At 28.6% G+C, this 72,089-nt stretch overlaps 1 long non-coding RNA gene across 1 annotated transcript; it reads right to left on the reverse strand.

Annotated features, from left to right (window-relative positions):
- Nucleotides 1–49,940: 49,940 nt before the first annotated feature.
- On the reverse strand, nt 49,941–50,577 carry LOC149032446 (uncharacterized). The gene is made up of 3 exons (XR_016176742.1): nt 50,461–50,577; nt 50,164–50,311; nt 49,941–50,030 (listed from the first exon to the last, which is right to left on the reverse strand). It is a non-coding gene; the product is annotated as an uncharacterized LOC149032446 (long non-coding RNA).
- Nucleotides 50,578–72,089: the final 21,512 nt, after the last annotated feature.

The following is a 72,089-nucleotide window of genomic DNA, read 5'->3' on the forward strand; positions in this document are numbered from 1 at the left end:
TAAATATTTGTGTTAGTTAGCCAATTTAAATTTTATTATTTAATTTATTTATATTTAATATTAATTTGTTTAAATTATTATACAGTATTTGAAAATAATTTTGCAAATAAATATTTGTGTTAGTTAGCCAATTTAAATTTTATTAATTAACTTATTTATATTTAATTATTATAATATTTCAAAGATGTTTCTTTTTTTTTTTGCAAACAAATGTGTTACCCAGTTTAAATTGTATTAATTAATTTATATATATATTTAATTATTTTTATATTTAATACTACACTAAATATTAATTGAAATTATAATAATATTTCAAAGTACAATTTTGCAAATAAATGTATTAACCAAAGGATTAAAACCAACGTGAAAATAATTCACAAAAAACTAAACGATAGGTGAGGGGAAACTAAAATACTATGAGGGAAACGATTGCAAATTTATTCTCCTGACGTAATTTTTTTCTATTTATCTATACATTGCATTTAATATTTATGAACAAGCAAGCAAGCAAACAAACGAAAAAAAAACGAAAGAAACGAAAGAAAGAAAGAAAGAAAGAAAGAACGATAAGCATATTAACAAAACTACTTTTATAACGTTCTACCATCGATCGAAAAAAAAACAACCAATGTAAATTTCAACCATTTATATGTCTCTTCCAAAAAAACTAAATAATTAAAAACAAAAATATGTTTAAACAGAATTAATGAAATTCGTGAAATTAAAATTTCAATCAATGAACATGTGTGTGTGTGTGTGTGTGTGTGTGTATCGAACGAATTATCATTTCTTTTTTTTTTTTTATATATATAAAATTAAAATAGATGTTTGAATTATTTTTTTGTACTTTTTTTTTGGTTCTTCAACAATTATGGGGCTTTCATGGTAACCTTATGGCAAGTAGGTAGAGTTCAAACCCTCACAGAAATCGTGAGACGATTTCTTACTCGAATTAAACAACGTGACCGAGCAGATTTTTCATTCTGGAATTGGAATTCGAGCAACCAATTGTGAAAGAATGATAGAAGTATAATTCTACTATCTACCTGTGATCAGGTACGAATTAAATCTTTGACGATAGTTCGACAATTTGCTTCTATTTTATTTCAGTTTCTACGAGAAGGAGGAAGAAGAGAAAGATGATTAAAAGAAACGATGAATGTGTTTTCTCAGTTACCTTCAAAATTCACTTATGGTAATTGTAACTTCATATGGAATATTATTTTTCAATATTAATAATCCTAAAATAATCCTATAAAAATTGATAGTACAAAAAATAAAAAATAAAGGAACCAAATAATTTAAAAAAAAAAAAAATAAGAAAAAATAATCTTTTGTTAAACAATAATCGTCGAAAATAATTGTCTCACAAATTCACTTATGTTAATAATAATTTCATATAAAATATTATTTTTCATTATTATTTAATCGTAAAATTGATCCTAGAAAAATTGATAGTACAAAAAATAAAAAATAAAGGAACCAAATAATTTAAAAAAAAAAAAAAAATAAGAAAAAATAATCTTTCGTAAAACAATATTAAATGTAAAACAAAAAACAAATTAAATTTAATAATAGGGAACCGAATAATTTGAAAAAAAGTAAATTAAATAAAAAAATTAGAAAAGAATCTTTTGTAAAACAATATTAAATGTCAAATCAAAAACAGATTAAATTTAATTGAAACATAAAATAACAAATGTAATAATTTTGGTCATTTAATCAAACCTTTTTGTTTTATTTTTCCAACAATATAATTAGTTTTTTATTGTAAATTTGAAACTACAAAATCAAACATAAACTTAATTCAAATAAAAAAATAAAAAAAATGACAAATATAATAATTTATATCATTTAATCAAACTTATTGTTAATATTGCATCAAAAAATAATTAATTTTTTTTTTTTTATCATAAATCGTGTAAATTTCATTATTCATTTACGAATACCAAAATTTCCTATGAATATAAATGATTAACAATATTTGAAACGTACTCAATTGTAATTTCGATGATAAAATATACATCAAATAATTTTAACATATGCGTGTGTGTGTGTGTGTGTGTCTGTCTGTCTGTCTGTTTGTGTGTGTGTGTATTTACGTCTATAAACTCTTTTTCCTTTTTTTTATTTCTCTCTTCTTTTTTTTCTCTTTTTTTTTTTTTTACTTTTTTCCATTTCCATTTTATTACGTAGGTATTAGGAATCAGATCGATGAATAATGCATTCGAATTTCTATGGGACGATAAACAACATCCTATCAGGATTGTAATATTAGTCGATGATTCCACGAATCCCCATGACCACATATTTGACATAATTTACATTCAACCTTAACATCCCTTAATTCTACACATTACGATGCAAACTATCTCTTAAAGGGTTGTTGTTACCTATAACTATACCTATAACTTTTTAACTTTATCTGTTTTTCTTGATTTAAATTGAAAAAAAAAAAAACAAAAAAAAAAACATAAATGAATTGTATTACAAATTTGTTCGAAAAAAAGACAAAAAAAAAAAAAAGATGATCATCTTCGTAGAAATCTAAATCCATGTATTATCTTCTTTACCCATTGGTCTCGTTAGTACAGTTAATTACATTTTTTTCTTTTTTTTTTTTTTTTGTAAATTTATTACCCAGATAAAGTATGAATCATTGTTTACGAGAAGAAAATACAAAAAAAAAAAAAAAAAATTATCATTCTTTCAACACTATTTTCGTTTGTAGATCTTTTTCTTCGAAAATTTATGAACAAACACACATTGAGTAAATTTTCAATTAATCCAGAAATATTAATAATAATAATAATAAATATAATTAAGAAGAAATCTTATCAAAAACCATTTATGTAAACAAATTATACATTTTTTCAACACTATTTCATTTGTAGATATTTTTCATCGAAAATTTATGAACAACCACACCTTACGTAGATTTGCAATTAATTCACACACAGAAATAGTTAATTATAATAATAATAATGATAATAAATATAATTAAGAACAAATCTTATCAAAAAAAAAAAAAAAAAAAAAAGAAGAAGAAAAAAAAGAGAGAACATTTTATCTAAACAAATTATATTTAACACAATTTATTACATTAAATAGCAATTAGAAAGTTAACGTCTAATCGTAAAGCCAATGTAGTAGTTAGCAGGTAACAACATGTTTTCAAGAAACATACATAGATAATCTTGTCGTAATCCTTTAAAACTCTCTCAACGATTGGTTATATCAATTCGTATTAGAATCATCGAGAGATCGTTTTGGAAAAGTAGCTTTACGGATCTATCAATCTATCTATTTATCTATCGATCGATTTATCGATACAAATATTTCTCTCCACACATTTATATACATATATATGTGTACCATTTAAAAATATTATAATTATGTGTCTGTCTTACTTATATACAGGTTGATTCACCAGCAATTGACATCTAAATAACTCCAAAAGTATGACAGTAACAAAAAAGTGGATAAAACAAAAGTTGCATGAAAAATTCAGGACTACAATGTGACATTAGTATTTTTTTGCTAGGTTGAGTCATATTCGAGATTTGTCGATCAACTTTGTTTTTTTAAATACAATGCTATATTTTAATACTTATTTTTGGATAGCGGTTTTTAAGACAAATCCAATGATAGGTGACACTAATAGTTTTGTATGCCAACGAAGGTAAAAATTGACGAACAAGTTGGAGACAATACAGTTCTTCCGCGTCATGGTCGCGTCAGGGTTGTGTCAGAGTTATGTCATCTTTTAGTTGTTCCGAAAGATATTTTGCAACATTAATATTTTTGAAAACCAACGAAGATGAAAACTGACGAATTAGTTGGCCACAATACAACTCTTCCATATCACGGTCGCGTCAGGGTCCCGTTAGGGTTATGTCAGGGTTTTGTTAGGGTTATGTGAGTTTTATGTCAAGGTTTTGTTAGGGTTTTGTCAAGGTTGCGTCAGGGCTGCGTCTGGTCTGTGTCAGCGTTGTGTCAGGGTTTTGTTAAGGTTTTGTTAAGGTTGTGTCAGGGCTGCGTCTGGGCTGCGTCAGCGTTGTGTCAGGGTTTTGTTAAGGTTTAGTTAAGGTTGTGTCAGGGTTATTTCATCCTTTAGTTACACAAACTACAGACGGGACAGATATTTTCTGAATAGTTTTTATTTTATTAGTCATTGTCAAGTTTTGTATTTAATGCTGCACATCATTGAATTCATCTTATCAGCTGTCATCCTAAAATAAGTATTTAAATATAACATTCTATTATAAAAACAAAATTTTGATCATTTACTCTTTGAGTGCTATGGACTTCATATAAGTTTATGTTAATATAAATTGAAATAATCTAATGTTTATTTTAAATAATTAAATTATATTTAGAGTGAGAAACTTTAATGAATAAATATAATTTATTTTTAGAATCTAATTAATAATAATTTATTCCATTCCTACAAAACATTTGAGTTCAAAGTATTCAGCATTTAAAGTATTAAATCTCGAATATGACTCAACCTATGAAAAAAATACTAATTTCATATTATCCTAAATTGTTCATGCAACTTTTTACCTATCCACTTTACTTACTGTCATACATTCAGAATTATTTAGGTAACAAGTACTAGTGAATCACCCTGTATACTAGTTTTTGATGTTTCTTTAATTCTCGTTAATCAAACACATCATACGATTTCTCTTTTTGATTATCATTTATATTTTTTTGTTGTCTTAGCAATTGGATATACTATATGACTACTTTACATCTGATTCGATTTTAACATTCGAGTTGACAGACTCCAGTAACGAGATACGATGTGTGTTACACCTTTTCGAAAAGTATAATCTTGCGGATCAGTTTTACCTTTATTTTACTACTACTACTACTACTACTACTACTTGGTAGTCATCAAAGTCGCGTTATCAAAATGACAGCGAGACCAAATGTGGATTGGACACCATACACACAGTATGTTAATAAAGTGAAAGAAAAGAAACATAGATAGATAGAGAGAGAGAGAGAGAGAAAATCTACCAAGCCGGAAATTCTTTCTCGTCGTCGTCTTCATGAGTCAGACTCAGTGAGACAAGAGGGTTTACGTATCCCTGAGTAATTTACCTGTCGGATTATCACCACAGAATCGCGTCTCAATTACTGCACTGTCATGACTTCTGACAGTCTTCTTTCTCTCTCTCTCTCTCTCTCTCTCTCTCTCTCTTTCTCTCTTTCTTTCTTTCTTTCTCTGCATACTTCTCTAAAGTCTTTTGCTTTTTCTCTTTCTCTCTTTTTTTATCATCATAATTCTACTATGACTACATAACACTTTGATCTTGTTCTCATCAACTAAAAGAAATCGATCCCCTCACTCCTCATCTGATAAAAATCGTAACACGAGTTTCGTAATTCAATTACTTTTGGATACGTGTCCAGTTGTTATTTTTTATTTTTTTTATTTTTACTTTTGTAATATTTAACCGTAAGAAAATTGACACGTCAAAAATAAAAAATTTTGAGAATTAATCTAACGGGAACCAGAACTTGTAGCCCGTTCGGTGATATTTTTTTTCTTCTCATAATTCTTATTTAACGTAATTAATAAAATTTGTAAGATGATACATTGAGGTAAGGTAAGATGCTTCATCTTGTGTACCTTAATTGATTTCTTATATTTTATTTTTTTTTTCATTCTAAACGATCATTTAATTAACTTATATGTAATTAATAGGAGAAGAAACAAATTGAGTATATATATACTCTTCTAACTCAATTATATATATATATGGTATATTGGGTATAGTAAGCCAATGAGGTTTAAACTTTCTCCGAACGAATGATTTACAGTTCATACGGCACGATCCGTCATGGTTTATACTTATACTCAAGCATCGTAGACAAAATATCAGCAATAAATGATGATACTTGGAACCCATTGTTTCCAGTCGGAGAAAACGAAACCGATAAGAACCACGGAAGGGGGTGAGGCTGGGGGTAGAGGTGTTGGTTCATGCTAAAGCTAAAGTATATCGAACTGTGCGATAAGACAAAAACGATCTATCGAATACATATATATATTACTTATGTGAGTTAGGTATTCTTAGAATTGAACGTTACACTTTGTTGGTTTCTTAAAGAAAAAGAAAATAAAATAAGAAGAAAAAAAGAGATTAAAAAATAAATATATAAATAATTAAAATTATTTCTTTAAATTTAGGTTTATATAAAATAATAAAATAATATAAAATTAATAATATGTTAATTAATAATATTAGAAATAAAATGTATTAAATTAATTTCTTCTTTTTCTCACAAATACATACGTGTGACATCACCCACTACTACCTCGAAAAATACAAAATATTTTATTTTATTTTTTGTCCTTCCTTTTATTTATTTATTTATTTATTTTTAGAAAAGATATAACGAATTTCAAATGCGCGCGATTGGTTAATTAATTTTAATTATCCCCCCTTTTTTCTCGAATAATATAACAGACCAACCCCGCCCCCTCCTCCCCCCAACCGGCAGGCAGTGCTAGAAACATATCCGAAATATTTATCACCAACTTGGAATATCGTAGAAACTCTTTTCTATTTTCTTTTTTTTTTCTTTTTTTTTTTCTATTTCATTCAACGTTCATTCATTATGGGCCCGAATGGACAGACTTGATGGGAATTCTTTTCCCTATTCATTTATCGGGAATGTGTCCTCCCTACGATGGACCATCGAATAAAAAAAGAGGACCATCGTGTACCTTTTTTTCTGCTAGAGATAAAAATGCTTTTTTAGTTAAAGGGGCGAATAAAAAAAGAAAAAAAAAGAAAAGAAAAAGGGGGAAACCAAAAAAATAGTTGAACTCGGTTGCACACACTGCACAACGTGGCTTCAAATTCAGATTAAAAATAAAAATGTAAAGAAGAAAGATAGATAGATAGATAGATAGATAGATAGATAGATAAATAGATAAATAGATAGAATCTATCTAACAAGCCGCTTTGAAATTATGCAAGGTGCAAGGAACTCGTTGTTTGTCTAACGATCAGAAAGGTATAAATACGAGGTTCCGTAAGAAGCACCAATTATGAAACGAAGGAAAGGGAGTGAAGGGAGGGGAAGGAAGGGAAAGGGGGCCTTGTGTCTGTCTTTTTGTGAAATTACGAACGAACCTGGTCTGCCATTTTATTCGTTAGATCAATGGTTAATGATAGACAGACAACTCGATTGCCACTGTCTGGAACTAACAAAACAAAACAAAAAACAACAAAAACTAAACAGCACTTACCGATAGATTGGTATGTATGAGTTATGGTGTGGTATATGGTGTATTACAAGTTCCCATCATATAAAATATATCCCATATATTTATAATGTTGTATAATAAATATTATAAATATTATAACTCGTAGTTTAAGACTAGAAAATTTAAAATATAAAATAATAAACTAAATAAATATTATAAAATAATTAATAATTCATTAACTAAACTACCAACGTAAGAAGGAAAAAATATAATTAAAATTGAATTACTAATTTTTGTAATTTCTAATATATATAAATATATCATTTATATTACTAATTAATATATTATTATTATTATTATTTGTAATATATAATTAATTAGTATTTAATAAACTAAATTAGTAATTACTAAATAGTATTCTAATTACCTAATAAACTAAACCACCGTCGTAAGAAAAAAAAATTATTAAAATAAAATTACAATTAAATTACAAATGTTTGTAATCTCACATATACAAATATATATAATTTTTATATAAAAAAAGTATTATTTAATTTATAGAACTAATTAAATATATTATTATTTTTAATATATAACTAACATATAACTAATTATCACCTAACTAAACTAAATATTAGATATATTATAAACTAAAAATAAACTAATTATTACCTAATAAATTAAACCACCCTTCGTAAAAAAAAGAAAAATTATTAAAATTAAATTACAATTGAATTACAAATTTTTGTATCTCACATACACATATCCATACACATACATATATGTATAAAAGTAAATGACACTAGAATAAAATAAAACAAATTTTCTTTTAACCATAACGAAGAAGAAGAAGAAAAAACCCAAGAAGAAATAGAAGACCAATCAAAAGAGACGACGTTTTAAAAAAAAAAAACTTCTAACAACAGAACAAGATTCACACGCGAGATCACTTAGTCGAAGAACAATGGGTGGTAAGGATGGTCGGGGGTTGAGGGTGGGTTTGGGTTATTCAAGATCCGTAGCCACTAATCGCGTCAAAACACGCGTTAAGGATCATCCTGGCCGACAGCCGACAAATAGAAACGACGGCTGACCGGACGGACGGACGGACGGACGAATGGATGGACGGAAGGACGGATGGATGGATGGACGGATGGAACGGACGAAGGAACGAAGGCGGACAGACGAGAAAGAGAGAAGAACGAACAGTCGAGAGAAGAAACCAAGTTGATGCCTGCCGGCTTTAGATCAGGTTGAGTGAGTTGTTTCTCTCCAATCTCATCCTCCCTCTTCTATAATACTCGGACCACCTCCTTCGTTTTCTTCTCTCCAACCTCCTCCTCCCTCTTCTCCTCTTCACCCCTCCCCAAACCTTCTGTTTTATTCTCTTTTTCATCTTCTCTTTATAGTACTCTCTCTCTCTCTCTCTCTCTCTCTCGTTTGCCTCTCTGAGATAATGCTTGGGCTACTCTCTTTCTCTCTCTTTATCTCTGTTTTTCTCTTTCCAAGACTTTTACTTACAAGAGAGAGAAAAGAGAGAGAGAGAGAGAGAGAGAGAGAGAGAGCTATTCATTTCAAAATTCAGATTTTATGGCAAAACCACACGTTTGATGATCGTTTTATACGATACCTAACCTCACTCTCTTATCCCCACCATTAAACCCATAAGAATATCATTATTCTTTGACGATTATGGGAAATATCTCGTGATTAAGTTTATAAACTAATAATTTTGTTGTATTTTTTTTTGTACTATTTTTCCTAGAAATAAGTAAAAAAAAAGTAACTGCTAACTAAACATAACCTCTTCAGGCTGTTAAATTAGGGATAACTGGATGAAGTTCTTAATAATATAAGAAGATTATATTATTTTATTTTTTACTGTCTCTTTTTTACTACTAATATTTTACTTATTATAGTTATTTTATCTAGTTACTATATTTACTAAGAAAATAACTAAAAAAAGTAAACTGCTAACTTCATAGCATGTTAAGGTTGTGAAAATAGGAATAACAGGGCGAAGTTCTTAATAATATAAAAAGATTATTATAATTGTTATTAAGATTATTAATTTTTCTATTTTTAATATTTCTTACTATATCATTTTTACTATTTTTATTCTACTTATTATAATTATTTATTCACTGTATCTACTAGCAAAATAACTAATAAAGTAAACTGCTAACTTCATAGTATGTTAAAGTTATGAAATTAGGAATAACAGGACGAAGTTCTTAATAATATAAAAAGATTATTATAATAATTATTATTATTATTTATTTTTCTTCCTTCCCCCACTCAACCCTACCCTACTTATTCCCCTATCAAGATAAAACGTGTTAATTTAGTTAAATTTTGTGTAGACCAGGTGTGTGCTTGTGTACACATCGTATGTGTTATTAATGTGTTAGATTATTAAAATATAAATTAATCGCGATTAGGACATGGAGTATGAGTAAGTCATTTATGTTACTGACGGTAGTGAATAAAGGTGGGGCGTTTTGAAAAGGAGGACGGTAAAATTTTCATGCGGTTAAATTACGAGCTGAAGATAAATCGTTAAAGGTGGAGTCTGAAAATCGGTAGGCGGTGTTAGAATTCTAACTGCAACTTTACTGCCCACGCAACTTAACCTTCTTGTATATATATATGTCTATAAAGAGTATGCATATAGTAATAAAGATTCTTGGAACGATAATTGTTAGCGACATTAAAAGATGTTAAGAAAAGTGACGGGAAACTGTTTGTTGGCATTGTCTTATTAAAGTGAATGCACTTAACAAGCAACTCTGGCAAGTTACGATTAAATAATTCTATTATTAAAAAAAAAAAAAAAAAACAATATACACACACACTTGGAATCTTATTTAGTAAGATTAGCTAATTGTAAGTGTCTCTCTTGTGAATTTAATTCATGAGATGTAATGCGCTTTAAAGTGTCTCTGTTTTGTCATTTTCCTTTCTTTTAAATCTCTCTTCCTAGTTTTAATATATAGTTAATAATATATATTATTTAATTTAAATTAATATATATTTAATTTTTTTATTTAAATAACATATTTTTTAATATGCAATATTAATATACATATGTATCTTAAATTATTAATATTATTAAATTATATATAATAATATTTGAATTATATATATATATATATTTAATATGTAAAATTTTAATATATTTTTTAAACATATATAATTTATTTGTTTATTTTATAAACATATAGTATATATGTGTGTGTGTGTAACCAAAAGATAATTGTTAATAGTATTCAGTGACGAATATGCACGACAAACGGAAACGAACGAAACGGAACGGAAAGGAACGGAAAGAAAGGGAACAAAACAATTGGATAAAATTTAACTTGAGCTTCCCGTTTTCCTTCCTGTTCCTTTAAGGGAACGAACACACGTCGTCCTTTGGTTCTCGTTGACCGAAAGATTTATGAGCAACTTGGAGAGTCCAGAAGAGGAAGGAGGAACAACTGCCACCGTGCGTTTGTGATACGCCTCGTGGATCGCCAACCGAGCGGAAATAAACGTCTCGTAAACCTGCTCGGCGCTTAAGAACCGACGCTAGACCTTTTTTTTCATATTTTTTCTCTTGTTTTATTTTTTTGTTTTTGTCTCTCTCTTTCTAGTAGTCTTGACTGAACGCGGGCCGGACGCATGCAAACGACGACTACGAACGATGCTGCTGCTGCTGCTGTTGCTGCGAATCGTTCGAACTGATGGTGCTGATGGTGATGGTGATGGTGATGGTGATGGTGATGGTGATGGTGGTATGGTAGTATTGGAAAGGGGAGATATTGAAAAAAAGAAAAGAAATAAAATAAAATAATAAGAAAAGAAAGAACCAGCTTTCCGCGAGTATGTTTCTTCCTTTCGAACTTGAAACGAATATCGTATGTGTCTCGATAAAAGTAGATCGAACGACGACCGACTCGATCAACGACCCTCCTCCTCCTCCCCCTACTCCACCTCCTCCACCTCCTACTCCTTCTCCTTCTACTGTTGCTTTTTCATATCTCACACAAATAATTAGATTACACGTTTTTTTTTTGAAATAGCTTTTGTCAATGTTGTTTTCTGAAAACACGTTTAACTATTTAATTCGTTCCTATTAATCCTGTGTGCCTCGATAAAAGTAGTTCGAACGACGACCGACTCGATCAACGACCCTCCTCCTCTTCCTCCTCCTCCTCCTCCTCCTCCTCCTTCTACTGTTGCTTTTTCATATCTCACACAAATAATTAGATTACACGTTTTTTTGAAATAGCTTTGGTCAATGTTGTTTTCTAAAAAACACGTTTAACTATTTAATTCGTTCCTATTAATTCTGCAACTTGCATTTGGGTAGAGTGGAAGAAGGGTGTTTTTTAACAAGGGTTAAATATTATCACTTATTTAAGTTTGTAATTCTATTCTAGTTCATTGACCTTTTTTTAAAATATATAGATTTTATATACAAAATTAAATACATATATATATATATATATATATATATATAATATATTAAATATTATCACCTACACTTATATTAGTAATTCTATCGTACTTCACATTAACTTTTTTTTATTATATAATTTAATATAATTTTTGTTATATAATTTAATATAATATTTTTATATATAATATATAAAATAATGAATATATATATTTTATATGAAATATTATCACATACAATTAATAATTGTATCGTAGTTCATTGATTGTTTTTTGTTTAAATATAATTGTATATAGTTATATATAATATTTAATATAATTTTTATTATATAATTTATAATAAAAAATTAAAAATATGTATTATATATTAAATATTATAAAATAGTAATAGTAGTAATTCTATCGTAATTCATTGACTTTTATTTATATAAAAAAAAAATATTATACAGTAGATACGTTATATCGGTAATACATGAAAAGTGACTGAAACTTTTACTAAAAATTTTAAAAGGATTTGTAAATTTCAAATAATTCTCATTCATATATAACTAAAACGATAATAGATATATAGTAGTATCATTAATAAGATTATACGTAATTGAAGAAGAAGAAGAAGAAGAAGAAGAATAAAAAAAAAAAACAAAGCTGCAATTTTTTTTCTCTAAATACTCTCTTTTATCCTCCTATCTTTATTATACATATTCGCGTTAATTCGCACGAAATCGTAACATTTCGTTTTTAGTTATACTAATGCTTGAAAGTCATGGTAGAATATGCGACAAGTGAGCATAATGAAGAAACTTGGATTACCAGTCGGAATCTCCTTCTCTCTTTCTTTCTCAAGTTGGTATAATGATTTTCTTTCAACTGATATTATCTTGGTCATGTAAACGCGCTATTGAAAAGCTGTTTTAAAGCGTTGTATATACTAAAAAAAAAATAAAATAATATAAAATAAAATAAAACAATCCCCGACTCCCATGTCACGGGTATTACACGTACGATACTTCGTACGTGCCGTTCAACCAAAGAGGATTTTAACGAGTCATCGATATATCCATGATGCTGAAGGGCTCTTCTATCGCAGATCGATCGAAAACGACCCTTTCTTCAATATATATATATATATATATATAAAAGGTGGTTTACCAGATGGTTATCTGAGTTATAGCACGAGGCATGATTCTCTTCTGTCGCCTTATCGTCTCTTTCTATACTTTGCTGAGTAATTTGTTGCACTGTGTACAATCTAAACATCTTACCTGTGTGTCTCTTGCAATACAGGTAATACATCTTTTTCATGATACCCCCCAACAGGATTGATTATATATCCATATTTTTATATTATTTATTTTAATCATGATTTCTACGATGGAAATCTGTATTACTTGTTTATTCGTTATTGTAATAATTATTAACTTTAAATAATTGTTGTTGTTATTTAAATATGATTTACAAGTAGGTCGTTTGAATTTTTTGATAAATAATTAAAATATCTTATATAAATATATATATATTTATAATATTTAATATTTAATATTTAAATTTATATTTAATGTATTTAATATATAAAATTTATATACTTAATATATTTAATATATAAAATTTATAAAATTTATATATGTGTAATATATTTAATATATAAAAATGTATTATAATAATATATTCAATATATAAAATTTATATATTTAATATATTTAAAATATTTAATATATAAAAACATATTATATAATAATATATTTTCAAATATACATATATGTATGTATCTATGTATGTTTTTCGTTGTATCATAAAATCATCTTAGGTAATTATAAAATAATTAAATTTAACATTAAAAAAAAATTTAATATTTCTCACTTGTTTATTCTTTTTTTTTTTTTTTTTTAAATAATTATTAACTAGAAACACAATTCTTATTCTTATTATTTAAACACGACTCCCAAGTAGGTGGTAAACATTTTTTGATAAAACCCTTAAAATAGCATTAATAAAACAAATTTAAATATATATATATATATATATATATATATATATATATATATATATATGCATGTGTATATGTTTTTAGGGTGTATTATAATCATCGTACGTGATTATAAGATTATTATCAAGATACGCAATGAAAATATCTATGTTAGGTACGATCACAGTGGGAGCATGTAACGTTACAGGGCGTCCTTAATTAATGACACGCCTTCTTATCCATGGTATTCGTGCCAATAATAATCTTACTTACACGAGAACACGTTTTCTAAACCAGGAGGGATCGATCGATCTATCGTTCATACGTTCATACGTTCGTTCATTTGCCTCTCACCGAGACAATACGAACATCTATAAATCATAATTCTTTTTTTTATTACTCGTAGACAACCGTAACGAATAAGATTTTATTATATATATACGTTGATATTGAAAAACCATAACCACCGAACGTTATATGTATATGTATGTATATATGTGTATATGTGTATACAGAAATAGAATGGGATAGGTAGATGTAATTATTTGTAAAAGGTTGTGTGTGTGTGTGTGTATGTGTGTGTGTACAGAAATAGAATGAGATAGGTAGATGTAATTATTTGCAATCGATATATATATATATATATATATATATATATATATATATATGTGTATAGTATTGGTTATATATAGTCATATATATGTTATATATAGTACTCATTAAAATTTGCTTCGGTCAATTCGCTCGTTTGTTTTAAATATCGTAAATCAACTGTCAATATGATTGATTTGACACGTAACGATCAAAGAAAATTGTAATCAACGTTACATACTATTATTTATAAATACGTGTCTAATATTTTTCCATATCGATACTTCCAGATCGATTACGTGTCCTTTCATCAACGTAGACACTTTGGTTTTGTCATTGTACCTCCCCCCTCTTTCACCCTTTCATTGTTCTTTCTCTCTTTTTGATTGATTTGAATAGATCGATTATTACGATGACGATCATAATGATTGATATGTCAATAATAATCGATCAAATCATAGTTTGATTTGACGATGATGTATAAAATAATTTGGAAATTGATAAATCTTCATATTAGCAATTATTTGATTTGAAATAAAATAATGAGAATTTGTAAACAATATTAAATAAATTATATTAAATAAATATAGTATATATAAATTATATTATTATTATATTATTATTATTATTATATATTATAATTATATTATAATATAAATTATATATTATAGTATATTATATTATTTTATTTAATATATATTTTAAATATATATAATTTTATTCTATTTTTATTTGATATTATTATATATTATATAATTATTATATTATTATATTTTAATATATTCTATTATTTTATTTTATATATTATTTTATTATATTATTATATACACTATATTACTATTACATTATATAAATTATATTATAATATTATTATAAATTTATAATATTACAAAGTGTACGATCTCAATATTTTTAACAAATATATTTCATTCAGAAATTGCACTTATTAAAAAAAAAGAAAAAAAAGAAAAAAACCATTTGAAAATGCGTCCGAAAAAAAGGCCCATTGACACGTAATGCGTTAATAATTCCCATGATAAAAGAAAAGAGGGGTGGTTGGGGTGATTGGTGGGAAACGATATGAGAAAATCGATGAATCAAATAACCAATGCGAAAGAAGATTTCAAAGTATAATATAAGAGTCATTCATTAGAGATAGAAATTTACGTGTTAGCGATTAGAAAGCATAGTAAAAGTTACATTAAGATCATAATTGATTGGTCAAACTTTTTCGTATATAACACACAAACACACACACACACCCACATAAACACATACATACGTATCGTATTATAGTTCTCATAGTTCTTGATCTTTTCGTGCATCGATAGACAACCTTCCGATTTTCCCACACTTTTTTATTCTCTTTTTATACAAGTTTGTTTAAATAACCAACCCATTCGATAATTATACTAATTTCGGTTATTGTTTGACCAGTTCATTCTTCGGGACAGGAAAAAAAAAGGTAGATTTTTAAACTGCTCTTCTAAAGTTCGAAGAATAGTTTTCTGTAGAAAGGGAGAAACATTTCTTTTTTTATTTTTTTATTTATTTTTTTTTTTTTTCCCAATGAAACCAGTCAATATGTTTGAAACGTGAAAGGAAGATAAGTATAAAGCGTTAAAATGGTCTCTTAATTAATTTCTTTAGATTAGACGGTGAGAAAGATCGAAGGTGTAGGCAAACACCAAAGAATAAAAAGTTTTACGATTACACACGGTTTCTTTTTTTTTTCTTTCTCGAACGGGGGCTCGAAAACATTTCTTGTGTCCAATGAAAAAAAAAAAAAAAGAAAAAGAAAAAACGTTTTTGTCCTATCATCTTCATGTGTGTGCATGTATGTGTGTGAAGAAAAAAAAAATTATCGACTCGCGGTAAAATCTGTTAATTAATGTATCTCGTTAAATTGATTCACAATTTTTTCAAAAACTTCTTACATGTGATTCATACTTCGATAATAAATTGGCACCAGCCGCACGTACACCTCCTCACCTGTTTCCACCATGTGTGTTTTCATTGTACGAGAAGAAAAAATGAACCATGTTGTTGCGATGGGTTGGTTGTTGGGTTGTACACATGTATAGATTTACGATTTATTTCTAATTACGAATATGTACCTCTTCTAGGACTCGTATTGTAAACTTCATTGGAACTTATAATCTATCAAAACTGATAATAGAAGGGCAAAAGGGTTTATTGCTTTGTAACTAACTACGTCAAGTTATAATAATATCTTATTAGTGATAATTCAAATGTATGGTTCATTAATGTTATGTGAATTATGACTATTAAAATAAACTTATTAATTACTAATCGTTTTATTAAAATGTGATAGATATTTTTTAAGGGTTTTTTTTTTTTAATTTTAGACGTATTATATAAAAAAATAAAATATTAACATAATATATAAATAATAATAATAATAAAATAATTATTTGAATATATATCTTTTCTAATAATTATTACATTATTTCTATATATATATATATATATATAAACGTAATAATCATAGTAATGATCAATTAATAAATAGTATTAGATTAATAAATATTATTGATAATAAATAGTATTGATAAGTAATAATCAAACGATAAATTTAAATTTTAATACGTTTATTGTGAATTTTTCTTTATTTCAAAATATTTTACCATACATTTAAATAAATTTTATTTATTCGATATTGCGTATTGGTCAACAACTTATAGATGACAATTTTCTACGCTTATCTCTTTTTAAATATGATCAAGATTAAATAGAAAAATAAAAAGAAAAAGAGGAAATAAACGATGATTATTTTTCCACGTGTGCGTTAAAGAGTACGGAAGGATGAGATGATACAAGTAAATTAACTTCGACCCGGCCCCGTTTGGAATTATCGCATGCCATGAGAAAACCGGATTGTGCTGAATAAATGACGATTATTCTCTCTATAGTGGTGTATAAAGTATGAAATCCTGAATCAATATAAAACGCGACATAAAAAAAAAAAAGCTTCTTTTTTGCACAATGTGGTGAATACAACCTCAGATATATTGCTAGACGTTTTAATATCGTATTTTCTGAACTGGTTGCATTTCTCTTTAATTCTTACATTTTTTTTTTTTTTTGTAATTTTTATTTCTATTATTTTCCTTTTATTAACAAAAAAAAAAAAAAAAGAAAATAATAATAATCACATAAATCGTATGGTAACCGAGGGAAGTTAAGTTAATAGAATAATTTCATATTCATATGATTTGTTTTTTTTTTCTTATTTTGTATTTCTATTATTTTTTTTTTTTTTTTTTTTATTTAAAAAGAAAAATACATAATCACATAAATCCTATGGTAACCATGAGAAGGTATAGTTAATAGAATAATTTCATATCTGATTACGTAAATATGTAAGTGAGATTTTCTTTTAAAATTCCGACACACACACACACACACACACACACACACAAACACCTATGAGTATGAATATGTGTATATATGTATATGTACAATTAATAATCTTTCTATTTTCAATGTTTAACCATCTCACTCATATATAAACAAGATAATCTAACTCAAGTTAGTGTAGGCGTGAACATTTATTTGAAAATCCTTACGGAACTTTAATCTTAATCCGTTGTGTGTGAGCATGCAAACATAGGGAATAGACCGTACTTTATCTATCCGTGGAATTGAAAGGAACCATAGAAGTCGATAGTTAGAAACGCCCCGGTCTCTTATCTAATGAAAGTTTATAAATCAAGGCTTTACATAGTTTTAAACGAGTTGGTCAAAAGCTTTTTCAATTGGATGATCAATAACACGATATCAAATACAAACAATTCATTCGTTCAATTATTTTAATCCGTTTTAATAATAATTGTTAAATATTTAAACATATTATGAAATTTTTTCATCAATTTAAATATGATATATAAAAAAAAAAAATGTGAATGATGAAAAAATAATTAAATTACTTATACGTTGAATTACTTTAATCGATTAATGATAACATTTAAATATTAACAAATATTATGAAATTTTGTAATTAATTTCATTCAAAAAATAAACAAGAGTAAAGAAGACAAAAAATACATCTTAACTGATAAATAATTTTTAAAAAATGTGAATGATTAAAAACTAATTAAATTACTTACACGTGATAAAGTATTTCTATTAAAAAAATATTACATTGAAATATAATAATTCAATGAATTACACTTAACGAAATATTTTTATGAAATAATTATTATACTCTATTTTTTAAATTATTTTATATCAATTAAAAATTCAATGTAAATTAATTAAAAATTTTTTTATCTAAATAATTATCAAGGGGGAAAAAAATCGTAATAATAAAAATATAATTGAAATAAAATAATTCAATTACTTACACGTAACAACCTACTTAATTACGAAATAATATTACATTGACCAATAAGAAAAAAAAATTTTGTCTAATTCTAAATAAATATCAAAAGAAACTAATCGTAAACAAAAAATATAATCAATTTTGATCAACCTAAATATGTTAATTAGCTCACTTTAATAAATAAGATAATTAAAAAGAAAAAAAAGAGAAGAAGAAAAGAAAAAAAAAGAAAAAGGGTCGTGACTTTTCCATACTATTGTGAAAAACAATATTTTAACGAAAGGGCCAGAGTTCTCACGTACTTCAGTAACCCGATAAACGTGCTAAGGTATATAAATATTGATGCGTGTTCCATTTGGGACTCACTTCTAAACGAGAGAAAGAGAAAGAGAGAGAGAGTTTTGTGAAAGAGTAAATGCCATAGGTAGCAGTAAATACATACATACATACACACATATATATATACTCCAGTATAGGTAAAATACATACATATAAAAGAATACATATAAGTAACATATATCGGTGAATTTGAGACTCGTAACAAACAGGCAAACACTATTACACGTTCACTTAGGTTCATGCTTAGGTTTCGTAGAAGAAAATCATTTTGCAAAACGAATACCAACCCTCCCAACTTACCCCCCCTCCTCCCACCTCCCTCCCTCCTCCTTCCCTATTTCGATAACGTCATTCGCAAATGTTGTTTCAGGTGTTGGGTCTTTTGTATGTATCACGTTGAATAATTTCTATTCAAAAATAGAAAATATATATATATATATATATATATACATATATAAAATAGTTTAGAGGAATTCGACGATTCATTGATGATATTAAAAGTATAGTAATAGTAATAGTAGTAGGTGGAAAAGGAAATGAACTACGTCATAAGTTGAATCACAAGCATAACATGTTATCGTCATACTATGTGTTTATTATATATATATACCTATATATATATATATTTTTTTTTCTTTTAGTGTATCTGTATATATATATATATATATATATATATATATATATATATATATATATATAGATGAATTTCATTCCAGTCACGTGTGTGAGACACATGTGTGAGAAAAAGAGAATGAGAGAAATAGAAGAATGTATTTTCCTGGAATAGTCTAAGAATTTCCAAGAAGAGTGGAAGGAGGCTGAGAGTGAGGCTAATTTCGTGCCGGCAGCACGTGTGAAAGTAATTTTATGAGGGGTCTTCTGTGCCTTTCAAAAGAAGCCACCAACGTAGACCTCGGCATCTAAAAGGTTCGCAAAATACCTGGAAGGGTCAAACTCTCTCTTTCTCTCTCTTTCTCACTTTCTCTCTCTTGAGTACCATCGGTCGGGATAATTTGAAATAGTGTGAAAAAAGATTAAGGGTCTTGTAACTTTGAACCTTGACAAAACGTTCGTTCAAGTACTTAACTGTATAAATCTTGTTTTTTCTCTTTTTTTTTTTTTTTTCGTAGAAATGTTCTTATTGGATAATTTATGAATAATCGTTTAATTGTAATATTTAATTGTCAATCAAATGTTTTTCGTTTTATAGATGAATTTTAATATTTAATATCGTAAAAAGTTTTTAATATTTTTGCAATAATATTGATATATAATTTATATATAATTTATTATAATTAATATACAGAATTTAATATTATATAATAATTTTTTTAAATATTAAATTGTGTTATTTCTTTTCTTTAAATTTAATTTATTTCATATTCGATATCGTATAAGGTTTAATATTTTTATAATATAATTTAATATTGTATAATAATATAAATATAATAATTTTTTAAATATTTTCTCTTTTGTATTTTTTTATTTTTTTATTATCAATTTAATTGAATATTTCCTTATCCAAAAAATACGATAAATAGATAAACAATAAAATATATATACATATAAATCTTTTAGATCAATTTAAAGTGAATTTAGGCAAAGAACTGTCATGTAAATTTAGGCAGGTGTTTCATCCCTCATAAAAATCTAAACGATCGATGCACATCAGTGTGATTTTTTTTAGATCATTCTGCCTTCAGGTTAAAGTCTACGAATTTTGCCATTATTCTTTCGCGAGAACCAAAATTACCTGGACAGTGTGAATCAAACGAGCCGATAATACGAGAACGTACATAGCTTCGAGCTATGGTCAGCTACAACAACTTGACTTATTGCTCGATGCTAATCGTTGCTTGAACTGTGTAGGTGGTCTTTCATTTTTCCCCTTTGGGTTAAGAATAAATGTGAAAAATTTCTTTCATCTATTTTGATTTAATATTATATCTCAAATAATACTAACTAGTATCTTGTATTTTTGTTGATCTACTAATAACACGTAATGGGATACATTATGAATTCAATGAAATATTTTAACATTAAACTTATCATCACACAATATTACGTGTGTCACCTATTTATGCATTAAAATTATTTTTAAAAAAATATAATATATATTTTTTTATTATATAATATTAAATTAAATATATACTAATTATAATAAATTATATAAAAATTATATTTATTAATATTATTATATAATATTAAATTATTATAAAAGTATTAAACCTTATACAATATCGTATACTAAATAAATTAAATTGAAAAAAAATATATCTCTTACCAATTTATTTTATAATATTAAATTTTACATATTAATTATATATAAATTAGAATTAATTAAATATTAATTAATTTATATTGTATTTACACATTTTACATTGTAAAATGTAACGTTAAACATTATGTTAATTCAGGTGAAAAAAAAAATTGTATCTGAACCCTTTGACATAACCCTTATACTCAAACCTATGTCATAGATTATTTCTGATAATTACATTTCTAAATGTTTTTTACAAAATATTTTACATAAAATATTTTCAAATTGATTGAATCCTATATATCTTTAACTAAATTCAATTACATCGTATAAATCATAAATCAAGGTTACCACACGTGGTATCATCCTTCTCGCGTGTTCATGCAAATATCATGGATTCTATTAAAACCGTATTTTCATTTATCATTTCACGATGCACTGGTATGATTGTAACCAAATGAATCGTTTTGGCAAACCATCTGACAACTTTGGGGTAAGAGGAGAAAGAGGAGAAGATTCGACTGGTATATAAATTGAATTTGTTCTCTCTTATATCATTTGTAACTGATTTCACCGTAGCGGTGTATAAATGTGTTGTAAATGTGTTGTAAATATAAATGTGTTACAACAGGTCGGTGTTCATCTTATTTTTGTTGTATTTTCACGGTGTTCGTTTCTTTACTGTCTGTAAAGTTGAAACCATTGAAACGTTTCATGGATTAACTTTATTAAATGTTATCCTATCACAAGACAAGGTACTAATTATTATAATAATTGTAGCACTTATTGTAAGATAAGATAATAATTATTGTAATAATTGTATAACGATTTTAAACAAAATATTATTATAATATTGTTATAATAAAATATATATTTATATTTCTAATTATTATATAATTATATTATATTATATTAATTATTATAATAAATATTAAAATATTATATAATTTTATTAATTATAATATAAAAATTATATTATATAATATAATATAAAATTATAAAATCTACTATAAATATAAATATAATTTAAAATATAATAATATTTTAAACTATTAAAAATATTATAATATATTTACCTAAACCTAAACCAATTATTACAATCATATAAATAATTAAATTAAAAATATCACATAGAGGTTCTTCTAAATCAGTTGATTTATTCTAAAGGGAAGATAAAAATCTAAAGATGGTAGATACACACACATACAAAAATAAAATCTTTAATTACTAGGAAATAAATCAAACTCGTGATCATCCTTTACTCTAATCTTTGTTAATTGATACTTCGTAAAGTATATCATATTCTCACAAGAAAACAACTGAACTATATATAAACTATATATATATATTTAAATTCGTGATTATCCGTAATAGGAAATATCCCACGATAAGGTTTTGATCGGTCACGCAAACATTATCATTATCTATCTTTCTTTCTCTTTCATTTTCTCAAACAAAAAAAAAACATAAACTAAGATCTCACCGAATGAGTGAGGTTTCTTCATTAGTCGAGAGAGAAGAAGAAGAAGACCTTATGACTGATTTTTTGTTTTCATCCATAGAATTTTCTTTTATTTCCGCATTTTAACTTCAACACGAGAGAAAGAGAAAGAGAAAGAGAAAGAAAAAGAGAAAGAAAAAGCTGCATCAATTAAAACGTAAGTCAAGGTTAAGCTTGATAGACACGCGCAATTAGCAGAAATCTTCTCGAGATTTCTTAACTAATCTTCATTTTGTTGAATTTCAAGTTAACTTTATGTGAATTTACTCGAAGAGTTTTTTAAAATCAGCAACAAGTAGACAAATAAAAAAATAGAAAGATAAAAAGAGAGAGAGAGAGAGAGAATAGATTCGCAAATAGGAAAGAAAATGATGGTGGGCATTGAACCCATCGCAATATCCAACCATTGGTGCAAAACTTCTTCCTATCTACGATTAATCGAAATATACCCTTGATATCTATATACATATATACATATATGTATGTATATTCTTGACAAGTAACAAGTAGTATGATAAATAACATGTAAATAGTATTATATATAGTTTGCTGCTTTACGTATACTCCTTATCATCTTATTCTTCTTTTACATCTTATTCATCATCATCATCATCATCATCATCATCATCATGATCATCTGGTAACCACAACAAATGGCTACCTGTGTCTGACTATGATTCTACCTCGTATCTTTGTCGTCATCCCCATAACAAATGAAAAGAAAAAATATAGGTACGATATTTAACCTGTACACATGTATATATATATATATAGAAGTGTGTATAGGTGTATGTGTATACATCAAGTATACGTACGTATGTATATATATATATACACATGTGTATACATGAAGTATACGTACGTATGTACATATATACACATTTATATACATCAAGTATACGTACGTATGTGTATATATATACACATGTATGTACATGAAGTATATGTATATATGTATATATACATATACGTACGTATGAACACGTTTACAATTTCATTTCTCGCGAGTATCTTTTGTAAAGGCTTGGGTACATTACGTTTGTACAATATACATATGAAGTACTCACCCCCTCCCCCCTACCTCTTCGTACCCCCCTCGTCGTTAACTCGTTACACAGTCAGAGTACAAGACGTTGTTGAACGAACGTAACAAGTAATACTATATATCCGTCTGTTGCTGCTTGGTAATAACCAGGTTCCCTTCTAAGGAGTAGAAACTCGTAAACTTACCGCGAACGTCTTTATAATAATCACTTTAACAGTTTTACAATGGTAGAAAAAGAGAAAAAAAAAATAAGAAGAAGAAGAAGAAATGACTGTACCGAAATGAATCGCGGTTTTATCCTCGTTCTAAACGCCATTTAATTTACACCTTTTACCGTTCTTAATAATCCTACCTGCCATTTTCTTTCTACTGAAACATCGAATGATCTATACCGCAAAGTTTAGATTTTTTTGGGGGGGTTTTTAATTTTTTTTTCCTTTTTTTTTTTGCAAGAAAAGTGATCGTAAATGGAGGAGAAAGTTTTTATTTTTTGTAGACACAGCCAATATCGTTTTGTGTAGATTTTTTTCAGAATTTATTATTTTCATACTAATACGAGTTATATTAAATTTAAAACCACCGTATAATAATAATAATAATAATAATAATAATAATAATAATAATAATAATAATAATAATAATACGGGTGTGGTTTTTGTGGTTTTCAATATCCTAGAGAAATTTTTGTCAATAAATTTCCATTACCATTTGTTGAGAAATTTTAACAATTCAAATGGAAAATTCAAATTTTCTAGTTTCATCATTTTTTAATATTATTTTCAATGAATTATACAACAAGCTGGATTAATAATACGCATATCTAATATGTTTATTCAAAATGACAACACGATAACAAATCATGGATCTTATGGATAAATGTTGTTTTATTTTTCTTTCTCGTTTAACAGGTAATATACCCCCTTCCTCCCCCTCTTATACGTTCCAATACGATTATTAGGCAGGCTTATTATGTCGTTATGATAACAGATGTATCTTTGAAAAAAAAAAGTCGTCGTGAAATTCTTTCTTAGGATTTTACTAAACGCCCACGCAAGTTAAACCATAGAAAAATCTCACAAAATTTATCGTCCCTTTTTTAGTTTTTTTTTTTTATCTCTTTTTTTTCATTTCATTCTACCTTATTGAATAAATTATTAATCTTAACGACAATTCGAAAAAGTTTTCATTAGTTAACTCGGTTTACTCAAATTTATCTTTAATATATACCATATATACACGCTAAACATAATATAATATAATTATTATATATATATATATATATAAAAATTCCAAGTGTTGATGAGAACACTCTAACCTACCAAATATAATAATATAAAATAATATAATATTTAAATAAAAATATTATAATATTATTATTATATAAAATATAAATTAAATAATATTTACTATAAAAATATAATATATAATATAATAATTACATATAAAATAATTCTATATAAAAATACCAGGTTTTGTCGAAAAAACTAACCCACCAAAATATAATAATATAAAATAATATAATTTAATATAAAAATTATATATAAAAATTCCACGAGTTGTCGAAAAAAACTAACCCACCAAAATATAATAATACAAACTAATTTATATTACAATTTATCGTATTGTAATAATAATTAATTAATAAATCGTGACATAGACAAAAAAAATTGCCACATGAATTTAGGAATTTCGTTGCGATCTTTTCAAAAAAAAAAAAAAAAAAAAAGAAAAAGAAGAGAAGAAGGAAAAAAAAACTATTATTACACTTTACTTTTGAAATTCTTTACGAGTTGACACATTCGTAAAAAAGTAGTAAGAAAGGTAGAAAAAGAATAAGAATAAGAATAAGAAGAAGAACGTGCGGCATGTATCGTGAAGAGAAAGTGTCTACAAACGAAATTATAATATCCTACAACTGTGCGTGTCAACTCGTGTGCCTTTAGCATCAAGTACTCCCGTGGGTACTTAAATTTGAATATTGTGGCATGTCATCGAGTGCTTCAAAGCGTCGTGTGTGTTGATTCTCAACGTGTATGTCTCTTTTTCTCCTATCTATCTATCTATCTATCTATCTCTATCTCTTTCTCCTTCTCTTTATATTATCTCTATCTCTTTTCGTTTCTCTCTCTCTCTCTCATTCACATTTATATTTCCCTCGCTATCTTTTCTATACCCGTGTTTACTTCATAATTCCGTTGATCGGTTGTTATTTCTTTTTCTTCTTCTTTAATTTTGACGATATCAAGCAGGTTTCGTAAAAAAGAAAAAGGGAATATATATATATACTATATACTCTACACGTGTCTCGTATATTTTTTTTTTTTTTTTTTTTTATTATTGAGGCCGATGCACGAAGCAGATTACTCATCGTCAAGTACGATGTATCCAATGAAATATTTAACATACATACATACATACATACATATATATACATATGAGTAAAATGAGAAAGAATTCGTGAAAAAAATATCTAAATTAATTATAAACGAAATAAAAAAAAAAAAAAAAAAAAAAAAGATAAGAAACATACTTCGAATGGTGTTGTTCAAATTTTTCTTTTTTCTTTCATTTATCATTTCTGATCAAATTTGTTTTTTCAAATCCGACCCCCGATCCAAATTACAAATCAAATTATTATAATATCACAATGAACAATTAAAATTAATTCGTATTGCATTAAAATATTGTATGTATTTTCCTTTTTAGATAAAAAAAAAAAAGAAAAACAAAAAAGAAAAATAAAAACAATGAGAGTTTACAGTAAAACATGGTCTAGGAATTAAATCGTAAAATTTGACTTTTTATTTCGTTCGAACATATTTCATGAACGGTGAATGTTTTATATCTTTTGCTCTCCCCTAAAAAAAGGCGAAATGAAATGAAACGAAATGAAATTAACGTTTTCTCTTTTTCTCTTTAAAATAAGGAGGGTAGGAGGGTAGGAGGGTAGGAAGGGGGAGAGGGGTTGAGGAGAAAACGACACTCGCCAGACGATTTCCAATTAACTCAAACCGAAATCTGTCTCTCGCCTAATTGCCATCTCCAAAATTGATCGTCTTACGAGTAAAAATATCGCTAAATAAATATTTATTCGTCTCGCGCGAATACGATTTTACCGTACACGTTTGAGATTCTCATTTCTTTCTTTCTCTCTCTCCCTCTTTATTTCTCTTTCTGTTTCGAGGATGCACGAATTTTAACGAAAGTTTAATATACCGTGTGTAGTAATATTATCTTCGATAAATTATCTATGAAAATTATTTTGACATATATTACGATATAATGAACGCGCAGATATATATTTCAAATTTCCAAATTAAACACAGAACATTGATAATATTTTGTTACTCTGGTTCCTTTTTTTTATTTAACCCTTTGAATGTTGAATACTTTTAAATATAAAGTATTTTTTAGAAATAGTTTTATAGAATAAAATTAATGTTATTATTAGTACGACTTGTTTTGTAGGTTGATTGATATAATTAAATTAGATTCTATTAAATAAATTAGATTTAATAAATAAATATAATTTTTCAATTTTTTTTCATTTTAACACATTCGCGATCGCTGACATGAATTCACGTCATTTTACATTTAAAAAAAATATAATTATAAATAAATTTGTATAATATTTAAATAATTATATTTTATTATATTATTATATATTTTATTATTTAAATATATAAATGTAAATAATTCATAATTTTTGCCGGTACTCAGTATTAAAAAAGAAAAAAATATGCCGGTCGCGAATGTGTTAATTGCAACATATTTGAAAAAGAAAAACTTAAAGAAGAAAAACTGAAAGAAGAAAAATTTGAAGAAGAAGAAGAAGATGGAAAAATTGATAGGTTGGTTTGTCCACCATTTGAAATGAAAGGTTTTTCAAAGATCCCGATATCGAGTTTACGGTACCAATAAGTCTACCGTTAAGCGTAAGACGGTGTGGTGGACCAATCATGTTAAACGTTCTTATACGAACTATCCCACGATTGGTTACTATCGATACGGTTAAGGAGATAAATTTGCCCGCGAGGTGAATCAACCGGCTGACTCTCTCTCTCTTTCTCTTTCTTTCTTTCTTTCTTTCTATTTTCTATTTTCTTCTTTAGAAGGAGAAATCGTTTCACGAGCTTTTCCGAGTTGATTCGAGTCACGATAATCGTCTTAAGACGACGACAACTACGACGAGCCATAGGACGAGAATGAAGTTGAGGATGAGGACGAGGATGAGGAAGATAATTGCAAACTTCGATAAGTCGATCGAATAGTCAAGTAATCGGAACGAAACGGGCTTCACGACGTTTCTACCATCTCGGATGAAAATTAGTCATGCATCGGATCTAAAGAATTTTTTTTTCTATTATTTTTTTATTATTTTTTTTTTCCTTACTCATTTCACTACCTTTTAATATAAATATTTTGTAATATGAAAAAAAAAAAATAAAAAATATATATATATAAATTTGCAAGATTTTATTACGATATTATCATCATCCTCGAGTATGTTTTAATCTTTCTTACAATAAGATAATATTATAGATAATGTTTTGTATATATATATATATATATATATATATATATATTTAAAAGAATTCCACTATAATAATAATAATAAATAACTTCTGTTTTCAGATATCTAACGATCCCACGAACATGTTGATAATGATATTACATTTTTATTAATTTTTACAAGTAGCTAAGTGCATCATCAATGATCTTCATTCAATTATTTATTAACGCTTTAAGTTTATTTCCTTTCTATATATATATATATACAATGGAATTTTTATCTTACATTTTTATCATTCCTTTTGCGATTTAAAACACTTCAAGATTAAGTTTATGTTATCTTTATTAAAAAAAAAAAAAAAAAAAACAAATAGAAAAATGTATCAAGATCATTCTATCAATTTGAAATGAAAGAAACTGACGATGACAAAGGAATTTAAAAATCATTCACTGCAGTAAATGAACACTTTAAACAAAAATTAAAAAGATAGAAGAATAAAGAAGGGAATAATTGGCGTATCATTTCTTGACGATCGATAGGAGGAGGATTAGGAGGAGGAGGAGGAGGAGGTGGATCAAAGTAAGTAGCAGTAGTCTCGTGCTTTCAACGATAAGCTTTTTTGAAGTGCTATTGCAAGAATTCTCACGCACATTACGTCACGTAACTTAGTTAATTAGTTGGAAACCGATTTCTCCTCAACGGAGAATCTTCAGTATGTTTCTTTTTTTCTTTCCTTGTCTTTTTTTTTTGTTTTCTTTTTTTACCTGAGTAGAAATAGAGAAATACCAGGAAACCGTTTATCGGTCAAAAGAAAAATATTTTTTTTTTTTTTTATTAAACGTTCCTCTTTAAAGATAAAGATAATAAAAAGTTACTTCTTCATTTCTCAAGTAATGTCTCGCCGTCTTTGGTGTCTATGTAACAAACCCTTTCTTTTTTTTCTTTTTTCTTTTTTTTTAAACCTTCTAAGTAAAGTAATGACACATCTGCTTTTCTTCGAGATAATATCGAAAGAAAAACAAAAAAACTAGAAAGAAAAAAAGATACTTGACATTAGCATCTAAGATCTCTTCTATCATTGGAATGCGTTTGGAAGATAAATTGCGATTAGGGGAAGACGTCACGTTATGTTATATATATATATATCATATTTTTTGTTAATTCCTTTTTTTACCTGATTTTTTTAATCAATTTTATCATTTTTTTGTTACAATCAGAATTGCTGCATTCTCTTTGCCGTTCGACTAACGTTGTCTTGTTTGCCATACCACAGAAGCTTTTGAAGTGTCCCGAGATAATTTCCAAGAAAATAAACTCACGAGAGGGGATGAACGAGAGAAACGAAGGGGGTGGAGGAAAAGGAAAAAGAGGCGCTTAGTGGATGCACTTTGAAGACGCCTTTTCTTTCTTTCTTTCTCTCTCTCTCTCTCTCTCTCTCTCTCTCTCTCTCTCTCTCTCGTTCTCACTTCTTCTTCTTCTTCTATTTTTCCTATACTTGATTATTTCACGTAATGTCAACGAGAAACTCGGAGAGGAAGAACGTTGAAAGGGAGAGTTTACGTAAACAAGCATTAAATTAAAGTACACTTCTCGCGATAGACACAAGAAGTAAGCTTTTCCCTTCACCCTTTTCCTCCCTTTCCTCCCTTTCCTGGTTTATTCTTCTTGTATCAAAATAAGTATGGGAAAGGTGGCTTTAAAACAAATTCAAATCGTCAAGTAAAAGTATCACGTACTCAAGGAAAAAAACAAACGTACTTCATCCTTTTATTATTTATTAATTTAAAATATATATATACAAATAAATAAAGAAATAACTGACGTACGTAGTGAATTATTTGTCAAACCATTTCGATCCATCACACCTTCCCTTTTGATTTACAAAAAATCAAATCAAAATATTTTAATTTCATAACCTTCTTACTTAAAAATTTCTACTACAAGGGTGGTTGGTTGGTTGATATCCTACGTGTCTGTACTTGTGTGCATATCTACGTATGAGTATGAGTGTGTTTGAGTATGTGAATGTGTTAGGAGAACATAACGATGAAGAAGATCACGTAAAAGCTGTCCATCTAATTTCGACTACGATCTAAAAAAGTTAGACTGATGCTGGACGAGGGGAACTGGAAGAGTTGAGGAGTGGTGAGGTGAGGGGGTGGTTGTTTAGTCATGTCTCTGGGTGGCTGAAAAGATATATCGGATTTTGTATTCGAGTTCGCGATCGAGCAAACGAACCAAACCCAACCGTTTGAACGGCGGGGGCGTTAGTGAACAAGAGAGAGAGAGAGAGAGAGAGAGAGAGAGAGAAAGAGAGAGAGGAGACGAAAGGGGTGGGGGTAGCTGTGAATGAAGCTAACCACGCACTATCACTCCTCCCAATGGAGGTGGTGTGTGAAACTCTCCTCCTCCCCTAACCCCTTCCCACACCTCTTTCTTCTTCTCTCGTTCTCGAAGAAGAAGAAGAAGAAAAAGAAGCAACAGCCACGCACGTACGCACGCAATCACGCACGCACGCACGTACGCTACGAGTATATTTCCGTTTCGTGTTTATACGCGAATGCGCTTTAAGATACCGCGGCATTTGAAACGTAGCAGATCTACGCTAAAGTAAGTTAATATCTCTCTCTCCACCGATACTCAGACCGGAAGCCGGAAAGAAGAAGAAGAAGAAGAAGAAGAAGAAGAAGGAGAGAAGGGAGGAAGGAAGTTACAGGAGTAGTGGAGTGAAAAACACGTAAAAAGAAAAAAAAGAAAATAAGACTAACGAAAAGGTTTGCTTGCTTGGTGGTGATGGTGGTGATGGTGGTGGTGTGCCGCCCTCTGCTTACTGCTGCCCACTTGCTGTCGTCGACTACCAGGGACTAGTAGTAATAACTATTTCCAGACACTTTACATTTTTTTCTCCATGCTATTTTTTATCGTCTTTTACTAATTTTACGCGTCTAAATGAAATAGAAAAGAAATTGAAAAAATACAAATTGTATATTTATCATGATTAGGATTGTTTTAGATTTTTTCTTATCGAAAGTACAGTTGTTACGATTCAATATATATGTTACATGCACATTTATATATATATATATATGAAGATCGTTCGTTTAATTCATTTCGAATAATAATAATAATTTTGTTAATATATTCTATGTAATATCGTGTACGTATTTTAATAATCTACGTTGAAATAACAATGAAATCCCTGTATAAACGTAATCTCGGTTTTTTAAAAGAAAAAAGAAAAAGAAACGTAGGAATATTTAATGCAATGTAAACGAGTATTATTCGACGGATAAATACGTTTTATTAAAATTTGGAATATATATATAAATGAATTATGTAAATTGTTTGAATATATTTCTCTTTACCATCATCTTTCGTATTTGTTATATGTGTTTTTTTTTTACATAAGAAGTACAAATAAATTTGTGAGTTACGAAAAAAAAAGCGAGAAAGGAAATTTTCAAATATATATATACTACCAAACTTCGAAGCTTATCAAAAGTTTAATGATTTAATCGTACGAAAAGAGAAAAAGATAGAAACAGAGTGTGAGTGAGATATATATAAAAAAAAAAAAAAAAAAAAAAAAAAATGGTAAGAAAGACATAAAAATTTCGTGGAAAGATCGGTGTATTTCTGGTAAAAAACATTTCAAGTTCCGGAACGAAAAGGAAGGCTTGGTTTTTTTCTGGTATACACATTGATAAGAATCTACTGTGTTTATTTAACAGTTATTTCATGTTACTCAAAAGAACTTCAAAGAGAGACACAAAACCGATTTGAAACGATAGAGTTACGTAATATGTCAGATAACATTATATATATATAAACATACACATACACACACGCATATATACATATATATATATTTGATTTTATTTTTTTTGAATTTTTATAAAATGCAACATAAACCTAAAAGATATGAATCTAGATACACCTATAATTAATTGCAAAGATCGGATCGGTCGTCGTTTACTACACTGACGTATGAGTAAAAGGAAAGAAAAAAAAAAAAAAGATAAGAAAAGAAAAGAAAAATTCTCTCGTTGACCAGTGAGTTCTAATGCGGTATATTCCCCTGCAAATGAAGCGTGGAACGTTGAAGGCGCACATATACACACACTAACTAAGTATGAGCTAAGAAACAAATCCGTCATCGCGATTCTACGCTTCGGCACTGCTGTCAAAGACGAACAACTCCGAGAAAACGTCCCGGACACGTGGTGCGTGTCGGATGTGCACTTCATTGAACAACTGCAGTAACATATATTTGTCTTTCAATTGCAAGATCAATGATCGATTCATTCACTTCAACATTCTCTTTTCTTTATATGCAATTATTCAAAGAAAATAATTATTAAAAATAATCATCCTTATGATCATCGATAAAAACACATTGAAACAAAAAAAAAAAAAAGGAAAAAATAAGAAACACATCGATTATACAAATGTATAATTATAATAAACAATTTAAAATGATATGTCTTTTTAACCAGTTAACTGTGGCGAAATCAAGCCATGACGATTATACACGTCGATACACAAAATCGTTCCACTTATCCAGAACGAGTATACTCGTCAATCACAGTTAACTGGTTAAAAACGATTATCCTGTTGTATCTTTAATTCGTACAAAAAGAAACACTCGATTTACTTATTTTAATGAGATCAAACAAGGTTGTTGATTAAGTACGAGCAGTAGAGTGTAGAAAGATCGAAACAAAAAAAAAGAAATCAAAAGAAAAAAGAGAGAAATAAAAAGATATGTATCATCCTAATAAATCGTACGAAAAGATTGCCACCTCCTAAAAGAGATTACACCACTCCAAACATACTATACTCTCTCTAAAGTATCACAAACAAGCTTACCGATCGTTGATGATGATGATGACGATGAAAAAAAACAAAATAAAATAAAAAGTCTATCACCGTTTAAAGATGCAGTTCATTATCCCATCGGGTTTTGAGGGTCTATCGGATATCGTTGATCAAGAAACTTAAAAGAAGGGTTTACCTTTACCTCCCCACCTCGTCTATTTAAGGTTTGATATTGGTGTGGAATTAAAGAGGTGTAAGAAGAAAAACAAAAAGAAGAAAAAGAAAAAAGGTGCCAGTTTTCTTTCTCTCTCTTTCTTTCACACATTTTCTTTCTTTTTTAGGTTAGGTCGTAATAAATCGCAGTCGCGCGAATGCACCGAGCCATGCAATCAGGATGCGACGCCTCTCTGCAATCTGGAGCTTGGGCACGTACTCTCAACCAACTAACCAACCAACCAACAACCCTCTTCGGCCTTTGGTTTATATGATCCCTTGGCACCTGAGACCTCTAACCAAAAATTACAGCCATTATCGCGATAAAGGTGAGAACCTCAGTCGTTGTTTGCTTAACCCCGATCGAAATCAACTCTAAAGGTCGAACAAGAGATTTTGCACCTCCTCCTATAAAGAAAGGTGCAACTCAAACGATGCATAGGGAGAGAGAAAATTAATAAATAAAAAGATAAAACACGTGTTTCATATTTTCTTCCCTTTCGTTCTCATTGGTTCGTTTATTTCTTCGTTGATTATTTTGTCTGTGATTTTTTATGGTTTTTTTTTCTACATACCTAAATTACATCCCATATATATATACAAGTATATTTTTTAATAAACATTAAGATTGTTGTGTTATTTTGTCAAGCAATCCACGTGTAGATAAAGAAATCAAAGTTTTGCTCACTCTCGCAATTAAATTTATATATTTGATTTCGTAAGAATTATGATATCATTTTTCATACTAATCTATGGTATACAACATTTTATACAAACTTGTAACATTAAAATATAACGAACGTGTATAACGATTTGTCTCTAGGTAAAAATTCTCATCGTAGTTCGGTTATATCTAACTCTTATACTATATTGATATGAGTAACGATCGAAAAGAAAAGAAAAATATTAAATAATAATAATAATAATAATAATAAAAAGAAAGAAAAGAAAAAAACAAGCAAGCTTATCTCACGGAATGATCAACGATCGATTTTAAATCGTGTGGCACGATTTCACAAGAGACTTAACATTAGAGGTACGTTTAATATTCCGACGCACTTTTTGCCAATGGCGTCAAATAAATAATATATTATTCTTGCCAACTTAATCAAGCTTATGTTAGTTAGTTGGATTCTTGATAGGAAAGTGTTACTATTCCGCGCATTTAACCGGAAACTTGAATGGTCATTACAATTCTCAGCCACGAATAGAGCCATTAGTGGTAATGTATTCTAACGTATTCCAATGTGATTGCAAAAAAGAAAAAATAGAATAAGAACAAACAAAACAAAAAATTACAAATAGAAATAGAAAAGTAGAAAGGACAAAAAGAAGAAAAAGAAACAAAAGGAAGGAAGGAAAGAGAACAAAAAAAAAAAACAAGAAAAGGAGGAGGAGTCAGATTATCGTTCGATTAATTGCATCTCAGTTTTGTTAAAATAAAAAGTAATAATTGATTGATCATATTGTTATACCTAATGAAATAAAAAAAGAAAAATTGTTACAATATTATTCTCTTATATGATTTTATCTTATTTCCCATGTGTCGACGGATTTTACACGTATGATTGATTGATTTATTTATTTTTAATATTCTATAATCTCCTGAAACCGAATTTTAATCTGGCAACTTTAAATCTGTAAATCGATTTATTATATACATATATTTAATCGATAAGAAAGAAGAAATAAACAAAAAATTCTCTCCCCAACTACTCCTAAAAAATTCGTAAAAACTTTCGTTTTTTAAAAGAACGATTCAACCAAAATTTCTTCATTCTTTTGACAAGAGGACAGGTAGGGTCTCTCTCACTTTATTTTTTTATTTCTTTTCTTTCTTTCTCTTCGTCATCTTAAACAAGCGGTGTGATCCGTAATTAGCCGGCCTTCGAACCGGCTCGCAAGGTAAATTTGTAAATTAGTCTTAAAGCAAGGTATAAGAAACACAGAGAAAGAGAGAGAGAGAGAGAAAGACAGAGACACTTACCTCAATGATGGCAAGGAAGAAAATTCCGTTGCAGGCGTGAGAGTCTCGCAGGTGCACACCCAAACCCAAGCACACAGTGGCCCTTTTTCGAGATATAATATAATTCCGAAAAAAAGGATTTTCTCCTTCCCCCCTTTTTTTATATATATATATATTCTTCTTCGTCTTTTATTCTCGTCACTTTCGTTGGTCCAATTTTCTTCTTCTTCTTCTTCTTTTTCTTCTTCCTTTTCTTTTTCTTCTTTTTCTTTTCATTCGCGTTTCGCGATATATAATATTAAATAATATCGTGCACTTTCGTTAAATAAAAATGGAATTATGGTTGAACTGTTAATCATCGACACCATTGACTCATTTATTTGACTTTGGAACAGACACACCATAATCACCTTTTTTCTTATTATTTTTCAATTCATTCGATTGAATTATTTCATAACATAATTTTTATATATTTTTCATTGAAGTTTGATAAAACGGAAAGAATAGAAATGACCACCCAAAAGTTGTCAAATAATTAATTATATCTTCTTGAAAGAACTCAAGATGTATCATAGGAACTCACAGCAACATGAAGATGGTCTTCTATGGGGTTGAAGAATGGAATTTCGCGAATAAACGCTACGTTTTATTCTTCAATCTGACGTAGAAACGTATGAAGAAAAAAGATGAAAGAAAAGTAACACACACGGTAGAAATTGAAGTAGTATCAATAATGTTGAGTTTCACCTTAACGAATGAAACCAACAAAATTTGACGTTGTATCGAAATGATGAGAAACGGATCAAAGGTTTAAAGGACGAAAAAAAAGGAATAATACGAAAGGAAAGGAAGATAATCTTGAAAAGCAAACTACTTTGATGATAAAAAGATGAAAAGTAGGAAGAAGAGACCACCAAATAGGATAGAATGAAATATAATATAGAATTAGTGTATAACACACCCCCAAAAAAAAAGGTGATGGGATTATCCGTAAGTGTAAACGCGTAACACAACGTGCTGCTGTTGCTTTTGTTGTTGCTGTTGGTGCATCTTATTCTTCTTCTTCTTTTTCTTCTTCTTCTTGTTCTCAGTGGCCGTCGCTCGAGACGTTGCTGCAAGACACATAATTTGTGCGCATTACTGGCCCAAGATATACGACGGTTTTCTTCCGATCAATGGCTTCCAGACCTTCCCCCACTCACCCTTTTTTATTCCCCCCACTCACCCCTTTTCCTCCCTTCCTTCCTTCCTTTTTTCGTTAAACCCTTTTCTCTTCTTCGGAGATTCTTTTTTAGAATTACGAGTATCTTTATATCTTCTTTTTTTACTTTGTACAATATTTTGTTCATATAATATTTTGTTATTGTTGTTGTATAGATTTTTTTCTTGATAAATCGAAGAAGAGTAAAAGAGACGTTTTACTAAGGTAAAACGATAGATACAGATCGATCGATAGATCGTAATCTTTCTTGATCTTTCTTTTAAGTTTACTTCGATTCTAGAAGCACTCACAACAACAACGGAGGTTATCGCACTTGACTCTGAGTCGAGGCTGAAATATTACACCTGATAATAACGATTATTGTCTGTTGTCTCGTTATCATACACAACGGTGTGGTATACTAAACCACGTTTACGAGAAACACGAACGAATAACAATTTTTTTTTCTAACTCGTTAAAAGGATCAATCCTATCAACCTCCTATTTTATTTTATTTTTGTTTGTTTAATCCATAAATGGGATATTAATTTTCTCTAATTGATTATCGAAAATAACCGTTTATTCGTTTATAGTTTTTCACTAGTTAAATTTAATCTTCTTAATTCTCAACTATCTCACGATATTATTATTATTGTTGGTTGTTCACACCTTTTCGAGTTAATGGAATATATTGTATTGTATTGTATTTTTTTTTTTTTTTATTTGTAAATTAGAAATTCGTTTTCGATAATTTGCTTCTATCCCTTCTCTTCTTCCTCTTTCTCCCCTTCCAACGAGAAATCACCTTTTCGGTTTGGCGCCCGTTTACGTAACCATCCCAAAGACACAATCCCAGTACTTTTCTGTCGTTTTGAAAACGAAGACAAGATCCGCCGTTGGCCTAAGCGTTAACACGTAATGTACACAATTCGAAGTAGTCTCCTCGTCGAGTATCGTGTGGCATTTTCTTTATCCTTTTAATTTTTATTTTTTATTATATAAATATATATATATATATATATATATATGTATACGTATATTTTTTTTCTAGTCTCTTACATATAGTTATTCTTATACGTATTATTATTATTATTATTATATCACACGATCGTAATGAAATTTAAAGATAATTTTTTTATATTTATTTATTCGTTTAATTTCGATATATTAATTGATGAAGAAAAAAACTTTATCATCATCACGATCACTGGGTCTTCTCTTTTACCTCACCACCCGCCCACCCACCGTGATCACTCTAACTATTAACACGATTATCCTATTACCACCACCCACCCACCCACGTTCGATACTAAGGAGCAACTTTTTTTTCTTTACAAACATTCATCCACTATTTTATTTTTATAAAAGATTTGATTATTTTTTCAAATGCACCAGTTCGTGTTAATCTTACAAAGTTAACGAAAATTATCATAGAATAATGTTTCTTTAAATGTTTATTTATCAATTTATGTATACTTTGGGATTTACCCTCCCACGTATTATTATCATAATATAACTTTGTATCACCTGTGATTATTTTTTTATTATTTCTTTCTTTTTTTATCTTTCAATGATTCCTTTTAATGTCCATTCATATCACGAAAATATTTATTAACGTGTGTGAATAGTGCGCGAATTGTTCGTGCCCACAAATTTCAACAATTTCAACGATATTTCCATTGACTATTTTTTATTTTTTATTATTTTCGTTTAAAGGAAAAAATCTTGTCGAAGAAAGATAGACAAACAAAAATAGAAATTTGTTCTCAGTGAAATTGAATCCGCGACGTTAGTAATTTCGTAATTTGATAATTTCTTAATTCTTGTTGATTTTTGTTAGTTATTTTTGTGGTTTAAGGAAAGAAAATAGAGAAAGAGACCGGCCGAAAAAAACACGGCACCCGTCTCGAGACGTACGCGAGGCCGGCGCTCGCACGGAAATCACGAGTCGCACTGACTCAACGAACTTCGTCGGCTAAAGCCTGGCATAGGACAGCAGCAGCACCAGCAGCAGCGGTAGTAGTGGTAGTAGTGGTAATGGTAGTGGTGGTGGTGCTAGTGCTGGTGGTGGTGGTTTGATGGTCGTATTGGTGGTGGTGGTGGTGGTGGTGCTGCTGCTGATATTAATGTTAATAGTGGTGGTGTGGTGGTTCTGATGATGTTGACGTTGATGGTGGTGATGGTGGTGATGATGACGATGATGCTATTGATAATGGTGATGATATGTGTCCCTTCATTAAATTTATCAACCAATCGGGGTGTGAAATAACTTACGTTCTAAGTATGGTATCAATGACATGTGATAAACAAAAAATTCTTTTCACCTAGGTGTAAAACAATTATTCTTTCAAATCCTTATCGAATCTTAAAATAATAAAATATTTTTCCTATAAACAATTGACAGTTATCTAAACGTATTAAACTATTTTTTTTTTTTAAGAGGAAATAAACGATTTGAACAACAATATTATTATTATTATATGAAAAATTGTATAATAAAAGAAATAAAACGATTATTGGTTCTACGATTTTACACTTCGTAGATGTTTCACGAGTTTACCTGTTACTTGTCGCAACATCATCAGAAAAATCACCTTCAATGTTAGCATAATCCAACTCTTGTTTTACTATCTAATCTAAAAACCAATCGAAATATTTCTTAGCTTTATCCTCGTCCTTAACTATTTTTACAAAATTTTGTTCCCCTTGTAGTAAGTAAAAAAAAAAAAAATAATAAAAAACGATTACGAAACGAAAGATCGAAGAAGAAGAGAACATAATAAGAATCTTGAAAAGAAAGGGGTTGAAATTTCTTGATCTGTCTTGAAACTTATTTGCAATATACTTATCCATACTACTCATAAACAAGTATCAACTGAGTATTTCCGTACATTTTATTTAAAACCCGGTCCGGTTCTAATCTCAAGTAAAAGAAAAGAAGAATGTGTATGTGTGTGTATGTTTGGTATCATTATTATCATTAGGCAAGGATTTCCAAGAGGATTTGACGGTAACGTTTACTTTTCTAAAAGACACCATTTTATCACAGTATTCTCTTTGAACTAATACACCATACACATTGAAGTTCTCACTTACGGAAGCTGATATCGAACAAATATGAGGAAAAATAAAAGTAAATCTTAGTAAAAGAGTAAATGGTTCACAAGATGCACCTGGCACGATGCATAATACGTTGGTCCAAAGTATAAAATATCCTCAATCTTCCTTAGTAAAGAGACGACGATGTTTCTTTCTATACTTTTTCCTTTTTTTCTTTCTCTTCTTCTTCTTCTTCTTCTCCTTCTTCTGAACGTTCATGCAAACCGTCTTAAACTACTTATTTCTCTTCTTCGGCGCAAGCCGCTTATCTCAATCTTGGAACAACCAACCAACCGATCGTTCGAGTTCGATGCACCTAAGTTCCAAAGAGTGAGACGAGCTTTTTCCTTCTCTTTCTTACTTTCTAAAAATAACTAAAAGCGAAAAAAAATATTTATATATGTATATGTATATGTCTACAAGCGTTTTTGGACAAATTATGTTTCGATTTTGTGCACCTTAATTACGAGCAACCCTGAAATACCACGGATTCTTGAATAAAAAATCTTGTTTTACCAACTATTAACTATTACCCGTCACTTTATTTAAAAAAAGGGATATTTTTGTTCATGTTATTTTTTCAATTTTTAACTTTTTCCGTTGCATGTATCTGATGAGAAAAAAAATTCTTCCCCCATAAATACATGCGTTAAATGTCAATTAATTAAATGAAAAATGTATTATAATAATTGCAATTATTTTCGATATAAAATGAATCATGTATCATTTAAAGAAAAATTAGTTTTAATGACCGGTGTTAAATGTCCGATGTATATAAAGAAGGTGGTACAGAAGTGAGATAAAGTAGTGTGTAAAAGTGGGCAAGTTAGCAAAATGAGACTTAAAATATGAGAATGATGTTATAGGAGGTCTCGTTCTAAATATGCACAACGCAATCGATCCTCAACGAGAGTATTACAGAGCCCCTCTTATCTCATCTTTGGAACCCGTTTAAGGACTCGTTTCGGCACCTCAGTTCTCGCGATTGCGTCGGCTTCAATTATCCATGCTCTCCTTCCAAGAATGGACACATCTACCCTCAAATTTACGGCTCCTTAGGATGAATTTCTTGCCCATTTCTCGTGTCCATTCTTCAAAAGTATTTTTCTTGCTCGTTAAAAGAGACAAAAAAAAAATCAAAGAATAAAAGTCAAGAAACGAACGAAACAGACAACAGATGGGTGTCTAAATACTAATAACCCAACTTTGAAGGTTTCTAACAAAACAAAAAAGCTTATACTTTTATTTTATTTTTTATTTTTTGTTTTCATGCGAAAAAAAAACAAATTATCCAATTCGTTTCTAGCTGTTAACCGTTTGGTACGATTGATCAATCTGATAGATAAATCGAAAGATCGATCGATCAATCAAATCAAATCAATCGGATCAAATTAGTTGATAGAAATTTCCGATAAATAAATTTAAATCGAAACCAAATATACATATACATATATATATACTAATACATATTGACGTGGTTTAATGATTACTAATGATTCAGATTTGTTCTACCTTGGGAGTTATCAAAGTTCGTGCGTGATTCGAATATGAAAAAATCCGTGACTTTAGAATGTTCATTTGCAACGTAATTGCGTGGTTTACACTCGTAGCTAGTAAGACAGTTAATAGTAGATAAAAAATAAAAAAAATCGTGTAAGGTACTTAACACCTGCCGAGTTCACCGAGGTGTTTTTTTTTTTTTTCGATATAAGTATAGTGCCACAACACGGTGATGATGTTAGATTCTTCTCCCCTTGAAAGGAATTCGTGTTTTAGCTACCAGCCTCGGTAAAACTCGCAGATGAGAGAGAGAGAGAGAGAGAAAGAACAGATATAAATAAGGTATTTCCATATGAGAGAAGAAGAAGGGATGCTTTAAGTTCACGAGGCACGTTATAAACCCACCGGATGTATTCGAAAGCATCCGATATATACGTCGAAGCTTACTACTACTCGACTAACTCAAGTTCAGACATTAACGCGTACGTGTCCGCCATTAAAGTTTACGCGAGTTGAATAACATTTCTTTCGTGAACACTGTTTTTTATTATTTTGTTTTTAATCCCGGCACCACACGTCTCCGGTTCTTCTTTTCAACTTTGTTTCTTTTTTTTTTACAACATTTTTCTTTACCTTCTCTTTTATATCACCTGTACTGTACATAAATTCGATAATTTTTCTTTTATCAAGGTAAACACACATATACACATATAAATCTTCTTTACATCGATGCGTAAACTAAAGTTGGATAAAAAATTGTCATAATATATTTAAAGGTTTCCTTTTTTCTTTTTGCTTTTATTCGAATCCATTGTTTGTTTGTTTGTTCGGTTATTGCTGTATAATAAAATTTTCTCTTTTCCTACCCCTGACACACTATTGATCTCTTCACTGTCTGTCTATATTTCTTTTTTTTTACACTTTCTCTATTTCTCTCTCACTCAGTCAGACAAGTGCATTAAAATGCAGAATACAATTCTACCCCCCGATCATCCCGAGCGCCCTGCAGCACGAAAATATTTGGACACGCGTAGAAATTTTAATTCTACCTAGCAGTCTGACCGTTACGTACTGTACAAAGTGTCGCGTTATGAATATTCACAAAGTATTGCTACTGTTTCAGATTATGTGATGGTAGTATGATGGTGATGGTGGTGGTGGTGGTGGTTGATGGTGACAGTGGTGGTAAGCTGGGAACAAAATACACGCATGTTTACATTGTTCTACTCGTTCGTTTCTTTCCGATAATTACGGACAATGTCTGTGAGTTAAACTCTCGATACGATGAGAATGCAAAATGATTGACGAACATCGACGAACGTTTCTTTTTTTTTTTATTATTTCCTATCGTATCGTTCTATTATGAAAGACCACCTAGTGTGTATGTAACTGTGTATCTGTGTGTATGGATATATATGTGTATGAGTGTATGAATATATGCATGTCGAGTGTATGGTGAATGAGTGAGTGAGTGAGTGAGTGAGTGAGTGAGTGAGTGAGTGAGTGAGTGAGTGATTTTGTATTATACACATATATGTATATATAGATATGTATATATGTATATAGGATAAGATCGATAGATCGATAACTGATATCTCTTTGCGATATCGAATGATGTTAATTGTAGATAACTAACTACTCAAACTAATCTAACGAATACTACGTGTGTGTGCGTGTGCGTCAGGGTCGCGATATAATCAGAAAGGGGCAAACGCATAAATGAACGTCGTCGTTCTTATTTACCGGTCATCGTTGAATCGATTTCATATTCTTTCACGATACACACACATAAAAATACTCATCAATTTTTCTAATATTAATATCATAGTTTTGATAAATTACATCGATCTATGAAAATTGAAAATTATTTTCAACCTATTTATAATAATATAAATTACATTACGATTATATTGCAATAAATATATAAAATTTAATTAAAAAGAAAAAAAAATAAGCAAATATCAATACCATAATTTTAATAAATTAAATCTATCCACGATAATTGAAAATTATTTTCAACATATTAAAATAATATAAATTATGATACTATTATATTTAAATATGTAAATTTAATCAAAAAAAAAAAAATAAGCAAACAAATGTAACACTTTAGATGCATTCAATATAACATATGCGTTTCCTTATGCATTCCGTGAAGGGAAAACCATAAACACCTTAGCAGGTTGCATGCATTGTCGATGATGATGATGATGATGACGATAAATGATAATAATCGATCGGTTCGGCACGCGAACTCTGTATAGTAGCAGTATGTAACTCTCGTACGTGAGGTGGTAGCATTTTAATACCTAACGAAATCGTGTAACTCGCATCAAAGAAATCGATCGCATCGAATACAAAGGAATACTTGACATTCTATACAATTTATCACGTATTTATCATTCACTGTGTCGTGAATTCATACATACATACATACATACATATATACATATACATATGCTGATTATTTTTTTCGTTACACGATTAATCGATCAATTGCGAAAAAGAAATAATAATAACGTTCGATACTAATTCTTCATCGTATATCTTTTCAATGCGAAATACATTTACTAAATTTAACGATACATTTAATTAAACGATACATTTACGAAATTTATTATAATACTTTTTAACAAAAGTACTATTAATTTGTTCGTAATAAGTAAATTATTCCCTTGCTTAAAAGTATACTTATAGATATAAGATATTTACGTACTCATATATGTATATAAATACATGTGTGTACGATCACTTATATATATATAGATATACATATGTACATCATACCCATATTCATGCATGTTATGTATATATATAATCCTCACATACAGTGGAACGACCAAGTGAGCGACTTTATTAATTATCATTCTCGATCGAAATCTAAAAAAAGATACACACACTCACACACACACACACATGAAAAATAAAAGAAAAGAAAAAAGAAACAAAACAAAAGGAAACAAGAGCGGTTAACATCGTGCCGGTTTCGATTCGCGTCGACGTAAATTAACGTGTCAGGTACTCGTCCTACCGTCTCCTCCCTTTCTCCCTTTTACCCTTCGCGAAACTGCAAATTAAAATCGAAGATGACCGTATCGATGTAATTCACCAATGGGATAAAACATTAAGGTAGCGAGATCACGTTGATCGTTTTTATTACTTCAGTGAGAAATTGTAAAAGGGCCCATCATTATTAATAATCCGATATCAGAATTACTTATACACATATGCTTCCTTTTTTTTTTTTACAAAGAGAATACAACACTACACGTAGAATTATTTTATACACCCGTATGTTTTTTTTTTTATTTCCTTCTCGAATCTCATATCGATCTTGTTATTATTCGATAATTTGTCCACGATACTTGGACCCCGACCACTTTCAATTTGGCAGAAATTTTTTTATCATTTTTAACTTAATTAAAAAACTTTTTGAGAATTTTTTCAGATTTTTGACTACTATAATTCTGAAGTTGCAGCTAGATGAAAGATAACGTTGCCTAATTTTTTAATTCACCCCTTTTCTCATTATGTTTTTTACCGATGATTTTTCGAATATCTTACATTTGTTTATCGTATCATAGAAACAAGCAAAATAAAATAACTACCTTTTGAGATGCCAGTCATAAATATAATAAAAATGAAAGAAAAAAAAACAAGTTGATCCATTAAAGTTTTAAATCTGAAACAGATATGTTTATAAATTAAACATTTTATTAACAAACATATTTAGTGTTTATATGTGTGCCTTCAGAAATGCATTTATATATACATATTATAAAAAGTAGGAGGAAAATCAAAAAGGTTTGTTGTTAAATCCAACGAAGATCACCTGTAACAAAAAGAAAACTATATTAATTATAGAATCAAGTGAGATACAATAGCCTAACATATGAATCGTCCAATTCGCAGATGCACTTTTCAAATTGTATACTCTATTTATTTTTATCAAATATTTATTTACCGTTGCAATGAAATTAAATTTAAACGCGTGATTTTACCTTTACAAAATATAAAAAAATATAAGTTACTAGAAAAAATAATATCCATTAATTATTAAGACTAATACTTTAAAACTGCATTACATAGAAAAGAAAAAATTAGAAATTTAATAAAATACGATCACAGTTAAAAATCTTAAAGACAAAAAAAAAGAAAGATTACTTTAATATTTATTGTACGTTATTTAAGCTTCAAAATTTAATAAGGGAATTTAAATTTTTTAACTCGAAATAACTAAATACATATGCATCTTTTTGACGATATAGACACAAATTTGGTGTCCCAAGGAGATGGAATGGTCCATCATCTCCACTTAAAACTAAAAAATTAATGACGAGCAAAGAAATAGTAGAATAAAATATAAAATATGACTAGAGAGCCATTCTCTAAAGGTTCGAACTTGCTGTTGAACCTTAGAAAATAACTCAATAGCCTGTAGTTGCCCTCTTGAGCCACAATTAAGTGGGGGCCTCTTCGGCATTAAGCCTCTTCTTTCTTCATTCCTTGAAAACTGCATTTGGACATTTCCAACGTGCAAGCAAGATATAAGATCTTTCATACTACTTTTGCAAATGAACTCGTATTTTGTTATGATTCTAATTAACAATTATTCAAAAACTAATTTACATTTCGCGTTCACTTTTCTAGCTCGTGGACCATCAATGAATTTAGAGTTCATTGACCATACACGAGAATATTTAATCGAATGTCCAAACAGATAATAATTTCCCTCGATGACCTAATAACACTTCGCACTTTTAACGTCGAGTAATAAAATCGAATTGAAATAAATAGTGTAATAAATGTAATGCATTTTCTTGCAATATTTCCATTTCATTAATTCGTTATATTTAATTATATCAAATATTTCTAGCGGTAAGAGGAAATCGCGATAGTGCGTAGTGCTAATCCTGAAATACTTAAAACTAAGTATCAAATGCATCAAAGAATTTGCGAATCGGATTCAATTCTATCTCGTTCGAGATAAAATCGAAGTAGAAATGAATCTTTCAAATACCTCGTTGCAAATACCTTTGAATCATGATACATAATAAAGATCACAGAATAGTTACAAAATAAATTAACAAATCAAACATAATATAGAATGAGATGAGAAAATTTTGTAACAATTCTGTATAAACCAGGAGGCGGAATTTCCACTCCGGAGTGGAAGCAAGAAGTCTAATGCCTTTCCTGGATCCTACCTACTTAAAATTAAAGTTTTCACACTCATTCAGAGAAGTATGCTACCTGCCTGCCTATTATCCATATTTTTACCCGTTTTAAGAAAACACATACATACCCACCCACTCACTCCACGGTTCTCACACATACCACCAGGGTGCAAAAGCCTAAACTAGAGAGAATGCCCCGGGGCACCTCCGACACCCTAGTTCAACCACGTTTTCTAAACTTATATGCTAATGGGTATACGTACGTTTTGCTGAAATCGACTGCCAAGGCTAATGATTATTGCATAACAAACTAAAGCAAAAATACAAATATACACTAGTATATATGTATGCATACTAGTAATATACAAGTATATCAAAGTTTCCACAAATAAATGCAGTAACTCTACTATGCAAAACGATTATCGAAAAAATTAGAAATATTTATTATAAATATAAAAATACAGACGTAATATGAGAAAGTAGTGCTTTGCGTATTTAATGATGTATTAAATGAATAAAAAATATCGCGAAACGATGTACAATACACACTACCTATTACGCACACACAGGTGTAAAGTACATCGTGCAATCACTAGCACAATAACAGCCGCCAATAGGGGAAAAAACTACAACTAAACCCACGCTAACTGTTTCTCACCCATACGTGTAACACCTGGGCACACGCATAGATGAGAACGCAGAAAGTATGGGGGGGAGAAACGGGGGATTAGTATATTAGAAGCTGAAAATCCTGATCTAAAAAATATGATTAACACATATATAAATATATCAAAAGATTTTAATAAAAATTCATCTAAACGGGCTAAGGACTCTACAAGTCATTTGGTGAATAATGACTTAAACAAGCGAATGAAAAAAAAAGTTACCCCATATGAAACAATTATAGTTTCGAGGTAAAGACTGTATTAAAAGACTCTACAGTGATGATGGATATTTTTTGCAAACCTCGGACGACTTTTTCATTAAATGGCTGTTCTAATTAAGGAACTGGGCTTTGAGCCGCCACTTAACTGCCAAAGTCTATCCGTCGCGAATGAGTTTGTCTTCTTGCTGATTTATTTAAAATATCGAAATATCGACATATCAAAAATAATCTCAATTAGATAAACTATATACGAAGCAATGCATGTAAGACATTTATTACATGCTTTTAACACGTAATAAAAAAGAGAATGCATTCATTAATTGCATTATGAATTAAATGAATTTAACCGATGAGACAAGAAAACCTATCCTAAACTAATAATAAAACATACAATATAATATACAACTTTCATGAGTAACTCCTAAAAAGGAATTACTCATGTGCTCGTCAATAATTTATTTAAATAATTACAACCAGTAACTCGTGCCGATTTGGACCTTTCATCCTCGGCATGATTGAGCACTGGAGGGACTTTAAATAAAAACTCACGGTTTAAGAAGTTCTGCGATGGCTCCAAAACACTCCTACTTCGCAGCAAGTATTGTAATCTGACGATGGAAGACAATACTCGATTTGCCATTGAAGAAGATCCATCGAAGATCCATCAAAAATCCATCGAAGAATTCATCCAACATCTTTGAAAGGAAGAGAATCCATGGTTATATCTGTAAAATAAAATTGAACAAAACGATAAGTTATCTGGAATATTATCCAAAATCATGTTATAATAAAATCGAATAAAATGTAAATACAAATGAATACTTACAATGCATCGCAATAAGATGCAGCTCTATTGCACCATGGTGATGCACCACGCGAGAATCTAAAAACGCGGTATAAACGAAAATAAGAAACTATAGATGAGTTTCTTACCGCGATACCGAAATTTTATTATACGACGAACAACACTGACTCTAATTCGCGTTTGATTTTAACTTATTACTCGCCCGATCACTGATTTTAGACTGCACTAATTCAAAGACTGCATTGCTCGCAGTCAAATGCAAGAACAAAAATTTCACTCCGGGTCACTTCACATGGGCCATTCATGCACGATTGCAATCTGAAACTGAAATAAAAAGCAATCCTATTAATATCATTACTATTACAGAAAATCATTACAATTTTTAAGGAATTATTTAATAAAAAAATATACTCACTTTAAATCTTTATTGATGAATGCACAATGGGTCTCCTTTCCTTAGGATGACGATGCCAATGCACAAATAATGACTATAAAACTGCATTAGATTCAATTAATTCAATTAACACTAGATTTATGGACTGAGCAAATTTGATTCATTTCAAACTTTTTTGTTACATATATATATAAAATAGAAATAGTTTAAATTAATTGTTATTTAATAAAATTTAAATTTAATTAACTTTAAAGTAGAATATTTTTTAAAAATATATGTTAATTTTTAATGCTGTAATGAAATATAATTAAATATTAATTCCTTTCCTCTATCCACTTTTTTCATTTAAACAACGTTTGTAAATTTTTAAAAAATAGTGAACAAATCTAGTGTTAAACGAATTTCTAAATGAATTTAATAAATAAAATGTGAATACCATTCCAACGATGATCTGAAACACAAATAAAAACAAAATTCTATAAATTGTTGTTGTATAGAAATTACTATAATTATTGAGAAAATGTTTTATCGAAAAATATACTCACTTTGATGGATGCAGGATGAATGCAGGATGGGTCTCCTACCCTTAGGATGACGATGAGCACATGTTTAAACTTAATAAAAGAAACTTGCGAGTTTCTTAACCGAGCAAACGAAACTTTAACATGCGACGATCAACACTGAATCTACTCTTGTCGACTTTTTTTTATTTTATTTTAACACGATGCAACACACGAGAACCTCATTGCCTACGCGCTCGATTGCAATGATTTTCTGAAACAGAACAAGAAAAAGAACAATTAAGATCATTGTTGTAATAAAAATCAATTGAAATTATCATAGAAATGTTCGATAGTAAAATATACTTACTTTTAGTCTTCGTTGATGATTGCAGGATGGGTAACCTACCCTTAGGATGACGATGTATAAAATAAAATTAAAGAAAAAGTCTAAAAAGCTGAAACATACTAAAGACTATATTACAATATTTCCTGTAAATCATTTCTGAAGGCAGGGCACACATTAAAACCATTGAATATTTTTGATAGAATGGTATTCAAGTTATTAAATATTTGTGAAATTGATCAAAGTATGCAACTATTTGCTTACAATATTACATATCAAGTATGTAATGTTAGTATAAATATCAATTAAAAATCTTTAAAGTTGTCTAAATAAAACGGTAATTATATCAGCAAACTCAATAAAGAGTAACATAAAAAATAAACCAGATTTTATACCATTCTATGCAATGAAAAACTTTTTAAACTATTAAAATCAAAAAGATAACGTTAGAAATAAAATTATTAAATAATTTAATACGCCTTATTTTCGTTCATGTTGTCTCGTTGAAAGATAGAAGGCGAATAAGAGGTATGTTACTACGTAACCTTGGTAGAGGGGATCTAGGTAGTGTCGAACGCTCGGCTATTATACCTATGTTATCGGCTGTTTACGTTTTGTCGTCGGAAATTCGACGAAGAAAATTTCTCGAGAAATTCCTGGAAATAAAAATACACATTTATAATAACCTATATGTCGAGTGTATTGTTTTCTTATTCTTCCTCTCTCTCTCTCACTCTTTCTCTCTCACACTTTCTGTACTATTTCTATATGCTTATATGCTTATATTTAAAAAAAATAATGCTCACCTCGCCGTATATGGAGAAGATAAAAAAAGTTGCCACAAGGTTAAAATATTAGTGAATTCGTGTTATAACTCTTCCCATGTTAAGAAAACTAAAAGAAAGTAAAATATGAAAACACATATAAAAATTATGCATGTAGTATGCATTTGATATATAACATTCGTTATATATCATTTAATATATAACAGGAAGGTGTACATTAAAATAATAATTGAAACAATTACCTGAAATTAACGGGATAACAAAATCCGCTGCAACACGTATACAGATGGCAGATTAAAAAATTAGAAAGATTCGCCATATTGAAGTGCATAAGACTGGCGCGAAAATACTGCATGCGCGAAAATGATGCGCAATAGATCTTCTTTCCACCTATAATAAAGAAAAATTTCGAAAGGTTAAAAAAACGATATAGGACCACAAAAATTGTCAAAATATACTTAAAAAATCAAAATTGATCCTTACATCCTTTATATATTATAATAGGAAGGTGTAAATCTTACAAAATATCTTTTAATTACCTGATCTTAACGGGACGATGACACTCCGATGTGTTCTCCACGAATGACGCCATGAAACTGAAGAATTCGGACGAAAGCTTGGCTGTGATTGGCCAATTCCTTTTTTGAACATGAAAAGGGTCCTCACAGCTTCTTACACGGACAGAATCTGACCTTCTTTATGACCACGCTGGTCAAACTACATATGATAATTTATTTATTAAATAAATTAAAAATCATTTCTATTTTTCTAATAAATGTACACAATATTTATAAATATTCTAAAAATAATGAATAGAATAAAGACAATGTAGACATTAAGAGATCTTTGTCGTTTTGCATAAAAGAATACAATCGTATAGAAGAGAATTGTCGATAGAAAAATGTCTAATATGAAATGTAGCATATGAAAGAATAAATTCCCAAAATCTGTATCGATAAAGAATCCTCACAATTGAAATACTTTCAGAGATGCATAATTGTTTTAAAAATATTCATAATAACGTTTATACACCATTCACACACGAAGATTATTCCACATGCTTTTCTATGCTATAAGATACTACATTCTCTTTATCTTATTCATTATTTTTAGAATAATTATTAATAATGTGTACATTTTATTTGTAATCGAAAAAGAAACACAAATTTATAACATATCAAAATTGTTTTCTATTTAATATATGTTAAATTGTGAGATAGTAGAAACCTGCTTTAAAAAATAAAATATGCATTATAACAAAAATAATTTTATCCTGAAATTAAATAAAATAAATATTACAATAAAAGATTTCTTGTTTTATCGGTTTAATGCCTGTAACATTATAAAAGTTATTAAAAAACATTATAAGGTAATTAGTTTCTGGAGATGAAATGGATAGAAGGATCCAAGGAAAGGAATAAAAATATGTTCATTGGAAAATTACAGAAACTAATTACAATTATAATGTTTATGGTAAGCGGTCTTTGGCTGGATTTTACTTGCAATGGAATGTAAAACATATCAAAATATGTTAAACATTACATGGAAAGTAAAATACCATTGCCCAGGTCTAACCACGAGGAGGTAACCGCTTCTGAAGACCCAAGAGGGATGTGCATCCTAAAGATGCTCACATCCGAATATAATTCAAAGGAATGAATCTAACTCTTAGGCCCCACCATAAGAGTACCATTCAAAAAATCGTTAAAATTATTATCGAAAATACCAGAGAAAAATTTCAATATTAAAAAATACAAAATGAAAGACAAGGAGTGTAATCTGAAAAGAAATTCAATAAAATCATCGATGATACTTAAAACTAACACACCCTAGAATAACTTTAACTTATAGAAATACAATCTATATACATTTATATACATAATTTTCAATCTACATAAAATAAAGTATAATAATTAAAAAGAGTATACAATTATAAGTTGTACCATGGAATCTGTAAATAAAGAAAATACATTAAAAATAATTATCAAACACGTTCGATGCTAAAAGGAGAATTATATAACGATACACATTTTCATTTTATTTATACAAATAATTATTTTATACTATCCTATATTACCAAGTCCACTTCTGGTGCCTTTATGGTCCTCCTCTGGTCCACCTGTGGTCGTTTCCTTACCATAGTCCAATCTGCAACAGAAAACAAAGGGATAAAAAAGAGTTAAACAATAAAAGGGATAGGAAAAAAGGAGGGATGGGTGTAACTTTTAAAGCGGAACTTTTCACGATTTTTTTTTTAAGTGGTTTCCCCCCGATTGGACTAGTCCACTGACTCTAAATTTAGGAGAAACCTACACTAAATGTTCAGTCCAACACCGTATACTATTGCGAACTTACGGAAATGAATCCTTGGGTCCGTCTAACAATTAGCGGAAGATGCCTTCCCTTACAATGAAGCTTCAGTTTCCCATGCTAAATGCATATCTATCAATGCATATCAAAAAGACAAAAAAGAAAAAAAGAAAAAAAAAGGACGGTAGTTCAAGTTTAAAAGTTAAATGAACATGATTCTATCCTTGGGAGTAAGAAGATAGAATCATGGCTCGCGTGGGCAGGGTCGCATCCCTGAAGTAAATTCTTTATTTGTAAATGGTACCACCCTTTACGAACAAAAAAATTTACCCGCTACCCATTGAACCGCTTCTGAAACAGAAATTTTTAATGAATATTAATACAATTTTATTTGCAATGTAAGTAATTGGAGTATATTATATTACCTTCCGATCTAGGAACGCAATCAAGTTGAAGACAGTTATCTGATAAATTGAAAAAATAAATTCATATTAAAATTATTTTCTATTCAAAGTATGTTAATAGGTATGTAATGTTTAGATTAATGTATATGCGTTGAAACAATCTGAAAAATAATTAAAGTATATTAAAATAATGAAATAATTGTTAAATAATCGATAGAAGTATCGATTATTATTTAAAAGTACGGAATATATTTTCGGAGTACCTTCCTCTTCGAAATGCACTAATAGACTGAGCTGTTGTTCTCTAAAACAAAACATTGATTAGAAAGTTGTTTATATGACTTCATATATGTTGATCATGTGTGCAACGGTAATTATAATTGTAATAAAGAAAATTCAATATTATAACGTACAGATTTTATTATTTTATTTATTCTGAAATAAGTATTTTATTGTTCATGAGCAGTGATGACTTCGAGTATTAAATTATGCTGTAATATAAGAAGGGTGTATTAGAATATTAAAATAATTGTTAAATAATCGATAGAAGTATCGGTTATTGTTTAAAAGTACGAAATATATTCTCGGAGTACCTTCCTCTTCAAAATTTACTTATGGACTAACCCATTGTTCTCTAAAACAAAACTTTGATTAGAAAGTTGTTTATGATTTTTCTTATGTTGATTATTTCTGCAACGGTAATTATAATTCTAATAAAGAAAATTCAATATTATAACGTACAGATTTTATTATTTTATTTATTCTAAAGTAAGTATTTTATTGTTCATGAGCAGTGATGACTTCGAGTATTAAACTATGCTGTAATATAAGAAGGGTGTATTAGAATATTAAAATAATTGTTAATTAATCGATAGAAGTATCGATTATTGTTTAAAAGTACGAGATATATTATTGGAGTACCTTCCTCTTCGAAATTCACTTGCAGACTGACCCAATGTTCTCTAAAACAAAACTTTGATTAGAAAGTTGTTTATGACTTTTCTTATGTTGATTATTTCTGCAACGGTAATTAAAATTCTAATAAAGAAAATTCAATATTATAACGTTCAAATTTTATTATTTTATTCATTCTAACGTAATTAATTTATTGTTCATGCGCAGTGATGACTTCGAGTGTTTAATTGTCCTGTAATATAAGTACAGTGTATAAGAATATTAAAATAATTGTTAATTAATCGATAGAAGTATCGATTATTGTTTAAAAGTACGAGATATATTATTGGAGTACCTTCCTCTTCGAAATTCACTTGCAGACTGACCCATTGTTCTCTAAAACAAAACTTTGATTAGAAAGTTGTTTATGATTTTTTTTATGTTGATTATTTCTGCAACGATAATTATAATTCTAATAAAGAAAATTCAATATTATAACGTTCAAATTTTATTATTTTATTCATTCTAACGTAATTAATTTATTGTTCATGCGCAGTGATGACTTCGAGTGTTTAATTATGCTGTAATATAAGTAGAGTGTATTAGAGTATTAAAATAATTGTTAATTAATCGATAGAAGTGTCGATTATTGTTTAAAAGTACGAGATATATTATTGGAGTACCTTCCTCTTCGAAATTCACTTGCAGACTGACCCAATGTTCTCTAAAACAAAACTTTGATTAGAAAGTTGTTTATGACTTTTCTTATGTTGATTATTTCTGCAACGGTAATTAAAATTCTAATAAAGAAAATTCAATATTATAACGTTCAAATTTTATTATTTTATTCATTCTAACGTAATTAATTTATTGTTCATGCGCAGTGATGACTTCGAGTGTTTAATTGTCCTGTAATATAAGTACAGTGTATAAGAATATTAAAATAATTGTTAATTAATCGATAGAAGTATCGATTATTGTTTAAAAGTACGAGATATATTATTGGAGTACCTTCCTCTTCGAAATTCACTTGCAGACTGACCCATTGTTCTCTAAAACAAAACTTTGATTAGAAAGTTGTTTATGATTTTTCTTATGTTGATTATTTCTGCAACGGTAATAATAATTCTAATAATGAAAATTCAATATTATAACGTACAGATTTTATTATTTTATCTATTCTAACGTAATTATTTTATTGTTCCTGCGCAGTGATGACTTCGAGTGTTTAATTATGCTGTAATATAAGTACAGTGTATAAGAATATTATATTAATTATTAATTAATCGATAGAAGTGTCGATTATTGTTTAAAAGTACGAGATAAATTATTGGAGTACCTTCCTCTTCGAAATTCACTTATAGACTGACCCATTGTTCTCTAAAACAAAACTTTGATTAGAAAGTTGTTTATGATTTTTTTTATGTTGATTATTTCTGCAACGGTAATTAAAATTCTAATAAAGAAAATTCAATATTATAACGTTCAAATTTTATTATTTTATTCATTCTAACGTAATTAATTTATTGTTCATGCGCAGTGATGACTTCGAGTGTTTAATTGTCCTGTAATATAAGTACAGTGTATAAGAATATTAAAATAATTGTTAATTAATCGATAGAAGTATCGATTATTGTTTAAAAGTACGAGATATATTATTGGAGTACCTTCCTCTTCGAAATTCACTTGCAGACTGACCCATTGTTCTCTAAAACAAAACTTTGATTAGAAAGTTGTTTATGATTTTTCTTATGTTGATTATTTCTGCAACGGTAATAATAATTCTAATAAAGAAAATTCAATATTATAACGTACAGATTTTATTATTTTATTTATTCTAAAGTAAGTATTTTATTGTTCATGAGCAGTGATGACTTCGAGTATTAAACTATGCTGTAATATAAGAAGGGTGTATAAGAATATTATATTAATTATTAATTAATCGATAGAAGTGTCGATTATTGTTTAAAAGTACGAGATAAATTATTGGAGTACCTTCCTCTTCGAAATTCACTTATACACTGAGCCGTTGTTCTTTAAAACTAAACATTAATTAGAAAGTTGTTTATATTTCTTTTTTTTATTTCGAGCATGTGTGCAACGATAATTATAATTCTAATAAAGAAAATTCAAGATTATAACGTACAGATTTTATTAGTTTATTTATTCTAATGTAATTATTTTATTGTTCATGAGCAGTGATGACTTCGAGTGTTAAATTATTTGTAATATAAGTAGAGTGTATTAGAATATTAAAATAATTGTTAATTAATCGATAGAAGTATTAATAATTGTTTAAAAGTGTGAAATATATTTTCGGAGTTCCTTCCTCTTCGAAATTTATTTATAGACTGAGCCGTTCATTAGAATGATAATATAATTGTTAAATAATTAATATAAGTGCATTTTGTTATCTAATAACTTATTACATATGATCTATGTACCTTTCCCTTCAAGATTCACCTTTTAACTGAGACATTATCCTCTGTGAAAATGCTTTTATTCAATGTTGGTTATGTTATTTTCCAAATGTTGCCCATGTATGTAACAAAATAAAACATTCCAATTAAACAGAGATTAACATTATAACTCTCTTCATGTAATTACTATTTTTATTAAATGCACATGTAACTTGTAATCATTATAAAAATAATGAATACAATAAAAAGAATGCATAATGTAAACATTATCTCATTGCACACGACAAAACAATCATGTAGAGAAGAAACCTTGTCAAAGAAATTTGTAAAACAATTGACAATCTATCGCTTGCCAATAGTAAAAAAGTCCCTATAATTTGTTCTTTAACGTAAAAATACGCCTTTATGATAAAAATTTATTTTTGTACGGGTGGCAAGCGATAGATCGTCAATTGTTTTATAAATTTCTTTGACAAAGTTTCTTTTCTACATGATTTGTTCTCATATACAAAATGAGATAATGTTTACATTATGTACTCTTTTTATAATATTATTATTTTTATAATATTTTCGAGTTACACATGTGCTTTTAATAAAAATAGTAATTACATACAAGTAAAAAGAGTGTAAAAATTAGTGTGCTAAAATATAAAATTCTCTTTTTTTGAATGTCATTGGCGTTGCATACATGGGCAATATTTGGAAAATAACTCAAGCAACATTGAAAAGAAGTATTTTTTTACAGGAAAATATCACAGTCCAAAGGTGAATCTCGAAAAGGAAGGTACATTGATCATATGTAATAAGTTATTATATAACAATATGCCCTTATATTAATTATTTAACAATTATTTTATCATTCTAATATACTGTAATTACATTTCAGATTGTTTCTATGCATATACATTGGTTTAAACATTTTATATGTTTTAACATATATTAAATAGAAAACAATTTTGATATGTTATAAATTTGTGTTTCTTTTTTCGATTACAAATAAAATGTACACATTATTCATAATTATTCTAAAAATAATGAATAAGATAAAGAGAATGTAGTATCTTATAGCATAGAAAAGCATGTGGAATAATCTTCGTGTGTGAATGGTGTATAAACGTTATTATGAATATTTTTAAAACAATTATGCATCTCTGAAAGTATTTCAATTGTGAGTATTCTTTATCGATACAGATTTTGGGAATTTATTCTTTCATATGCTACATTTCATATTAGACATTTTTCTATCGACAATTCTCTTCTATACGATTGTATTCTTTTATGCAAAACGACAAAGATCTCTTAATGTCTACATTGTCTTTATTCTATTCATTATTTTTAGAATATTTATAAATATTGTGTACATTTATTAGAAAAATAGAAATGATTTTTAATTTATTTAATAAATAAATTATCATATGCAGTTTGATCAGCGTGGTCATGAAGAAGGTCAAGTTCTGTCCGTGTAAGAAGCTGTGAGGACCCTTTTCATGTTCAAAAAAGGAATTAGCCAATCACAGCCAAGCTTTCGTCCGAATTCTTCAGTTTCATGGCGTCATTCGTGGAGAACACATCGGAGTGTCATCGTCCCGTTAAGATCAGGTAATTAAAAGATATTTTGTAAGATTTACACCTTCCTATTATAATATATAAAGGATGTAAGGATCAATTTTGATTTTTTAAGTATATTTTGACAATTTTTGTGGTCCTATATCGTTTTTTTAACCTTTCGAAATTTTTCTTTATTATAGGTGGAAAGAAGATCTATTGCGCAACATTTTCGCGCATGCAGTATTTTCGCGCCAGTCTTATGCACTTCAATATGGCGAATCTTTCTAATTTTTTAATCTGCCATCTGTATACGTGTTGCAGCGGATTTTGTTATCCCGTTAATTTCAGGTAATTGTTTCAATTATTATTTAAATGTACACCTTCCTGTTATATATTAAATGATATATAACGAATGTTATATATCAAATGCATACTACATGCATAATTTTTATATGTGTTTTCATATTTTACTTTCTTTTAGTTTTCTTAACATGGGAAGAGTTATAACACGAATTCACTAATATTTTAACCTTGTGGCAACTTTTTTTATCTTCTCCATATACGGCGAGGTGAGCATTATTTTTTTTAAATATAAGCATATAAGCATATAGAAATAGTACAGAAAGTGTGAGAGAGAAAGAGTGAGAGAGAGAGAGGAAGAATAAGAAAACAATACACTCGACATATAGGTTATTATAAATGTGTATTTTTATTTCCAGGAATTTCTCGAGAAATTTTCTTCGTCGAATTTCCGACGACAAAACGTAAACAGCCGATAACATAGGTATAATAGCCGAGCGTTCGACACTACCTAGATCCCCTCTACCAAGGTTACGTAGTAACATACCTCTTATTCGCCTTCTATCTTTCAACGAGACAACATGAACGAAAATAAGGCGTATTAAATTATTTAATAATTTTATTTCTAACGTTATCTTTTTGATTTTAATAGTTTAAAAAGTTTTTCATTGCATAGAATGGTATAAAATCTGGTTTATTTTTTATGTTACTCTTTATTGAGTTTGCTGATATAATTACCGTTTTATTTAGACAACTTTAAAGATTTTTAATTGATATTTATACTAACATTACATACTTGATATGTAATATTGTAAGCAAATAGTTGCATACTTTGATCAATTTCACAAATATTTAATAACTTGAATACCATTCTATCAAAAATATTCAATGGTTTTAATGTGTGCCCTGCCTTCAGAAATGATTTACAGGAAATATTGTAATATAGTCTTTAGTATGTTTCAGCTTTTTAGACTTTTTCTTTAATTTTATTTTATACATCGTCATCCTAAGGGTAGGTTACCCATCCTGCAATCATCAACGAAGACTAAAAGTAAGTATATTTTACTATCGAACATTTCTATGATAATTTCAATTGATTTTTATTACAACAATGATCTTAATTGTTCTTTTTCTTGTTCTGTTTCAGAAAATCATTGCAATCGAGCGCGTAGGCAATGAGGTTCTCGTGTGTTGCATCGTGTTAAAATAAAATAAAAAAAAGTCGACAAGAGTAGATTCAGTGTTGATCGTCGCATGTTAAAGTTTCGTTTGCTCGGTTAAGAAACTCGCAAGTTTCTTTTATTAAGTTTAAACATGTGCTCATCGTCATCCTAAGGGTAGGAGACCCATCCTGCATTCATCCTGCATCCATCAAAGTGAGTATATTTTTCGATAAAACATTTTCTCAATAATTATAGTAATTTCTATACAACAACAATTTATAGAATTTTGTTTTTATTTGTGTTTCAGATCATCGTTGGAATGGTATTCACATTTTATTTATTAAATTCATTTAGAAATTCGTTTAACACTAGATTTGTTCACTATTTTTTAAAAATTTACAAACGTTGTTTAAATGAAAAAAGTGGATAGAGGAAAGGAATTAATATTTAATTATATTTCATTACAGCATTAAAAATTAACATATATTTTTAAAAATATTCTACTTTAAAGTTAATTAAATTTAAATTTTATTAAATAACAATTAATTTAAACTATTTCTATTTTATATATATATATATATATATATATATATATATATATATGTAACAAAAAAGTTTGAAATGAATCAAATTTGCTCAGTCCATAAATCTAGTGTTAATTGAATTAATTGAATCTAATGCAGTTTTATAGTCATTATTTGTGCATTGGCATCGTCATCCTAAGGAAAGGAGACCCATTGTGCATTCATCAATAAAGATTTAAAGTGAGTATATTTTTTTATTAAATAATTCCTTAAAAATTGTAATGATTTTCTGTAATAGTAATGATATTAATAGGATTGCTTTTTATTTCAGTTTCAGATTGCAATCGTGCATGAATGGCCCATGTGAAGTGACCCGGAGTGAAATTTTTGTTCTTGCATTTGACTGCGAGCAATGCAGTCTTTGAATTAGTGCAGTCTAAAATCAGTGATCGGGCGAGTAATAAGTTAAAATCAAACGCGAATTAGAGTCAGTGTTGTTCGTCGTATAATAAAATTTCGGTATCGCGGTAAGAAACTCATCTATAGTTTCTTATTTTCGTTTATACCGCGTTTTTAGATTCTCGCGTGGTGCATCACCATGGTGCAATAGAGCTGCATCTCATTGCGATGCATTGTAAGTATTCATTTGTATTTACATTTTATTCGATTTTTTTATAACATGATTTTTGATAATATTCCAGATAACTTATCGTTTTGTTCAATTTTATTTTACAGATATAACCATGGATTCTCTTCCTTTCAAAGATGTTGGATGAATTCTTCGATGGATTTTTGATGGATCTTCGATGGATCTTCTTCAATGGCAAATCGAGTATCGTCTTCCATCGTCAGATTACAATACTTGCTGCGAAGTAGGAGTGTTTTGGAGCCATCGCAGAACTTCTTAAACCGTGAGTTTTTATTTAAAGTCCCTCCAGTGCTCAATCATGCCGAGGATGAAAGGTCCAAATCGGCACGAGTTACTGGTTGTAATTATTTAAATAAATTATTGACGAGCACATGAGTAATTCCTTTTTAGGAGTTACTCATGAAAGTTGTATATTATATTGTATGTTTTATTATTAGTTTAGGATAGGTTTTCTTGTCTCATCGGTTAAATTCATTTAATTCATAATGCAATTAATAAATGCATTCTCTTTTTTATTACGTGTTAAAAGCATGTAATAAATGTCTTACATGCATTGCTTCGTATATAGTTTATCTAATTGAGATTATTTTTGATATGTCGATATTTCGATATTTTAAATAAATGAGCAAGAAGACAAACTCATTCGCGACGGATAGACTTTGGCAGTTAAGTGGCGGCTCAAAGCCCAGTTCTTTAATTAGAACAGCCATTTAATGAAAAAGTCGTCCGAGGTTTGCAAAAAATATCCATCATCATTGTAGAGTCTTTTAATACAGTCTTTACCTCGAAACTATAATTGTTTCATATGGGGTAACTTTTTTTTTCATTCGCTTGTTTAAGTCATTATTCACCAAATGACTTGTAGAGTCCTTAGCCCGTTTAGATGAATTTTTATTAAAATCTTTTGATATATTTATATATGTGTTAATCATATTTTTTAGATCAGGATTTTCAGCTTCTAATATACTAATCCCCCGTTTCTCCCCCCCATACTTTCTGCGTTCTCATCTATGCGTGTGCCCAGGTGTTACACGTATGGGTGAGAAACAGTTAGCGTGGGTTTAGTTGTAGTTTTTTCCCCTATTGGCGGCTGTTATTGTGCTAGTGATTGCACGATGTACTTTACACCTGTGTGTGCGTAATAGGTAGTGTGTATTGTACATCGTTTCGCGATATTTTTTATTCATTTAATACATCATTAAATACGCAAAGCACTACTTTCTCATATTACGTCTGTATTTTTATATTTATAATAAATATTTCTAATTTTTTCGATAATCGTTTTGCATAGTAGAGTTACTGCATTTATTTGTGGAAACTTTGATATACTTGTATATTACTAGTATGCATACATATATACTAGTGTATATTTGTATTTTTGCTTTAGTTTGTTATGCAATAATCATTAGCCTTGGCAGTCGATTTCAGCAAAACGTACGTATACCCATTAGCATATAAGTTTAGAAAACGTGGTTGAACTAGGGTGTCGGAGGTGCCCCGGGGCATTCTCTCTAGTTTAGGCTTTTGCACCCTGGTGGTATGTGTGAGAACCGTGGAGTGAGTGGGTGGGTATGTATGTGTTTTCTTAAAACGGGTAAAAATATGGATAATAGGCAGGCAGGTAGCATACTTCTCTGAATGAGTGTGAAAACTTTAATTTTAAGTAGGTAGGATCCAGGAAAGACATTAGACTTCTTGCTTCCACTCCGGAGTGGAAATTCCGCCTCCTGGTTTATACAGAATTGTTACAAAATTTTCTCATCTCATTCTATATTATGTTTGATTTGTTAATTTATTTTGTAACTATTCTGTGATCTTTATTATGTATCATGATTCAAAGGTATTTGCAACGAGGTATTTGAAAGATTCATTTCTACTTCGATTTTATCTCGAACGAGATAGAATTGAATCCGATTCGCAAATTCTTTGATGCATTTGATACTTAGTTTTAAGTATTTCAGGATTAGCACTACGCACTATCGCGATTTCCTCTTACCGCTAGAAATATTTGATATAATTAAATATAACGAATTAATGAAATGGAAATATTGCAAGAAAATGCATTACATTTATTACACTATTTATTTCAATTCGATTTTATTACTCGACGTTAAAAGTACGAAGTGTTATTAGGTCATCGAGGGAAATTATTATCTGTTTGGACATTCGATTAAATATTCTCGTGTATGGTCAATGAACTCTAAATTCATTGATGGTCCACGAGCTAGAAAAGTGAACGCGAAATGTAAATTAGTTTTTGAATAATTGTGAATTAGAATCATAACAAAATACGAGTTCATTTGCAAAAGTAGTATGAAAGATCTTATATCTTGCTTGCACGTTGGAAATGTCCAAATGTAGTTTTCAAGGAATGAAGAAAGAAGAGGCTTAATGCCGAAGAGGCCCCCACTTAATTGTGGCTCAAGAGGGCAACTACAGGCTATTGAGTTATTTTCTAAGGTTCAACAGCAAGTTCGAACCTTTAGAGAATGGCTCTCTAGTCATATTTTATATTTTATTCTACTATTTCTTTGCTCGTCATTAATTTTTAGTTGTAAGTGGAGATGATGGACCATTCCATCTCCTTGGGACACCAAATTTGTGTCTATATCGTCAAAAAGATGCATATGTATTTAGTTATTTCGAGTTAAAAAATTTAAATTCCCTTATTAAATTTTGAAGCTTAAATAACGTACAATAAATATTAAAGTAATCTTTCTTTTTTTTTGTCTTTAAGATTTTTAACTGTGATCGTATTTTATTAAATTTCTAATTTTTTCTTTTCTATGTAATGCAGTTTTAAAGTATTAGTCTTAATAATTAATGAATATTATTTTTTCTAGTAACTTATATTTTTTTATATTTTGTAAAGGTAAAATCACGCGTTTAAATTTAATTTCATTGCAACGGTAAATAAATATTTGATAAAAATAAATAGAGTATACAATTTGAAAAGTGCATCTGCGAATTGGACGATTCATATGTTAGGCTATTGTATCTCACTTGATTCTATAATTAATATAGTTTTCTTTTTGTTACAGGTGATCTTCGTTGGATTTAACAACAAACCTTTTTGATTTTCCTCCTACTTTTTATAAGATGTATATATAAATGCATTTCTGAAGGCACACATATAAACACTAAATATGTTTGTTAATAAAATGTTTAATTTATAAACATATCTGTTTCAGATTTAAGACTTTAATGGATCAACTTGTTTTTTTTTCTTTCATTTTTATTATATTTATGACTGGCATCTCAAAAGGTAGTTATTTTATTTTGCTTGTTTCTATAGTACGATAAACAAATGTAAGATATTTGAAAAATCATCGGTTAAAAACATAATGAGAAAAGGAGGTGAATTAAAAAATTATGCAACGTTATCTTTCATCTAGCTGCAACTTCAGAATTATAGTAGCCAAAAATCTGAAAAAAGTCTCAAAAAGTTTTTTAATTAAATTAAAAATGATACAAAATTTTTTGCTAAATTGAAAGGAGTCGGGGTGAAAAGTGGTCAATTTAACGTGGAATTCTTCATATATATGGGTTTTTTTTTTGTTAGGTGTTTTAAAGAGGACGTTGACATTAAGATTCATTAATGAAGAATGTACTACATACGTTAATAGATACAACATATACATTTACATTAGATACATACACACATTGTAAATAAGTCAAGAGTGAAATTGTTTGTATATATATATATATATATATATATATATGTATACCATGGAGAAATTTCGTTGGCAAAGTGTTTCTTCGTGAACTCTCCATCGGTAACAAATTCAGAAAAAAGAAAAAATATAAGAAAAAAATAAAATAACCCACATTGTTAAATAAAAGTCTCATTGTCCACTTCTTTTAAAACTCTCGTCGTCCAGTAAAACGTCCTCGTTGCAAATACTACGAAAGGAAAGAAAGACTTTATAATACGTACAATGGGTGACAGGTTTCACGTGGTTTTCACAGTTTCTCGATAAATTTGAATTTCTATGTAAAGTCCGTAAAGTGTGGCAAATTTCACGCCAAGGGAAAAGGAACAAATAAAAGGAATAAAAAGCAAAAAAAAAAAAAAGATAATAAGTTTAAATTTCTCACGGACGTAATTAGTTAGTGGACACAATCCATTGAAGATAATTGTTTTCAGTATTTTAAACATAAATGTATTCAGAGTACGACTTTAGAATAAAACTATTTTAGATTGCAAAAATCTTCTTCCACACTTACACTCTCACGTCGTTGTTTTCCCTTTCGGTTTCTAAAAGAATAAAAAAAGAGGAAAAAAAATAGTTTTAAAAATTAAAGAAATAGAAAAAAGAAGTAAAAGAAAGAGACAGGCTAATTCGTGAAACGGTGTCGGTTGATGCATCATAGAAAAAGACTCGAAGAAGAAGAAGAAGAAGAAGAGTCACGCCCTCCTCGTTACCCCCTTCCACCACCACTTCTCTCAAACTATTCCAGTTTTTCCTTTTGGCGATAATATCTCGGCAAATACCAAACCATGGAACCCTTTAGTCGCGGTTGAGGCTGCCGCCTGTTCGCGTAATGCCCTAAAATTAAACAACACACGGCGCCGAGGGCAAAGATAACCATACTCTCTCCCTTTTCATCTTCTTTTTCTCCCTTTTTCTTTACCTCCACTTTAAAGAAGTATAACCTACCATAAGTTTACCTCATCTTACTACATTTTTTCCCATTCCTAGCTAGTATCTTATCATTATCATCTTTCTAACATTGAATATTATTTAAAATTCCTTATATACTAAAAGAATTTCAATTGAACGGTCAGATTTTTTTCTATTGGATAGAATAATGGGAGAAAAAAGTGTACTTCACAGTTCCAGTTTTGCACACCTGGTTGTCTGGTTGGTTGGCAGGTCGTCATACGACTCCGAGTCATTATCTCAACACATATTCTATGGAAGAACAATGATATTACCCGTTATATTGTAACAAAAGAAATAAAAATGGTGGTTAGAAATTGCTAAGAAATATTATTATTCTCTCTCTATCGTCAAAAGCTTTTTACCATAGATTGTGTGTGTCTGTTTGTCTGTCCATCTATCTATTATTTTCTTCTCGTCGACTAGTTAAATCATCACTTTTGAGTATGTATTTTATTCAAACAATTAGTTGCGTAGGTTGAATATTCTATCTATTTCAATAAATATCTATTATGTTTGTACGAGTAGGATGAAACCTACGAAACTAGTGATAAAACCTATTGCAATATAATGTTGTTTATTAAATAGATTAAATAATATTATCGAGAACCGGAGTCGCGCTTATGAAATTTTTATTAATCGTAAAAAGATCTTTCTTTCAATTGCGAAATATTTCGATGGTTTTTATTTAAACTACAATTGAACGTGATTGTATAATAAAGAAAAAAAAATTGAAAAAATTTAAACAGAGACCTATAAGGCATCTGTTGAAATATCTTTAAAGTACTATCGTTGTTAGGAACTAAAAGATTCACACCCTAACCTTTAAGATTAAATCTCCGACGTATTGTCATTCTAGTCCTGATACCTGATACGAATAGAGGGATCTTCTTCTTCTTCTTCTTCTTATTCTTATAGTGAGCCTGTCCCGTGGGATCCGTTTTCTAGAAATGTCATCAAATTTTTTTACATTGCCAACTCATTCTTCTTAAAAGGACACTTAAAAGAAACCAGGTGAAATGATTCCTAATTTTATAACTCTTATAAGTAGATTTTCTAATACATCAGCTATGAAACTTTGTCTAGTTCCTAGAAAAAAAAATGGTATACCAATTAAAGAATATAAAAAAAAATAAAAATAAAAATTAATTATCTATTTAAGAAAAAAATATTCCAATAAATTAATAAATTAATTTTTATTTCTTAATAGAAATTAATTAGAATTAATTTATATTTTTTATTGAAAATAAATATTCGAATTTTCTCGACAATATTTTATCAAAATATTGTATTTATATTTTTCTAATTTTCTAATCCATCATCCATAAAACTTTATCAAGTTAATTAATTGATATACCAATTAAAGAACATAATAAAAAAATAAATTATCCATTTAATAAAAGAAAAATGTATTCCAATTTTCTCGACAATATTTCGTCGAAGTACTCTATCCCTATATTTTGTATTTTTAATACTTTATATTTCAGTACAGTTAATATTCACGAAGTTTTAACAGCTAGCCCATTAACTTTATTTTCACGTTAACTTCAACAAAAATGAGTAGGCCGACGGAATTAAAGAGCAAAAGATTTTATGTCCTTACCCATGGAACTGATCCTTTAACGTAAGTGCGTACACACGAATGTATTAGTTTACCGTATCGTTGTATAAAGCCTTCGGGTGGTAGGATGAGGTGGTCTAAGAGGGGGGTTCACCAGGTAAGCGTCACGAAGTTAACGGCTTACCGGAACAAAACCAGAGGCGATAAATCAGAATCATTAGGGAATTGGCCGCGCCTTTCACGATTCCTAGTCGCTTCTTGCATCCGTCGCAAGATTTACGTCCCTCGTAAAAATCTATATCGCATCTCTCATGAAAACCCTTTCTCTTTCTCTCATATGTTTCTACAACACCACCACCATCACCTCTTTTTCTATCTTTTTCTTTCATGTATACTATTCTAATTCTTTCTCTTTTTTTTTCCTCTTTCGTCATTTTCTATTTCTTTTTAATTGGTTAGTTGGGTCAACCCCCTTTGGTTCTCTTTTTTTTATTTTGGTTTTTTTTTTTTATACCCTACCAAATGTGAAATTACCAAACAGGTAATCGGAATGGGGAACGTCTTCTTCTTCTTCTTCTTCTTCTTCTACTATTATATCTTTCGGCAAATTAGTTCTCACCTTTAACGTCAAGACTAATTTCTTCTTTTACATTGACAAGGGGACAAAAAAAAGAATAAAAAATGAACAAAAAAAAAAGAAATATCTTCCTCTTTCTTTCTTGTTCTCTTTCTAGTATTTTAAGAAACAATTTACAAAGTGAACTTTAATTATAATGATCTTCGTGTAAGTTTGAAACTTTGATCGAATTTACAATTTTTTATTGAGAAATGAGAATATGAATCGTTTATTTTGAATATTTAATTATTGTATTTTGTATATAATTTGAATATATAATAATCACATAATTGGTGTAAATCTATTTAATGTTGTTTAGAGAAAATTATAAGGTTTGCATATATTTTTTAATTAACAAAGTATAGATTCATTATATCAAGTGAAACATTTATGTATACATAATACAATTTGTCAAGATTATAATTAATTATATAAATTATAACCAAATTACATTTATAATATATTAATAATTAAAAAATTTCTTTTAATTGAATTTATAATTAAAATAATATATAATATAACATATAATTCATAATACATTAATAATTAGTTTCTTTTAATCGAATTTATAATTGAAATAATGTATAATATATTTACATGCTGTAAAATGAACTTACACCACTTATTCAAAATAAATGATCCATATATCCATGTATCTATATATATATATAGAATGTATGTAAATGGTAGGTAAATTCAAAGAAAATACACTTTGTACACTTTTTCAATATATCGTTCATAAAATAGTAGTAAATACCAAAACGATTGGAGAAAATTTCGTTCGTTCGTTAAGTTGTATGGGGGGTACGTCTCGACGTTAGTTCCATAAAAGTTGTGTGGAACAAGAAGGAGTAGCAATTTCCATACAACGCGTCTGGCATATAACGTTTTCTCTTTGTAAGAAGGTAAAGCGTGTACACTTGCGATGAATTGAAATCGAGAAGAAACCAAGGAAAAAGAAATATAAAAAAAAAAGAAAAAAAACAGAAAAACCACCCTTTTTTTTCCTCCTCCTACGTAAATACGTACTATGTTAATACGTTTGAACGTATAACCATTTTTTTTCTTGTTTTTTTTTTTTTAACGATCCTATATTTATTTTAAATATAAACATTTTATATCTTTTTCGCATACAAACAAATGTAAAAACGTTTCGATCGATAAATTTTATTTAAGTAGTTGCACCTTTCAATGTTTTTACTCTCTCTCTCTCTCTCGTAAAATTCTTCAAATGAACAAAGGAAATTGTATTATATCTACAATGTAAGAATCGAAATATTGTCGAACAACAAACAAATTTAATTTTATTCCCACACGTAGTGGTAGTAGTTTTTTTTTTTTTATCGACGTCGATCATGTGAAAAGTTTTTACAGGTTTTTACTACTATAATACTAAATACGTGTATACAAAATTCTCACTCACGATTTTATACGATTTTAATACTAAGTACGTAAACAATATTCTTACTCACGATTTTTCTTATCTTTTTATTTTTAATTATTTTTCTTTCTTCCTATTCTCTTTTTTTTTTTTTTCTTTTTATTTCCTCGTTGTTTCTTTTTCTTAAGATGACCGGTCGGCTGCTGTTGCTGCTGCTACCGTGACGCCTTTTTTTACTTTTTCTTTTTTTTTTTTTTTTCGGAAGGTCCCGTATTCTCACGAAGAAAGTTTTACCACGCGATGGTTGGTGGTCGAAGTAATAGAAGAAGAAGAATAAGAATAAGGTACCACCAATGTTGGTATATATGGTTCCGTTCGATTCCATTCCCCGTGTTTCATATTTACTTTCTAGGCACGAACATAAATTAGTAGTACGTGCCACGCGTGTAACGAATACTCCTCGGTTACCTGATTGAAAAGATTAGAAAGACAGACAGACAGGATAGGACTGACGAAAAGAGATAGAGACAAGAATAAAATGAGATGAAAGTAAAAAAAAAATAAATAAATAGAAAAAAGTATTATGGCAATAACGTGGAACTTTGTCAACGATTTTTCTTCATTTCCTTTCGATAATACATACTTTTGTATAAGATAAAACATTTATTTTTATTCAATCTAAATTATTGATAATATTTTTTTTTTTTTTTTAATAAATTTTAAAATCATTTGTGTGTGTGTATTAATTTAAAATGATAAATCTATATATCAGTGATATTGTTTCTGTTCATATTAAAATATATAATAATTTATTATAGTAAATTATAATTAAATATAATAATAAATACTTAATTATAAATATAGATAGTATAATTAAATATATAAAAATATATAATGTAATATATAATAAATTATTATATAATAATATCCAATTTAAATGCATCACCCTGTTTATAGGAAATTAACAGTAAAAAATAATAATTAAATATATAAAAATATAATTAATTATTATATAATAATATACAAAATATTTTTCTAGTAAAAATATATTTACAAAATATGAAAAGAATTAATTTATATTTTTAACATATATACGAAGTCTTTTATATTTATTCTATTAAATCAAAATTTTAAGTGTTCAAATATTCCAATTAAAATGCACCACCCTATTTATAGCAAATTAATAGTAAAATTTAATATTAATGAGTTTAATATCATTGTATGCATGGTTGTAACAGTACAATGGTGATCCCTTTTTGCTATTCCTTTCTTCTTTGATAAATAAGTTTCCTTTCGATACGTTATTCGTCTCGCGCACGCGCCCTTCTTAGCAATTCTCCTGATTTACGATCCATGAAGAGTTACACCAGACTAACTTGTCTTATTTTTTGTTTTTCTTTTTCTTTTCTTTTCTTTTCTTTTCTTTTCTTTTCTTTTCTTTTCTTTTCTTTGATTCTTTTCCTTAGAATCTTCTTTTTTATTGGATCGTTTTTAGCATCCTCTTTGGCGTGACCAGCAAACTTATATCTGAGAATCTCAATTGCTGTTTGATTTATACACTTTGTCTTTTTCAAATCTAACAAATAAAATAATTATTTTATATTTTTTGTTTGTTTTATACATATATTATTATTTATTATTATATATAATATAAAATAAATATTATTTATATTTATTTATATATTATTTTATATTTTAGTCGATTAGATGAAAAACAAAAATTGACAAATTAATGATTTACATTTTATTTCTTTGCGTCATAATTTCTTTTTTTTTTTTTTTAATTATTTTTACAAATTTACAGAACACGACAAGTGTTTAACATTGAAGTTATTTATATAGTTTAACATTGAAAATATTTATATTCAAAATTTCTAATTATCTTAAAGTTTCGAAAATTCAATCGTCCTCAATAAAAGTGGGGGTAAAGAAAAGAAAAGAAAAGAAAAGAAAAAGAAAGAAAGAAAGAAAGAAAGAAAAAATCCAATCGAGAAATCGAGTTTAACCGTTAGAAAGCAGAGTACTTTAGTAGTAGAAAACTACCGTACTTATAATTTTAAGAATCTTCTAACGATGTCAGTACGAGAAGCCACTCAATCATATTCAAATCATACAAATGAAACCCACTATGGTAAACATTATTTAAATTGTGAATTTATTTCAATCTAGATATAATATATGAATAAGAAAAATGTTTATTACAAAAACCAATTTTTTTTATTTTATTATCATACGAAGAAATATATCATTTATGATTATAAAATTGTATTAACATTTTAATTTAATAAAAAAAAAAAAAAGAAAACACACAGAGGTATACAAATTCGAGTCACGAACAATCAATTTCTATTCAATATCAATGTTAATGAAAAATTAATTGTAGATTGAATTGTAGTGTTGAACATTTGTAAAAATTCATCTCTTGTTTTTTATTTTTTTTAAAGTAAATTAAATTACGATACACATTATTATTATTATTATTATTATTATTATTATTATTATTATTATTATTTTAAATATATTTTCTGACACGATACTTTTTTATAATAATATTCACATTTAAGAATAGTAGTGTGATCTTTCAAGAAAAATTAAATTGTATTAAGTGGTTCGGAAAGTTGTTTCATTTTTATTTTGTAAAAATGAAGATAATGTTTGCTTCGAGTTTAAACCTAAACCTTTCAAGTGGTCATAAATAGTTGAATTTGATAAATTTAACCTCTCATCGATCTCATGTGTTACTATTTGTCGGTTTGCATCAACTAACGCCATTATTGCGTCAACAAAAAACGAAACGACTTTCTGAACCATCTAATAGATTGAATTGTTGAAAATTTTGTAAAAATTCACATCGTGTTATTTAATTTTTTTTAAAGTAAATTAAATTACGAAACACATTATCATTATTATTATTATTATTATTTTCAATATATTTTCCAAGACGATACTTTTTTTATAAATAATATTCGCATTTAAGTAGAGAAACGTGAAAGGTCGAATTGAAAATTTGTTCTTTCATGGTACAGAAACATCCGTAACCTTCTAACATGGTTTTTTTTATTAGTAGGAAGGTATTCTATCAAGCATAATATCTCTCTTTAATAGTTTACTTGTATGTCAACTTATACTAGAGTATAGTATGTGTATATATATATACACGTATAGCTTCCCACACATAATAAAAAAAACGCCCCGTGTGCATCGAGGATTAATGCACACCGTTCAAAAGCTAAACCTGGGATCGTTTAAACGGATTAGATAGAATCTCTTTGAAGATCGACAGATTGAATTTTTTTTCTACGAAAAGGAGGAGAAAAGGTGGAGGAAGGTTAGCTACCATGTTACAGGATTATTCCAAAGATTCGTGGTAATTGTGGTAGTGGTGTACGATCACAAAGATCATGTCGATCAAATTGATTTGCTCTTACGATCAACAACAACTACAAAAAATATTTCTATCTTGTACAATTTATCTTCTTTACTTTCTATTCCTATAAATTATTATTTTATAGTGATCGCGGGAAAAGTAAACGTAATTATTATAAAAAAAAAAAGAAATCTAAAATCTAGTGTTAGAAAATATATTTAAAATAATAATAATAATAATAATAATAATAAAGTGTATCGTAATTTAATTTACTTTTTGAAAAAATTCCAAAATACTAACAATAAGTGAATAAATTTTTAATGATTCAATCTACAATTTATTTTTCATTGATCTTTCTTGAAATATA

Source organism: Polistes dominula, unplaced genomic scaffold (genome assembly GCF_049000335.1).
Source record: "Polistes dominula isolate Pdom_NZ unplaced genomic scaffold, Pdom_raw_medaka contig_22, whole genome shotgun sequence".
Classification (NCBI taxonomy): domain Eukaryota; kingdom Metazoa; phylum Arthropoda; class Insecta; order Hymenoptera; family Vespidae; genus Polistes; species Polistes dominula.